Raw genomic sequence first — 70,581 nt, 5'->3', positions numbered from 1 at the left:
AGCAATCACAGTAGGCATGCTGAACAGCAGTAGATGCTCAAATCCCACCTTATCACCATTAGTGTGATAAGCTGACTATACTCAAAGTTGCATCTTTCATTTGGCGTAATGACTGCATGGGTGCTATCCCAAGTGCTCTTATCACATACTGTCTTCGTATGTGTGTGAAATAACTGAGTGTATATTATAGAGCTGAAATGATTCCTTGATTAATCGATAAGTTGATCGATAGAAAAATAGACAGCAAGTAGTTTGATTATTCATTAATCACTAATACTAGTGATAAAATGACAAATTATTTAAGATGCGATGGGTATTTTTATCACCACTGTTCTATATTTTATACACGTTAGGTGATGATTTAATGAATTGAAAAAAAATAAATAGCAGATCATTTGATAGTAATGGGATACATCCCTAAATGTCAACTTAGTAATGTTACCCTGGAAATCCAGACACATTGCTAGCAAATTTCAACTTGCTCTGCCGCTGCCTCTGGGCACAGACCGTTAAAGCTCATTAACTATGTCAGAAAATCCTGAATCACTAATCTGTTGTGGGAGGGCGTAACCGTGATGCACCATCAAAGTCAGCAAGATACGTGACCTTGTTCATTTCCCTGATGTCGTAGTCGGTCGTAGTGCTATCCACTTGCGTGCAGTGGTATTTTGAAATGCAAGCGTTGGTGCCGCCCCTTGAGTTGGGAAGTTCTATTGCTCGTTGCCAGACCCTACGTCTGGATAGATGTGGGTCTGGATTCCCAGGCTAAAGTAATGTAGCTTTGCCGTTAGTTTGTTTGAGTTTATGCAGCTGTTGTTCACAAAACAATCTCACCTCAAGGTCCATAAATTAGCAACCTGTGCTTTCCATGATATAACACAATCTTCTTCACCAAATAGGGTTGCCCTGTTTTATGGATACTTGTTAATTTTATGTCCATGTTGGATTCAAAGTTGAGTTTCAGTTCATTATTGCACTTTACGAAACAGTGTCCCCTCAAGAGCCATTTATAAGCTGATCTATAGGTGTTAATCACATCATGATCGATTCAGTGTTTGTTGGTTTTAATTCAGTAAAATTCTAAGATTTGTTTGCTTTGGTTCAACAAGATAAAAATCATATAAATTGGACCGATTAAGTTTTTTATGATGATAATGATATTCCCATCAGATGACAGGATATTCTGTAACCCCGTCATCGATGACAGAAGAGCTACTAAGCATGTGTCATAATGAACCCTCCAGACTCCAGACGGAGTTTAACCACACTAACCTCCCCATGTGTTTCCACCACAGTGGATTAAGCATTGATCACAGTGACATCATTATGATAACTGGAAGGTCATCTATAGCAACCTACAAACAGTTTCTCTCCCCACCTGCACTCGAATGACAGTACTTAAGATTCCGTTCGATCCTTAGTCACATAGGAGTTGGCTGCATTTCATCACAATCACACTGCGACCATGTGTGGGCAAGCCCAGTGATGAAGCGTTTCCACAAGACGATTAACAATGACCACTGCCAAGTTCACCGCTAACTCATAAGTTGCTTATACCTGGATAGAGGAATAAACGCAATAGAGGAAGGATTTACAGATAGATAAAGTGGTGGAATAAAGGCAAGCCTAAGGGAAAGGTGGCAGTACGTCAGCTGCTAGTGTTTGCCCTACCAACGTCATCTCATATTGTACAGCTTCCTTATCTAACACCCAAGAGCCAGGGGTTGGCACAGGGCACTCCCAGCTAATAAATGGCTTCACCTGTTGAGAATGTCGAAGGCGTTGCTCTGCGTCCATCAGTCTTGTTAAACAAACATTTGATACAGGAAATAAAAAAACCTTAGAAATTACGTTAACTGCACCCGTTTTTAAATTAGTCAGTACAATACCAAAAAGAGAAGTCTTTTTAACAGTTATTTCTTGCACTTTTTCAGCCTTCACTGTGACCTAAGGTCGACAGCACAGTTGGGGTATAAATGTTTAAACATCATTGTGCTTATTTTCATGGTTTCATGCTTTAATGTTAAAAAAAAACTCATCTCAACTCAGAATATACTGTACATGTATTCACTCTCTGCCTGAAATGCTCCGTTTTAGCGCCTGTCTCTTTAAGACCCCCTCCTTAGAAAGCCCACTTTGCTCTGATTGGTCAGCGTTTAAGGGTCTACGGCATCTCCGCTCTTGGCGTCTCTGAACCGTCATAGCAGGGGTGACTGTGACTGACAGAGGTGACTGTAAGGGCCTTACATCACAGCCTTACAGAAGTCCTGACGGCTCATTTAAAGTACCAGTTTTCTGAATACAGGCTGTGTGCATTTCTCTGTGGATTGAGCATTTTGATACTTTTAGTATTTATATAGCACCTCAAGCTGCTTTACAATAAAAAAAAGACATGGAAATTTCACTTTTAATAATAATGGAGCTCAGCTCAAGTTCATGGTATCTAGTTGTGAGATACAGTATCTGAATCACTTTACACGATTTGAGCATGGAGGAGTGGAGGAGAGGAAAAGTGTTCATAGTAATGAGTCTTAAGTCATGTTAGTGAATCATGAATAGTGTAGTTTTCGACAAGGATCTTTTTATCAGCCCTGTACAAACCTGCGTAGAAATCCATGTGAACATGGCCAGCCTTGTCAATGTGAGATTACGTTATCTTGGTACTTAAAATCCTCTAAAGAGAAGAGATAGAGATAGGAGATAAGATAACTGAGAAAAGGCCACGCTGCTGATGAACTTGAATAGCGGTCCATTTCAGCCCCAGTAGTAGCCAGGTACTTCTTTTAGTTTTTTTATTCACACTTCGGCTAGGGAAGAGTCCATTTTTGTACTTTTTTTAGACTTTAGCTCTTGCACCTTATATCCATGGAGACAAAGCCTACAATCATCAGTTCTCTGACTACTTTACAACATTGTACACGGCCTCACTCTCATTCATGATTCACCGTATACCAATGTGTCGTAACTTCTTGTATTCGCCCTCCTTCTAGGAGGCTTTCACACCCTGTTAACCCCAAAGGTGAAACTTGCAGGTGTACAACGGCCCCTTTGAACCCCCTCCTGGCCTTTCTCGGCCTCCCCCTTACACCATTCGCAGTCCGTTGTTGGGGCTGTACAAACAGCCCCTGAGCCCAGCGCCACCCCTCCCTGTCGAAGCACAAAGGCAGCATTTACCAGTACGTTCTGGTGACCTTCAGAGGGCAATGTTGTTGTAGCTGGACGCTGCCTGCTGGATCAGAAGTACAGCTCTGTATCAGCGGCACATAACATTTGTTTGCCCTGAGTGGAGGCGTGCAGGGAGGAATGTCAGGTGTGTGTTTAGGTAGAGCATGCTGACATGGGCTACTTTTAGACATTTTTTTTATCCTAAAAATCACAAACACCTGTGCTTTTCGTCACTTTCTTCTGAAGGTGTTGAAACTCTTGCAGGTTGTTCCACTTTTGCTCTCTTTCATCACGGTGGCACCATCACATGTCCAGATATGATACTGTTTTTACAGGTTTCACCAGAACACTGTCCTATAGTAAACCTTGAGTCTAGATTTCACCCCATTGTGACAGAGGTTTCACCATAAACTGCTTAGCCACGATTGTCCACTTCTGTTTACAGTATTGACCCTCTCCCATTGTCTCATGTCATATGCTGCTCTATCTATGCTGTAGCCTGTCTGTGAATGGAGACTGTTCTCTATCTGACTGCACAATACCAGAACATTTCATATAGATTACTTATTGACAGCTGTTCAAATATTGAAAGGAGATAAGTCATCTGTAAAATATGGGCTGTAAAGATGTTTGCCAGGCTTGATGAAACCCAAGTCAGGAAATTGGGGAAATATTCATTGTTATTGTTTATTGTTGATGGTTAAGTTATCATAAATGAGCTCCTGAATCTGAATTTTGTTGTACACTGCTTCTGGATGTTTCTGATTGCCAAATGCTCTCTGTAGGGCTTTGACTCCGAACTTTGATTTTCGAATATAATTCAAATATTTAAAGAATTAATGATATTTGAACTAATATTAGGCAACCCTTAATATTCAAACCTGTTATGGACATTAATTTTTGTAAATGTCTTTGCTTGTAAACATTGTTTTCAATTCAGATTCCGAGGCTTTTTCACGCCTGGTGAATTTGTGAATCTCGAGCTCATTAGCAAGGTTATTATTGGGCTCCTGTAGGTGACAATAGCGTCAGTCGGTACTCAGCATTGAAAAGCTGATGCTAATTATCTGGGCAACATTCTCTAACAGCACTCAAGTTGTGAATTTGTTGTAATGTAACAACAGGAGATGATTTACTCTGTGCTCAAAGTGACGCTCGGAGCTCCGAGTGGTTGTAACAGAATCACGTGAATAATTCCAGGATAACTCTGCTTTTTTTCATTGGTTGTTGTGTTAAATCTTACCCAGACACAATAGTGCTATTTTCTGATTGGCTATTGTGTAACCCCCTTTAAAGACTGAATGAGTGACTGTCATGCGCAATGCGTGAACCTTGAGAGGTCTGGACTTTTAATAAAAAAACAGTCGGACAGTGTGTTTTTCTTCTGAAAACATCATTGCCAATTGACACTAAATATATTTGAATATTAATATTGATATTAAACAACTGAATTTCAAATATGACTTTTGGGCAAGAGTCACAGCCCTAGCTCTCTGTCACCTACCTTCCTTAAAGGAATACTTTATTTAGAGAAACGTGCTTATTCACTTTCTCACATGGAGTTGGATGAGAAGATTGAAACCAATCTCATGTCTGTACGGTAAATATGAAGCTACCACCAGCAGCCAGTGAGCTTAGCTTAGCACAAAGACTGGCAACAGGGGTGAAAAAGCTAGAATGACTCTGTCTCAAGGTAACAAAACCACATTCCACCAACTCTAAAGCTCACAAATTAACACATCCTATCTTTTATTGTTCAATAAGTTAAAAAGATTTGGCAGCACTCTTCTTTTCTAACTCTCGGCAAAGAAAGCAAATAAAAGTATTTCCCAAAACCTCCTCTTTACCCTGGACTGAATGTATTTCACTTTCTTTGTAGTGATCTCTGAAATACTAAAGGTTGTTCCTGATGTCTTTCTAGGTGTGGTTCTAATGGAGATCTCAGAGGCCCACAGGAAGGTCTACAATGAACTGGATGAGAATGTGAGTAGTGCTAAAATATGACTGACGGTAGAGTATATTTTTCTTTTTGTCAACTAATCCCATAAAAGAACAAATGCAACTATGAATTGTTATCAATAAACTATTAAAAACACATGGATGAGCTTTTCCGTTGCAGCATTGTACCAGGTGACATGTTCCTTCAATGAGATGGTGTCGCAAACAGATGCACAATTGACTAATGTTTGAGTGGTATTTTGTTAAAAAAAAAAAAAAAAAAAACTACAGTGCCCAGCTGTTAGGAAAGTGTATTGAAAATAAGATAGATCAAATAAATGAAAATATCTATTTGTGAGTTGCTTATAAGATTTACGTCTTTACTAGGAATAAATGGTCTCTGGGCTTAAAGCCTTAGCACACCAAGTTCATGTTTTTGTCCGAAATTATTGCACTTTTAAAAATAAATATGACCTCAGATTGTGTCACTCACATTTACAAACCAACTTCAAAACCTTCGTACGTCATTAAACTTTTTGGAACATGTTCATATTTCTTTGTTTGATGACTCATACATGTAAAACGTCATCATCCAAATAGGCAACTGACGAGCTAAACTTCATCTCCCAAAGCACTTGACGACAAACACAGAGACGTGGAATTTAGAGATTATGTCAGGTGTTTGCAGAACAGCTTGGAATCGTAGATGGTACCGCTTTGTGCTACTGGGTTAGCTCGCTGAACGAGAGTCTGTCGCTGAGCAGGGGCTAGCGGAGCAGTGTTCATGAATGAGTCATTCCTCGCCGTTTTTGGGGGGCATAGAATATTAAAATGTATCAGACTCAATGCACAAGGTTTGTTGAAAAGATTGTGGGTTTCGGTCTTTTCAAGGGATTTGTTGAAAATACAAAAAAACGTAGATTATGGCCGACTGGGACACATTTTGTTCTCACAGCTCTACAGGTTGTTCCCTTCGTCTTTGTTCCATCCTGTCTGTTCCTGAATCAGAAGATTGAAAGCAACACAATGGATCTGAAGACTGAAAAGAGACTTTCGTGTGTTATAATTATGTCATTAAAACAATTTTGTACAATGACAAGTCACCTGCTGAACCTTCACTGATTGCCGACACTCGTCTTATCTTCACATAATCGACAGAGATCTGTTTGCTACACTGTCCTTTCACAACACATTACCTCTACGACCCTTTGAGCTCATTCTTCTCATTTTAGAGAGTTTAAAGTTGTAACAAAAGGTGAAAGAAAGTTTGACGAGAGCAGAAAAACCACAGAATCATTCCTGACCCTGCTGCCTCTGGGCGAAATGCTTCAGATACCTACGTGTGACAAGAAGTAAATTGAAGTGTCGCCAGTTTGACTACGGCAAAATAATTTTGGAAATAAACACAGTCTCTTAAAAAAAAGGAAATAACATACTGTGTGAATGAAGTACACTCTTTCATTTCTGCTCGTGACTACCCTGGACTGATTGTAATGTATCTACGAGAGGGGAAAGTTGTTAATCTTTAACCATAACAAGCTGATAAGACACCCCTGGTAGAATCTCACCCTCTCAGAAACCCATTATCATGCATTCCACCAGGTCCCTCCTGTTATAAAAACGTCGCCATTGAGCCAAGTGACTGAACAGTACATTACGTTTAGAACAGCATGTTTATGCGGCATGTTTTGTCTCTCTGCAGTTCAAGAAGTTCCACAGGGATATTATTATCGAGCTGGAGAAGAAGACAGAGATGGATGTTAAATACATGAATGTAAGTGTAATCATAAAATCCCTCTTGCCATCCCTTATAAGAGTTATATTACAAATATATTTCATGGGCTTAGATTTTCCAATTAGACTCCTGTCACATGTCTCATGCCTCTTTTGTCAAACATCTCCTGCAGGCCACCTTCAAGCGATATCAGTCTGAGCACAAGCTGAAGCAGGATTCCCTGGAGCGCTCTCAGACAGACCTGAAGAAGCTCAGGAGGAAAAGTCAAGGAAAGCACTCATCCAAGTATGAGATCAAAGAGAATGAGGTGAGACTGAGACCAAAGCGACCCCAACCTTTTTTCCCTTTAAAACATAGCATGTCTGATTTTTTGTGTGGCTTTCCAAGCACGCGGTTGTTGCACGCTTACGCTCGGATGCCCGTGAAATGAATATGACAAGTGTACAATTTATGTGGTGGGGTGGAAAGATGTGAAAGATAGTTGTCATGATAACACATACCAGTGCAAATGAGAAAGAAGGAGGAGGTTTGATATTCAAGGTTTTGCGTTCCAGTTGTACTTTAATATTAAGTAAGGCATCATTGATCAGATTAAATACACAAACACTAAAAAATAACTTTTTAGACAGGACAAGGGAGTAAAACCCTCAAAGGTGCCACCACGCCTGTAGCTCTTTGCAAATTCTCTGTTTTTACACGCTGCAGAATGAGTCCATTATACCTCGGCACACTGTGTTCAGATACAGACTGAAGATTGTGTTGTTATTGAAGGCGTACACACCCAAATTTGCATGTACGCCTGAATGCTCACATGTATGCAAGCACACACAGTTCCAGGATCCAGGTTGTATTAGATGCAGTAAGTGGAATTCATCTTTACCAAATAGAAACCAGAAATTGCACTTTGTCATAAAATGTCAGACGTTACAGATCAACTTGTATTTTCAGCATGACTAGATAATTATATTATGCATGTTTTGCATGCCAAAATACAGCTGGTAGCGCTGCAACACAAAGGAAAATCCAGTTTACCTAAATTCTCCATGCTAATTAGCAAATGCTAGCATGCTAATCGCCTTATTTTGGAAAAAAATACATAAAAAACACGATTTTGTGAGTCAAGAATGTCGCAGTTTGTTGAAAAACATTTGCAGTTTAAGGCTGTGAAGTTAGAAAGTGATTAGAAAAACTACTTACCCCAAAGTCGCATGTCTGTGTGCTTCGTAAAACTAGACTAGTGGCAGGTCCTGAGTGTTTTGATTCCGGGGAGAGGAGTTAATGTGAACCAAGCCCCCAACACAGCGACTTCCTGGTTGATCCAACGAGAAAGTGCTAAAAATTGAACTTCTCAGAGTGTCCACTAGGGGCAGGTTTCATACTAGAGCAGTTTCTCATTGCCCCCCATGTTAAACAGGCCGTTTTCACAGCATAATTAAACCTGTTTAAGGCCCTGTACGAAAAAAACCTTCTAGTCTGTACGTTTAGGTCATATCTCCATGACAACACTGTGGGGGGTGAATTGTTTTGTACCAATCAAATTTTTATTTTATTGGAGGTTAAAGTTTATAAATAATTAGGGCCGCGGCCTCTTGAGTGACAGCTAGCATCTGGCCATCACTTCTCCTCGGAGGTATACGTCAGCCAGATGGACACATACATGCCCTTATTGGGTAAGAGGAAATTCAAGATGAGAGAACGGACCTCGGCGGGTATGCTACGTCCATTTTTTATACAGTCTATGATGTGAACACAGGTTGTTACAGATTCTTTCGCCCCATAGTAGCTTAACGTTGAATTAAACGGACAAATCAGGAGACGATTACGTTTGTTTGAGACAAGCTTGTGTCTCAGCAACAAACTCTCACGAGATCTGGCAACACAGCTTAGCTAACCCCAACTGGAATGTCAGCAAAAGATAATATAAATACATTATGTAAATATATACAGAAAATAAATAATAAATAAATACAGAAATGCACAAGATAAATTTAAATGTCCATAAATACAAAACATACAGTACAATATTACTATCAAAATTTGGAAATATTCTCCAGGAAATAACAGCCTTTCATTTGAACCCATCGATAGGTAAAAGTGTACCTTTTTTCTATGTTCTATACTGTAAACAGAGAATAGCAGTGTGGTCCTATAAAACATTTGCATTTCAGGAAGGAAACAAGGTAAATCAAGGGTTCCTGCCAAGTGAACGAGTGTGTACACACACACATAACCTTGAAAATTTACTAGTCAGTATTGACATCATCTTGCTTGAGCAGGTTGTTCAAGTGCTATGCAGTGACCCAGAGTATACGGGATGAACGCTGTGTACGCTTCCAAATGAGTGTTGCACATTTTCGGCTGTTTACGTCCTGCTGTCCACTACGGACTAGCAGTCTTAACACCTCAGACAGCAATTTGCTTTGTAAATCAATGCAGTGAGACGCCATAAAGACAGCAAAGCCTGAGCGATGACTCCTGTCTGTCTCTTTTTTTAAATTTATCGACTGTTTTCATGTCCTCACCTCGATGATGGACGGTGTGTAAGCCCTGTTTGCCTCGAGAAAACAGTTCTGCTGCTGACATCAGAATCTGTCTCCTGTTTGTCCTTGCACTTGGATGGCACCTTTAAAAACATATTTCATCATATTTGAGGCCCCTCCTCTCTCAGAAGTGGATTTTCTCATTATCTGATGAAAGATAACACCGGTGGACTATAAAGGAGGTGTGGCTGACTGACCCAGCTTTCTCATAATCATGTGTAGCACGACCAGCGATGAGTCCCGTCTTTCTGCTCTCCCACCTCTCGCTGAGAGTCTGGGCGACTGTTTGCTGTGAAAATTGGAAATGAAGAGACTGGGTTCAGTGTCTGACAGGCTATCGTAGAGATAGAGAAATACACTAGACCGAAGTGGAGGGGTCTTCGACAGAGCCCTTAGAGACAGGCTGATTTACCGTCACCATGACAACCTGGGAAAATGGGAGAGATACCGTGAGGGTAGTGGGTGTAGAATAAAGGGATGGAGGAGTGGGTTGAGAAGTCATTTAAAAGAGTGTTATATGTCTCATGCGAGGTCCAATTGTGCATAAGCCCTCTGTTACAGGCAGGATACTTCTCTGCGGGGAATGTTTATTTTTCAGCACACTGATTTTATCGTGTGCGCTGTGATCGAGCCACAAGCAGCAGGAGATCCCAATAAACTTGTCGCTAAGAGCAAAAACGCTGATTAAAACACTCACGAGTGCCTCGATTCGTGAATCTGACCCTAGCACACATACATTAAGTTGCAGCCACCGAGTTAGCGTTTACTCAGGAGCCACTTTCCCACTCAGGTCTATAGCAGCACGTTCACAATCCTCATGGATATGCCCTTTCGATTCACACTGTGACACAGACTGCTGCACAGCTGGAGGTGCTGGCCACTGCAAGATGAGAAAACAAAATTTTAGTAAAAAAATGTAAAGTCTTAAACAAATGAAGAAGATGGCAATAAATGAACATCGAAAAATAGGCAAGATTTAAATTGAATGGAAATTAAGTGAAAACAAAAGAAATAAATACATTTCTTTATTTATATTATTATTTATTTTTGTCAAAAAATGTTTTCATTAATTTATATTATTTTCCTGTAATAAATATTTATTATATTTGTATCTATTCTTTCCTCTTTTTTTTAATCTGGATTATTTATTATTTTATTGGTATTGTATTTTTTTCACCGTTCTAACTTCTAATCAGCCTGATGAAGTGCTTGCTCTCACTTTAAATGTTTAGTTCCTTGTTTTTGTGGTCAGTTGTGGAAAATTGTCTCCATACAATATGATGAAATGCAATCTCTCACTCATTTTATTGCTCATTTGAATCCTGACTAGTTGTAAAACCTAGTTGTTGACCTCCTTGCTGTCCTATGCCCTTATCTGCAGTATGTGGAGACCATCTCGTCACGCCAGGTGGACATGCAGAAGTTCATCGTCGACGGCTGCAAAGAGGCCTTACTGGAAGAAAACAGGCGCTTCTGTTTCCTGGCGGACAAACACTGCATGTTTTCCTATCAAATTATCAGCTTCCATGAGAAAGTAAGCGTGGACGGAGAGGTGATCCTGCATAGTCAGACCCCTCCCTTATGGTCTGTTGAACACCTTTTTCCCTTCTCTGGTGTTTCCAGGCCAAAGAGATGCTGTCCATGAAGCTCCCCAGCTGGCAGGAAAAGTGCAGTGACATCACCAAGGTGCCGGACACGGTTACGACCATGATAGAGCAGCTGTCGAACACGCCGAAACAATCGCCGCTGGTTGAACACCGCAACATGGTGAGTGTGAGGTCGTGTATGTCACTGCATCATAATGTTGTCTGTGAGATGAGGCTACATTTCAGATTATATCATTAGCTTTATTAACTTGTCTTTGATCATGTGTTGCTTTTCATCTCTAAGTCTGATCCTACTGTGAGATGCTTCAGATAAAAGCTGTGGATAAAAGCATTGCAGATAGCACATAAGTAGAACAAATCATGTAGAAAGGACTGGCCCTGGAGTGTTTCATGTCTTGTTGCTAGCATTTTTATCTTGCAAAGGATATTTGTTTTATCAGATTGTGTGTGTGTGTAATGTGGCTGGTTATCATTAATCTGGCTGTCAGCTACGGGAAACCCTCAATGTGCTGCTGTTGTTCTTGTAACGTCCACTGTGGCTATTTATTACTGCGTAGGACGGAGACATTAAGTTTCAATTACAGTAATGACGGTTCATGGCCTTGATAAGGACTTTCCCCTGGTTGTTCGTTTCATTATTACTCTCTCATATTCACATCACATATTGCATGCGCTTGTCACAATCTCCTCAGAAGAACGTGGAGTCAGTGGGGCCTCCTCCAGCGCCGCCGCTGAAGGCACAGATCAGTCCGCTGGCAAACATGTTTAACCAAGAGCCCAGGTTTCCGCTCACCCCCCCTGCAGACCACAACTCAGGTAAGGGTAGCTGCTCTGAAACAAAGACTTCCACAAAATGACTCTGACATCTCCCAGTCCTGTCGTTAATCAGATGCATCACAAAGTCCTATTTCTTCAAAACGGAACAAAAAGCATGGATATCATTAATTATAGAACGCTTTTAAGGTGTAATTGGTTTCCTGCTTTAAAGTTTTTATCAAAGGGGGGGGGGGGGGGGGGGTATTGTGTGTGATATTGTGTTGCATATGATAATAGTTTTAAAGTAAACTTATTTGCTGTCTGGTGAAGAGTTAGATGAGAATATCAATGCAACTCTCATATCTATAAAAAGTAAATATGTAGCTACGAGCCTGTTAGCTTAGCACAAAGACTAGGAAGGGGAAGCAGCTGGTCTAGTTTTTGATTTTAAGTTTTGACTGATTCACCACGTCTCCTCCAGACCAGGGCAGTCTCGGAGAATTCAGTCTGTCCCGGTCGACGTCCCAATCATCCGGTCTCAATGTGGGCAGGAAGCCCCGAGTTAGGACCATATTTCCCCACACGGCGGGCAACAACCACACACTCCTCAGCTTCGACGAAGGCGACATCATCGCCCTGCTCATCCAAGAAGAGAAGGACGGGTGGCTGTACGGAGAGCTGGAGAAAACACAGCAGTATGTTTGTAATTAGTTTCTTATTCAGGGACGTGTTGACAGCTTCAGTTTCTGGAAACATGCATGATTTTTTTTGTATTTTTGTGATTGTTCTTTGCCTCAGGGTGAGTCATAGATTACCCATCCCATAAGTCTCATCATTCTATATTTGTATTGCCGACTAATCCCATGAAAACTACTCAACTCCTCACAAGCGTTGCCTGTGGCCAAAAGTCTGATGAAGGTTGTCCCTCTGTGCCAGAGATCACCGTTGTTGACCAATATGTTGCTTCATTACCATGAACACACCCACTGCAGTTTATTTTGAGTCAGTCCCACATGCACACTACTCCTTAATGCACCACATGCGTATTAATCTGCCAGTGAAAATAGTCCCGTTCCTGTTTGAGTAATGTTTAAGACAGTGCTCAGCTGTTTAAGGAAATTGTGTAGCCTTTTAAATAGAGTAAACGACATATTTGTGAGCTGTTTTTAAAAGTCTTGGGTACTAAATAGCATGAACAAGCCAGGGAAATCTGAAAGTACTGTCACACAGATCGTTGTGACGGTATTATCCTCTGAGCTGGATAGAACATGAATACAAACTTGGAATAGGAATTTTTATTGTGAAATCGTTCCCAATCTAAATACAACCGTTGGCACACCCACGAGAGGAAATGTACTTTCATTCCAACAAATATGCAGCAGTACATGTCTCACATAACTCATAAGTTAAGCAGTACTCGTTTCTCACTTTGTGTTTGTTAATATAATGTTGTGCTTATACACCATGCTTGGAAACACAGAATATGTCAGCTATGTTTGACATGACAGTCGAACAGCCCTCTCTCTCTCTCTCTCTCTCTCTCTCTCTCTCTCTCTCTCTCTCTCTCTCTCTCTCTCTCTCTCTCTCTCTCTCTCTCTCTCTCTCTCTCTCTCCTCTCTCTCTCTCTCTCTCTCGTCCCTCTCTCTCTCTTTCTCTCTCTTTCTCTTCTCTCTCTCTCTCTCTCTCTCAATTCAATTCAATGAATGTGTGTTTGTGTATGTATATATTAACACAATGAATAATAATATGACAATTACACTACAATACATTGATAAAATTGGTACATTCAAAATAATAATTAATTCAATTCAAGGAACATTTTCAAGAAATAATTCAGTCTCTCTGTCTCTCTGTCTCTCTGTCTCTCTGTCTCTCTCTCTCTCTCGCTCAGTCTTGCCCCGCCCAACCAGACAACACACACACATGCAAAACCCGGTGCACAAAACAAGAGGCATCTTTTGTATTTCTGTCCAAAATGAATTATTTATTTACTTATTTTTTTCTTTACACTGGCCCATGATGACGAGTGAATGAAATGAACATGTCAACTAAAAAAAAACTAAAATCAAATAAGACTCTATGTCACCTCCAGAAGGCACAAAGGGAAACATTTGTGTCTCGTTTATTCAAATCATCCGCTTGGAAAAATGTTAATGTGCAACATGTAATGTTTGCATGTGTAGCTACAGCAGAAAAAAAATGCATAAAGTAATCTCTGATTTGCCTGTGTAATTACAGTCATCTTCAACTCCACACTAGATCAATTAGGACTCATAATGCAGGCAAATTATTACGTGATGCTCACCAGAGCTTGTACCGACCATGTGTGTGTGTGTGTGTGTGTGTGTGTGTGTGTGCGTGTGTGTGTGTGTGTGTGTGTGTGTGTGTGCGTGTGTGTGTGTGTGTGTGTGTGTGTGTGTGTGTGTGTGTGTGTGTGTGTGTGTGTGTGTGTATGCGCGCGTGTGCGTGTGTGTGTGTGTGTGTGTGTGTGTGTGTGTGTGTGGTTAAGTGCCTTTTTGAATTGAAGTGGTTTTAGCAGTGGTTTGTCAAGATGAAGACATGTTGGGAGATAAATCACATTACATTCTGTTTCTTAGCAACAAATCCAGTGCACTGGTCTGATAAGCCAGAGACGTGACTTGGAGAGAACTTCTGAGTCTCAGTGAAAAAAATCAGACTGTCAGTACATCTAATTCAAGTGCGTTGTCTGTAGCAACGAACTATTTTAACTCAGAAAAACAGATGTCCTTGCAGTCTCTAGTAGACACGGCTAAAGTTACTGTCACTTTACCTGCTCTGGCTCTTTAATGATTCGTTTTTATGTAACTAAGAATTTTTCACGTCCTGCAACTGATCATATTTGAAAAGTGACCAATAACCTCTTGGTGGAATTGATTTATATTATCATGCGGCTAAAAATACTTGTGCACACCATCTGATATTCTTAAAGAGATTAATTATTTGAGTAACCTAAATGTAAAAATGACCTACCTGGGTGGATTCTACTGTTATTATTGTCCAGGACAAAGATGATCAATTTGTATTGGCCTAGATTTCACTGAAGAAGTCTGTTTAAATAGAATCAGAAACATTATGGCTTTTTTTGTTGGTTAATTTTCTTTTTGTACATATATCAAATGTTTGGTTTATATTGTCTTTAAGGAATAGTTTAAAATCTTAGAAAATACACTTATTCACTTTCTTACCAAGAATCGGCAAGATTGATACTTCTTCCACACCTGGAACTCTTTAAAAGTTGCCGTTATTATGTCATATGGACTTTAGGAAGATAACAACAACTAATGGGAAACCACATGATCAATGAAAGATAAAGATTTATTATGGCTGTTTATATAAAATTGTTTTATGATGTTTCTGATATTATGTTGTTTGTCTTCCTTATTAGGCGGGGCTGGTTTCCCTCATCTTACTGCAGACCTTACACTGAGCCAGTGATATCAAATAGGTAGGCATGCATTACAACATGCTGAGAGGTGAATGTTTTACGGCGGATGTTTTATAGCTGAACCATTCACGTCATATGTGTCAGCAGCAATCTTGGCACTCCGGTGCGTAGTCTGAGTGTGGCCAGTCTGCCAGAGCAGGATGAGGAGGAGCCTGTGCTGCTGCCGCCACCAGACTACAGCGACGACGCCCCCTCTAGCCCAGCGGTCTCCTCTATACCCTCGCCGCAGAACACGGTCAGTAACAGTTTGACTAAGCATGCACCAACCACATATCTTCTGTTGTATTTATTCAATCGTTCCTTTTTTTTTTTGGTATGTGGATGAGATTAACTTGACATTATTTATTCATTTGATTCATCATCTGTTACTCTTTGAAATGAGAATTCTAGTTATTTTTTAATAATGTGGTACTTAAGATGAAGTTAAAAAACTCTCCGGTGGCACAGTGGTTAGAGCAGTCGTCCCATGTAAAGAGGCTGAAGGTCCTCGAGGCAGCGGCCCTTTGGAGCATGTCTCCCTCTCTCTCACCCCATTTCCTATCTCAACAATGACTCAATATACTACAAGCCGGAAAAAACAGAAGCACCACCAAATGTAGCACCAAGCAACACAATTAGCCATTAGCTAGTAAACCTGTTGTGCATTACGTAGCTAGTTAGCCAGACTAAAGTTGGTAGAAACCGAAAAAGAGCTAAAAGGAGAGTGAATATTGGATTCACACTCAGCAGGTTGGCAGAATATTACTCCAAATAAATGCTAATGTGGCTTTGGCGATGATGGATATGTAAATAGACAAATTTGTTCGGGTTAGCTCTGGTTGCGTGGCTAACATTAGAGGACTGTGGTTGTGCTAGATGGGTTTTGTCTAGATTGTAACTCTAGATTTGCGGAATCTCTCGCGAGCCTTGCTGTCAAATAACCTTACCTTAACCGTTTGAGGTAAAAACCTAACCTCGACCATCTTGCGAGAGTTTTGCAAATTTTGGGTTACCATCTAGGCATGATCGTGCTACGGCTGACATGTTTGAATGTCTATGAAGTGGGCCACACAGTCGTATGCTCAAGAAAAGTTCTTGTGTTTTTCCTGGCCCAGAATCTTTATTGACCTAAACCTAATTCATCAGACCCGACTATAATCTGACTAATCGTGTCTTATCAACATCTCCTTGCTGCTTAGTCATCGCCTCCACGCCCATAAGAAAGAGAACAGCCACAAACACACCTCAATTCCTCTAACCAGTTTGACTAAATATACTCTTTTTATCTAGACGACTATTTCACAAAAGGATGTTTGAGCCCTAAACATGTTACATATCCCTCATTACTGTATGAAACAGACCAACGAGTTGTTGTATCAAATTTCTTTGAAGACATCTGAACAATGCTCCCAGCCAGGTTTTGCTAGGTTTTTTCAGGAATTTAGAGATTAGAGGAGAAGGAGAGGGTTACATAAAGGATAAGACGTACAGACACTATTTCATTTTGTGCCTACACTGTGTCAGCTGACTGAGAATGAACTAGTAGCTGCCCAGGCAGCAGGCAAGCCCGGGCACACTTCTTTCTCCCTCATCATCACCTTCCTCTGTGCTCTGTCTGCACTCGGTGTCCTTTGTATCTGCTGCCTCAGGGGTTTACCGTGAAATAAACCACAGTGAGCCATGTTCCTTTCAAACGACAGTAATCCCAGTGCTTTCATTTGTTTTCCTTTTCTCAACTCATCGTCATATTCTTATAATTCATCAATTAAAAAAAGAAAACGTACTAATGCCTGATTCAAACAGTTTTTTCCCTAACTTGACTTTTGTCTTTAAGTTTATTATTGTGACTGTGGGGCAAAGGTGGACCCTTTGACCACTGCTGTGATGGTGTTTGTTTGGTGTCAAGCCTCTCAGGCAGCGATCAAATCCTTTCTCCTTAACCTTAAAATGTTTTTGTATCCTGCTGGACACGGATGTTAAACAGGCTGTAGAGGAGACCCTCAATTGAAAAGTCTCCGTTTCAGTGAGTGGCTCAGGTGCTCACTTTTTGTTATGCTAGTTTGTCATGAAAACATCACTGATAAGAGAGCAGTGTTGGGCAGAATTTGGTAACCAGTAAGGCATGACATTAATGAGATTACTTTCACCAGTAGCAAGTGGTGTGACTTATTATAAATTAGCCACCCCCTTCTGATTTGAAATCCAACAATCCAATCACATCCCTGGATTTATTAGAGTTAAAGCTGAGTGTGCTTTTCATCTTGCCTGAAACTTTTATAGTTTAAAGCCTCAGGTGTGCTAATCAGTGATTCCCCTGAAATTCAGAGGTGCATATGCAAAGTCTGAATTTCAAGAAAGGACCTCAATGAGCAATTTTGTGGGGTGTTGTTACAGAAAAGTAATAAAATATAAGTAATGTAACGACTGACTCTTGTCAGGGAGTAGTAAAGTCAAAATATTACTTTTAAAAAGAGTAACAATAAATGAATATTAAACTACTTTTTTGAGAAACGAGCCCAACACAGTCCACCACAGTTTTTACTCTTGAATTACATTTACATATTTCTGGCAGTTTCGAGGAAATTAACAAGGATTCTGTGAACTGTTTTGACACAAGAAATCGACAAAAATCTCAAGTTGAAATGTTGTTACTCTTATAATTCCTAAATTAGGTCATTTAAGAGTTTGTTTAGGGCAGTACACAAGCTTGAAAAAAATCTTCTTCAGGGAACATACTGTAAGTCTCCACAGTCTGCATGTTCTGTGACATCTAGATGTTGTCTGCTCTCTAATGGAAGAGCAGGGTAATGCATCCTTTTCCGTAATAAGTCATGAATGCAACGACGGCCATTACTATAAGTTTGATAACAGAGGTAAACGATAAAGATCCGTAAAATAGAACGAGTTAAAGTTACTTCATTAAGTCAGCCTCTTTACCCAGCCTGGCTACATTCTCTAAACTACTACTGGCAATAAATCCTCTGACATATTTATTAACTGTTTTAGCTCCTCTATAACTTAAAGGATCTCGTACGCAAATGTGTGCTGTAGCAGCCCCCAAGGCACATAGCGCAGTTATTTATGTTCCTCAACTTTATCGTCTGCATGCTCACTTGGTTCTATGGAGGCGATAAGTTTATCTCCGTCCTCAGGTGAGAGAAACAGCAGTGTGTCTCTCCCCGGTGTTTCTAGATCGTCCAGATTCCAGAGTTGGTGAGGCCTGAGGTTAAAAGTATGTGTCAAAGCTCCACTGCACTGATTGGGGGGGCAACCGTTGATGAGAAATCTTAACAAACCAGTCTGACAACAGTGACTTTCTTCACAGCTGGAGGGAGGGTGTGGATTTGTGGTGACTGTGGTGCTGTGTTAAATGTTGTGTGTTACTTCTCTTTGTCTTCTGGATCTTGAAGGGTCTTTTCTTTTGTTTTTTGACAACAGGTTTCTTTAGTCAATGGGATTGCAAAGGCTCCCTTTCTTGGGTGAGTGACCTAACACAACTAACAACTCACAGATTTTCACAGATGTGTTAGTAATCCAACTTTGGTTGATGACCAGATAATGATGAATTTAAAGACGTTTCATATCAACATTATTCCCGTTTTCGACCTGCAGAGGGGGGAATCCATTTGCAACGGTCAGGCTGAGACCAACGGTTACGAATGACAGATCAGCGCCAAACGTGTAAAGCAGAGGAGGAGGATTTTCACCGCTGTCATGCCTTCAGGGGACTCATGCGACATGGGACCCCTGCAACACACTGAATATCACCCCCAACCTGACATCTCACCAGCCTGCATGCTAGTCTCTCTCAGTACCAGTCTGCTATATTAAAGGGATCCATGTTTCTTGGCACAAGTGTGTTTGACTGTGCCAGTGTGTTTCACATTAGCCACAACAGGGAAACATAAGCGACACATGGAGAAGCGGGAATTCTGAAAAGTTGCAAAGAAAATATTGCATAATGAAAATTCACCCCAAAATGAGAATTTAGATTATCTAATCAGCAATTTGCTGAAATTTGTAAATTAAATTGATACATTGTTCCCGGTGGCTACTTCACAATAAAAGCCACCCTTAGTTTCTGCAGTTGAACGCGTTTAATGTGAGGCGGTGGCAGTTTGCAGTTGCTGTAACTTAATACAGCTCTGATAGACAGTAAACAGCGAGGCTGATTGATATCTATGAGATAACACTGCACTGTATTACATGCATGCATTGTTTCCTGTGGACCCCTCGTGCATAGGCAGGTAATCGAGATCCAGCACCGAAATGGCGGACTCTGCCACTACTGATAAAATCTACTATGACATATAGAGAGATTATTACTGGATGTAAATACATTAAATGCAGAAACAATGCAGATCATAAATAGTAGTAAAATGTGATGTGATTTCATGAAAATGATAAGTATTATAACTTTAAATTTCAGAAAAGAATTAAAACTTGCAAACACTTTCGTCTTAGCCTTCTCCCAAAGAAAGGAACTTGGAAATGGAAGTGTAAAAACCAGTTTGTGCACCCCACCAATTGAGTTTCTACTGACACGACATGACTAACAAGGAGATAAAACCTGAATCTTCATTTTGGGGTGAACTGTCCCTTTAAGATGGCAAAGAGATGCTTAGGCAGTGTCATAAGGTCTTTTCAGGCTTGTTTGTGCTGCAGTCAGTGCAGTGTTTTAATACAGAATGAAGAGATCCAAATGTAAATGATAGTGACCAGATGCTGAGGGAGAAGATCAGCACCCAGGCTGTCTACCTGACTTGCCAAAAATAAATATATTATTTCTGTTTTATTATCACTATTATTGTCTTTCTTTTCTCAAGAGGCATTACCATAGACATCCAAAGGTTGTGAGAATGAAGGGAGAGTGACGTGTTGGGAAAAGGGTTTGTCATTTGAGTGAAGGCAAAACAGTATGTCCCAGTTTAAAATAAGAAGGCTATTTATATACATTTAAGTTTGTATGAGATATTTAAATAAGAACATGTGTACAGAAGTCCATTCTGTGAAGGTGTCCGTTTTGAATCTGATCACCATGCTCATGATCCAAAGCTGATTTTGATTTGACTGCTGGTATGTATTTAAAATGGGCAAAAAGACCTTTTCACTCCTCATGGTTTTCACTGTTGTTACAACGCACAGTTTATACAAAAATAAAAAAATGTACATTACTGGTAAACATTTGCATTGTATGTATAAAGTGGGTCATTGTTTAAAATCTAAGTATTAACTGTTTTGTGAGGGAAATTACTTCTTTTTGCCATGTATTTGCTTTCCAGAATGTAAATGTATGACGAGGAACGGACTGATGAAACAGTTTAGTGATCCTCAGAGACCCGCTCAGGTGTGTAAGTGAAAACCTCATAGTTATTGCCACATGCTTTCTTCAGAGTACCTTGCCACTGTGTTGACCAATGTAGTCTTTTTTTTCTCAATAAAACAAGGTAAAGCAAATGTGTGTTTTCTGTGGTTTTAGAAGCATAGTTGAATAGTCTTTTATCAAACTAATACACATAATACACACATTTAATAAACAGTGTAAAGAATATTAGAGAAACAGGAAAAAAAAATACAAGGAAAAAGAGGTTTATTTTATGCGTGTGTGCTGTGACATCAAACATTACAGATTCGAAGAGAACTTGAACACTTGTGGTAAAAAAATATGAAATAAAAGAGACTGATATGGAATATAAAAGCGATAGTACTGTAAGGAAGCAGTGTCTACATCAGGGTTCATGTCCCGCAAGAAAATTTGGCCTGGTGGCTTTGATGAGATCATAAATAACAGCTAGTAAACTTAAACAGGGCTGTCTGACTGCAAGGAAAAGCAGTGAAAACATTCTAAATAAAGAGTACACTTAAACTGATATAGGTTTTTTAAATTGGCTAAATGTGTTCATCTGCAGCAGTTACAGCAGAACTTTGCTTATTTTCCTTGCCTACCCTCCTGCCTGCCCCAAACGGATGGCATCCACTCTTATCTGACTATGGATGTGAAGGCCTACCAACCCTTTGTACATCAATGATACAACCCCACTTCAAAATGTCCAAATTATCCCTTTGGGTAAAAGCAATACCACAATGTAAAAAACACACTGAAACAAGTAAAAGTCATGCATTTGTTTTGCATGCAAAATATACCTAAAGCTAGTGGCGGATTAAGGAGGTCAGGGGCCCCTAGGCTACTGTTTGTTTGGCCCCCCACATTAGTAATTGTGCTTTATCAGGAAAAAAAACAGCTAGATCAGAGGAAAAGTCTGCAAACTTGAAAAATCCTGTTAATTTAGGAATTTTCTTTTGTAAATTTTGGTCCCACTGTTCTTTCAGTCGTGGTGCTTTTCTTTTTCATGCTCCAGTATCACATTTCCTTTCTGACATTTTGCTGCTGTACTGTTTAGTAACAGTGAGTGACGTATCATTGACAACAAAACTGACCTTATGAACCCGGCCACATGACGGCAGCTGATTGAGTAAATGTATCCGATATCTAGCCAATCAGTTTTTTTTATTTTTCTAAGGGCCCCAATAGGAGGCCATTTTTTTCCCCAGTGTAGTAGATAAGAATTTTTTTTAAATAGTCTGGCCAATCCAGAGCCCTTGCACACCTGGGTTGCAGCCTAGGCCAGCCTGTGCATTAATCCCCCTCTGCTTAAAGCATCCTCAGGAGCTAAACTAAATTATTAAGTGACCTCACAAATCCCAGCAAAGCTTTGCACAGCTCCAACCTAGCTGGCCTAATCAGCCACATAATTGAAAACACCTGTGTGGGTGTGCAGGTATTCAATGCATCATATTTTATAAGGTGATCAAAATGTATATTAAAATATATGAATACGTATATAATTTTCTATTAAATAAAAAAGTTGCAAGAAATTATAATTTATATATGATACGAACATATGAGAAAAGTTATTAAGCCAAAACTTTGGTTTTTGAATTTGGAATTTTTAAATAGTAATAATAAAGAGGTAAAACAATGATAATAATAATAATAATAAATATAACTAACAATAAATTATGGAGGGTGGGATTGAATGGGTGTATTTTCGTAAATGTCAAAAAAGAAAATCAAATCAAAATCAAAATCAAGTATTTGTTATGGATGTATCTCTTTGCTTTCTAGATGTGTAATAGTATTGTTTTTGCATGACCCTTCCTTTTTTCTTTTTCACATGTATGAAATAAATTTAAATCAAATGGAAATACTCAAGTAAAGAACAAGTACCTATAAAATGTATGTAACAGTACTTGAGTGACTCTTCCTTCGCGCCCCTGAACCTGAATCGATGCAGTTTATGAGTCAGCAGCGCCCCCTGTCGGATGTCACTACTACAAACAGCATCAGCCGGAAACAGCCAATAGGAGTAGAGCTACAGCGACACTTCCTGTTCAACGTAGGAGAGAAATGATGTGAAAAGCAGAGGGTACCGGACACATTATGATTTCAGACAGCTGTTGACACGGTTCCTCTCGCTAAAGGACCTGCGGTGACACCTCTCCTGCGCAGTTTGACGGTTTATGAGAGGAAGCTCGAGGTTGGTGTGTTTAAACTCCTGTCCATTTGCTATTTCTAGAAGGCTTAAGCCTGTAAGCCTGCACCAAAAGCGAGCTGAGTGTTGTCGTTAAAGCCTAAAGCTGTTTTTGTTTAAGTGTCCAGTGAACGTTTACAGCTTTTCTCCAGTCATACACACCTGCAGGGGTGAGGCTCATTTGCAGCCTGTGTCACCGTCACAGTAACAAACACAAACAGATACATGTCGCTGTCTGCTCTAATACCTGTCCGAGGATACGCCTTTAGCAGCTCCATCCCTGCCACTTACGCAATGTTGTGAAACGGAGAGACCACTTAACCATGCCTTTATAGCAACCTTGTTTTTTTGTTTGTTTTTTTACTGTAATAACTGTGTAGCTTTCATATCATTTCACATTACGGTAGCAAACCGGCTTAAATGTTGTGTTGATGACTTGTCCAGGTTTTCCAGGATGAAGAATATGGGTCAGTAACCGGCTTTGGTGTCAGTCCTCAGAAGTAGAGCAAAATTGATGTCAAAAAACACACTGAGACATGGTTCAGTGCCTCCTCAACACAATGACAGATTTTTAGTCTTATTCTCTTCCATAATAACATTTATTTATCTGCTAAATCTTTTTTGTGCTTTCTGTCAGCATCTTTCCTCCTTAACCTTTGACCCAATATTTTTTTATTAATTTATTAACCCTTTATTTATACAGGTAAAATCTCATTGAGACCCAGGGTCTCATTTGCAAGAGAAACCTGTTCAGGTCGGCAGCAGCAAAACACTAAGTTACAGACTAACTGAACACACAGGAGACACAACACAGAACACAAACAGTAAAACAGTAAAATATTACAGTACAAAGTGCAAAGGGCAAAGAACAGGATAAGTTCAAATTAAATTATGTACAAGTGCGGACACAGACTGTCTCAACAGCCTTCCTACAAGCAGTTTGAAGTCCCCTAAAGAAGTAAAGCTGGACAGCTTCAGCCTCTGCTGGAGCTGGTTCCAGGTCGCAGGCGCAGCGTAGGAAAAAGCCTTCTTGCCAAGCTCAGTACGGACTGACGGGACGGCAAACGAGATGTAGTCCAGGGACCGGAGGCTGCGATGGGACTGTTTCCGTACCAGATGCATTGACAAATAAGATGGGAGCAGCCGGATAATGGATTTATAGACAAATGGATACCAGTGAGTGGTTCTGCGCATGGAGAGTGAAGACCAGTTTGTGAGAGAGTACAATGTACAGTGATGTGTGAGGGGTTTACAGCCAGTTATGAATCTCAAGGCCCCGTGATATGCGGCATTCAGTAGTTGCAGGGAGTGAGCAGAGGCATTTATATATACAACATCCCCATAATCCAGGAGTGGCAAGAAAGTGGCCGCAACAATACGTTTCCTGGCTTTAAAAGAGAAACAGGCTCTATTTCTGAAGAAAAACCCCAGCTTTAACCTCAATTTCTTCAGTAACTGGTCAACATGACATTTAAAAGAAAGGGTATCATCCACTGTGATGCCTAGATATTTGTAAGTTTGGGTCCATCATAACAAGCATTAGAAAAAAACCTGTGACCTTCATGGCAAAAATACCATTTAGAAATGTGTATACCTTGAAAAGTCACACAGCAGATAGTGTATTAGATGCAACATGCTGGCAATGGCGGATACAGATTTATACATTTATTGTAGTAGTAACTTCATTTTGAAAGCTACATTACCTACATTCTCCCACTCTGTTCCACAGGTTCCCAGTGCAGCCATGCCCGTCTCCCTGCTGTGGGCGGTGGATGTCTATGGGCGTGTCTTCAGCCTGTCTACGGCAGGGCAGCTGTGGGAGCAGTGCCGCGATGCCCAGATGGAGTTCAAGCGGGTGACGGCGGCCCGGCAGTGCTGCTGGGGCATCGCCTGTGACAACAACATCTACCTTAATGTCCACGCTTCTGACCTGCCGATCCGCTACCAGGAGGAGACCTACGAGAATCAAGTGGGTCTCTTCCACCAATCAGGGTGTCATCATTCTCACAGAGGAAAAAAATAGAATCCTTACTGCGTACACAAAGTATCCTACGTGATGTCGAAAATGTAGAGATCCCCTTGAACTTGTGTTATGTGTGGTTTAGTGAATGAGAACATCCTCAGTCAGCAGTGTCCCACTTCCTCTGTTGCTAACAGCTGTGTGCCTTTCGCAAACACATTAGCAGCATGTTGAACTAGTTTTTTTAAACAAAATTTCACGTGCAATGAAAGTATATTTGCAGGAAGAATAACCATCAGATATTCATGCTTCCTTCCATGCGAATGATTGCAAATGTTTTGGACCATCAGGTTGTTGTCACCCAGCTGTCAGGTTACAGTATGTGCATGAAGTCAATACTGTGCAGTGGCTGTGATGTCTTGAAATGTGTGCATGCTCGCACACACATGCACGACAGAATAACACTCTAAACGTTAGGACCGGCCGCTGACTATTTGTCTTTCAGAGGCTGTAGTAAGCTCTATTCATTCAGGGGAGACTTAATAATTCCAGTTTTAGATGTGAAAGTAAGAATTTATTAAAAATGCATGACAAATATGATTGAATGAGAATCTTTGGCGATAAAACCCCATCGAGACTTCATGTTAAAGGGGTTGTGAAGCCAAGGGTAGAGCAGGAAACCCCCGATGGAGTCTAGACACTGGTGGTGGTGAAGAGGAGATGACTGAGAAGGATGCAGTGGAGAAGAAGTCCTGATGATGGAGATTCCGCTGAAGACTTGGGAGGTGAATTGGGTGGAGGTGGGTGTGTGCCATCGCCTGACACCTGGAATGACAAATGACAGCACAGAGGGACCTCTTTTAAACTTTTGACAGCTACAGCCTGATTGGCTGAGGACATCAAGGAGATCCCTGATAGGTTAGAGGACGGTGACCCGCCTCCAATTAGCTGATGGTTCATCTAGATGAAGAGCGACAGAGGGAGAGAGAGATGTGAGATAGGATGACGAGGGACAGTCTCCCTGTCATTCAGATATTTTGAAGTCAGAGGTCATGGGACCCTTTTGAAAATGGCCATGCCAGTTTTTTTCCTCACCAAAGTTCAGCCTAACTTTGATAAGATTGGATAAGCAAGCATGCTTGGTGGCCCATCAGATTTCACCCCTGTAGAAACGCTCCTGTTTTCAAACACAGTGAAATCAGGAGGGATGGCATGAGGAATGGATTAGGGGGAAACATTTACTCTTACTTTGTTTGTTTTGACCCTGTGTGGTCTAACATGCCATCTCTTTCCGTCAGCGATGGAATCCCGTCGATGGTTTCTCGGAGCGTTTGTTGCCAAGCGACCGCTGGCAGTGGAGTGATGTCACGGGTCTGCAACACCAACCTATGGACAGCTTCTTGCTTCCCTCCAGCAGCTGGGAATGGGAGGGCGACTGGTACGCGGATGAGAACTTTGAGGGAGAGCCCACAGAGAAAGAGGCGAGTCTCCAATTTGTATCTTTGCTCTCATCAGTTTTCTGTCATTTTAATTCCCACATTCTTTTAATAGTTGAGGTTTTTGTATTTGCAGGGGTGGACCTACTCCATTGACTTTCCCGCCACCTACACTAAAGACAAAAAATGGAACTCCTGTGTCCGTCGCAGACGATGGCTCCGATACAGGAGGTACAAAGCCATGGACACCTGGGCTAAGGTAGGTTTTGGCATCTGTGCGTGCATGCGTGTGAGCGTGTGTGTGTTCAGTTTGTTCACTTGTGTGCGTGTGTGTGTGTCAGATCCCCTCACAGCAGACAACTCTACCAGATCCTTTCAGCGACATCAGCTGTGGAGGTTGGGAGATCAATGAGGAGCCCAGAGGCCGGCTGTCACTGTGGGCTGTGTCTCTGCAGGGCAAGGTACAGCTCATACACTCATACAAACATATTCTACTGTCTTCCCATGCATGCACACATTTTCTGGTGTAGTGACTGTAAAATGGCCGTAACCATTGTCTCAGCCATTCAAATGTTCTATTGATTTTCCGTTCAAGAAGGTGTCCGACTTGTTTGGGTTATATGAAAATAGAAATTTTGAAATGCAAGATAAGTTTTGAATAGTTCATTTAGCGCGTTATATAATACTAGTTTAAGTCTGCTTTGCTTTTTGCTGCCTGTAGGGGTCTGTGTGCGGTGTCAGGACACCGCCCAGGTAATATAAGGGTGTGTTCGTCAGGCAGAAAACCAAATGTCAAGTAAAAGAGGCGGTGGTTGAAAAAAGTATTTTGACCGCTTTATTACGATCACTCATAGCTTATAATGTTTTATTTGTTTACCTGTGTCGTTTCTTTAATTTAGAAGACAGTTTTGTTTATTTTTGAAGTGTGAAATACACACATTCATTTTTCGTTCAATTTCAAGTTTTACGAAATCTTTTGTAAGCGAGTTGAGCTGACCCTGCCAGCTGAAACTACGGCTCAAACAAAGAACAGCCGAGACAACCATCAATCAGTTTTGTTTTGCTCAGTAATCCAACATAGTTGATAGAGGCACATTAACTGCATATCTTGCAGCTTGTACTACTGAACCTTTACTGTCATGCAGCTCGCTAAAAGTCATGCTTCTTAAAACAGAATGTTTATTAACAGTATCTAATGTAATTTGTTTGTCTAATCTAATGTAAGATTTTGCGTTCTATACACACTTACACACGCATACTACGGATATGTTTGTACCTTATTTATGACCATAGCAAGATCACACGCTCATAGTTGAGTTGCTTGATGCAGATGTATTTATTTGCTCATTCTCCTGCTGTCACTGTGGATTATCTAACCCCTCCCTTTCTCCCCAGGTGTGGTTCAGAGAGGGAATCTATCATCACAATCCTGAGGGCTCTTTGTGGGTGGAGGTACCACTACCTGGGGAGGTGGTCCAGATCAGCTGCGGCCCGGGGGATCTGATCTGGGCGGTGCTGTGGGAGGGGCAGCTCATTGTCAGGGAGGGCGTCAGCAGAGACTGCCCCAAAGGTACACCGACTCACCGGTGCGACGAGGACGTGATTTGTGTGTGATTTTTATTGTCTGTATTGAGAATATTTGTTTGCATGTCAGGTACCTCCTGGGCGGTGGTGGACTCTCCCAGTCCTGATGTGGGAGCAACACATGTCGCTGTAGGAATCAATGTTGTTTGGGCTTTGACCAAAGACAACAAAGTAAGAAAATGATTTTATGAATATTACTAAAGACACATTGTTTGTTTATTTTTGGTTGGACCGTAGAGGCAAGCACTATAAACACAAAATTCTGTCCCTGAGTCTTTGAGTGAATATGATCTATAAAATACTGTTTTGTAGCGTCCAACATTTTTTGTCGTGCCTTATTCCTAAGGTAAAGGGGACACACTCGTGGCAGTATATCAGAGTGTGACATTGTCAGGGAAAGGGAACCTTTGCCTATGTAGGAGCAGTTCAGTGGAACAAGTCCTGGAATTTTTTTATCCTCAATTGTATTTGATCTCTAAATGTGTGTAAGGCGTTTTTGATACAATTTAATCAAGTCAAGATAAAGTTACACCATTGACCAAAGTGAGTGATGACATGAGTTTTGGTGTTTCCCCCATTGGTCTTCCAAAAACAGTCCCAATACGACCTCAGGGGGCGTTTACTGCCGTTCTGTCCATTTGCAAAACAGAATATCTGCTGATATTGTCAAAAGTGTGAATTGGTTTATTTTTACATAACCTCCTGACATTAGAGCATGCTACACAGGTGGCCTTCTTGCGTACACGCATTGTTTACAAATGTGAATCATTGAATGAATGTCTGAATGTTTTTTACCATCCTATTCTCTATCGTTGCAAACAAGCTAAAACTAAAGCTGGCTGTAGTAGTATAACTGTTTCACTCAGTTTTTGTCATGTATCTTACAACGTGATCGGGAAAGTGTCCCTCTATAGTTATTTACAATACTCATCTGTGCAATTCCAATATTGGTGTTAAGCACAGTATTTAAACAGATGTGTGTTACGCTCAAGAGCCTCTTTTCTCCCCCACCCTCCTGCTTTGCCAGGTGTGGTTCAGACGCGGCGTGAACTCCCACAACCCCTGTGGCTCCGGCTGGATCAACATGGTGGGAGAAATGATCATGATCAACGTAGGACTCAACGACCAGGTGAATTGCAGCCACACAATATCATATTCTGTGTAACACTGTTAGGAAGCAACATGTCAAGTACCTTCCTCTCTGCTGGTTACTTTAGCGTTGCCACATTGCTTCTAGGATCGAGTTGTGGGATGTCAACCTGTTGTTGTTGTTGTGTAGGTTTTGGCTATCAGCTGTGAGGATCGGGCAGTGTACTTCAGACAAGGTGTGACCTCTAGCGAACTGAGTGGGAAAACCTGGCGGGCCATCACCGCCCCCCGAGACGGAGAACGGTCCCACTCCAGTGCCAGCGCGGGCAGCCTGCAGAGGTGGAGAGTGGACGCACACACACACACACGGATATAGATGGATTTTCAACATTTTAGGGAGTGCTTCGACATAAGTAGAGCCACGCACAGATCACAATCATACAAGAGTCACAGTTTAAACACGCCAAACATTTATCATTACATGATTAGAATTATTTGCTGTTATAAGAATTAAGTGTTAAACCGATATACTGTACACATACACGTTCTATGATAACCATAAGACACAGGAAGCAGTTGTAGTAGGTTACAGACATGTCTCAAGTTCAGGCCGTCATCACTACATATATATGCACTAATATTAAATGTTTGCAGAGGGAAAAAAACGTAAATTCATTCAGTCCCTCTTTGTCTCCCTCCATTTCACAGTGCTGGATGTTACTTCTGTGGCGAGGTGCGTGCTCAGTCAGTGGCAAGCGATGTGGAATCGGACACAGAGAAAGGATCTACAGATGGAGCCAGCCGCCTCATTGCCTCCCCGGAGTACTTCGTCGACGCCCCCACAAACCTCTCCGAACAACCCATCGAGACGCCCAGACCCCGCATCCCCAAAGTCACCAGCGACAGCTTCATCTCCGAACTCGTCTCTGACCGAGAACCAGGAAAGACCTCAAGAGAGTGTGGTCCCGCCCCTCCAACCGTCCTGGAAGAGGGACCCATCCTCGGAGAAGAGGAAGTCAAAGCCCTCTGTGCCGGTGTGGCAATTTCCCCCAGCCAGTCCAGAGGTCCTCTTGACCCCCAGTGGAGCAACGTGGATCTGGAGGAGGGGCAGGTCCAGCAGGCCCAGACTGCAGCAGCTGTGGACTCAGCTGACACCTGCAGCTTGTCGTCAGTGGCTACGTACACTCTGGCCATGGACGACCCGTATGGAGCAGATGAGCACCCTATGTGGGCGTGGGTCAGCGGAGGCGGCTGCTCCGTAGACAGTCACTCCCAACTCAACTGGTTCAACTGCTCTATGAACGCGTCATGTGAGTTAAACCGTGAGTGAAAGTGAAACAGAAAATGAACCTCATTCTCAAGTTCACCTATCTCTAAATCTGTGGTGCAGTTGAGGTTAAAAAGAATCAGTCACTGTAGTTTAAAAACAGTTGGGTTTTTTCTTCACAGTTCATGTTTTTTTCTTTCTCTCCTTCCCAGCTTTGGTCCAGTCAGTCCGGTCCATGAGTCTGTCCGTCACCCCAGCCCAGACAGCAGCCTGGCGGAGACAAATATTTGAGCAACTCAGCGAGAGGACCAAAAGAGAGATGGATGATTTCAGACATTACGAACAGGCCATAGAGCAGGTACTATGAAGTTGTGACCTGCTTTTACCTACCTTTGTTCTGTCTTTCCTCTCTCTTTTATCTATGATTAATTAATCCACTCCTCTGCCTGACCGCTTAAACCCAATGCAGTCTGTTTGGGTGAAGAAGGGAACCATGCAGTGGTGGAGAGATTGGAAGCCACACAAGTGGATAGATGTTCATTTTGCCCTGGAGCAGTTCTCAGGACCAGAGGGCAACAAGGACGGCATCCTCTTCATCTATTACAACTTTTATGAGGAGAAGAAGGTGAGAAAAAAGGTGTATATTGTGTCTATACAAAATGTGACAGTTTCATAAGCCTTCTTGAGGAAATAGTTGTTTTGATATTGTTAAGGTCAGATTGTCACAAAGCCTGTATATGTGTTCACACAATGGAGACCTCTGGCAATAGAACAAGGCACTGAAATAAATCAGTCCTGCTGTTCCTCTCACTACTGTTTTTCTCTTCATCCGTCTTCCTCCATTTCTTTTTTGTTTTTCTTTCTATTTACTTTTTTTCTCTTCTTCCCTCTTTGCTGTCTCTGTCTCCAGTACCTGCACGCTTTCATCAACGAGATCACCATCCTGGTTCCTGTGCTAAACGACGCCAAACACTCTTTCGCCGTCTACACACCTGAGCGGACCAAACAGAGGTGGCCGATCAGATTGGCAGCAGCCACAGAGCTAGAGATGCAGGACTGGGTACGTACTGATACTGCACAGCACCTCTACTCCCAGAAAACCAGGATGGCTCATACTAACCAGATGATCTAAATGACTGTATGATGTGCACACATTTCTTTGTATCAAGATATTATTAATTATTCCTACACTTTTCTTTTTGTAACTTTCTTTCTGTCTTTTTCTCTCCCTCCCTTTTCCACCCGATCTGTCTACCTCCACCTCCATTCCCGGCCGCAAGCTGGCGTTGTTGAGTGTCTCGTGCTGCGACTCCAGGGGGATCCAGGGTCCTCCCTCCAAACAGGCCATCTGGTCCGTCACCTGTAAAGGAGATATCTTTGTCAGTGAGCCTATTCCTAGTCTGGAGGCCATGCCTTACCCCTCAGCCTGCGACCAGATGTAAGAATAAGAATCACTCCTAAGCAAGGGGAAGTTTTCTCTCTTCCAGTATTTGCCACATTGTCTTTTTTTTAACTTAATCAAACAGCCTTTGTGAAGCATTCTATCCTTTTGTGCAGGTTCTGGCGGCAGGTTGGAGGGCACCTGCGCGTGGTGGAGTGCAACAGTGTTGGCATAGTGTGGGGGATTGGCTACGACCACACTGCCTGGGTCCACACCGGGGGCTATGGAGGAGGCTTCTTTCAGGGACTGGCCAGCAGCACAGATAACATTTACACCCAGGTGGACGTCAAGAGTGTCTACATCTATGAGAACCAAAGGTGGAACCCTGTCACGGGCTACACCAACAGGTACAGTGCTCGCACCAGGCACGCCGCAAATTTTTGCAATCATTACTCTGGTAGAACGATTGCATTGTTCCCAGGCTAATATGTCTGACTGTGACAATAGACACCGGGGGCTCTAAAGCAATAGGATTGTCACGTTTAAGAACTGTGATGAATTTGTACCTATATATTTCGTTTACACTTAATAAAACACAAAATAAAATGTCACAAATACTGTAATATTTACTTCTACCCTCTAAAACTACATGTCACTGCAATGTGATGAGATTCCAAGTTTCAAGAGCAATATCCCATTTCTTTTTTTATGCCTCCGTGCCGCGAAGCATCCACGTTTCTGGCAAAACAATACACTTAATACCTTTCTAGTAATTCCTTCACAGTCGTCATAGTCTACATGTATTACAATACATCTTTCAATGTTGTTTTGCATGTCTGTCCGGATTCATGTAATGTGATTCCAGACAGACAGACATGGATGTAAACTGCAACTCGTGTGCTTGGTAGAGGCATACAACCGTGAGGTGATCATCCTAGTTTTCACTAATTATCTAAACATTTAGCATAACACTGTGATGTGACAAACAAATACAAACATTACTACTCAAGCTGAAGTACATGTTGTTTTTGTAAAGTTGAGACAAAATGTGTTTGGTTTATTTTAGAGGGCTCCCTACAGACCGCTACATGTGGAGTGATGCATCGGGACTACATGAGTGCACGAAAACAAATATGAAACCCCCATCCCCTCAGTGGACATGGGTAAGTACAGCTGCACACACACATAAACACACACACACACACACACACACACACACACACACACAAACAAAAGGAAATGCTCTGTGGTTGGTCTGAAACCAATCCTGTGGTGCGCAGATTAACCACAATCCTCTGTTCTGATCAAACTATAAATATTTGGTCTTGAATTATCGTCGACCAGGTGTGAAAACAGAAATAAAGATGTGTTCAGTGTTTCACTTCCCATATTTGCTGTTCTCAGGTGTCTGACTGGGCCGTTGACTACAGCGTGTCTGGGGGGACAGACAAAGAAGGCTGGCAATATGCAGCTGATTTTCCAGCGTAGGTTTCATTTGCTGTTCCTCAGACCCACCTGCAGTGTCGGGTTGTTTTTCAAGTTATACCGCCTTCATAGTGACTCATCAGGACTTTTAATCAATTTATTTTATCCTGAAATTCTCCCTACTTTTCCCCCAATCTCTCCATGCAGGTCATATCATGGCTATAAAACGCTGAAGGACTTTGTGCGTCGCAGGCGATGGGCCAGGTACTATAAATAGCAACACTGTCATATTCGTCCCACCAGTGTATTTGCTCAACGGATACAGAGTGGTCTGAGAGTGGCCAGTGCACTTGACATTTGCGTGCGTGCGTGCGTGCTTGCGTGCATGCGTGCGTGTGTGTGTGCGCGTGCGCGGACCGAACAGAGGAGTGAGAGCAAAAATGTGTTAATCTTTGGTCAGTGTGGGCAAAAATACATTTAAGGAATTGAATGAATTCAATGTTGATCACAAAAAGTTTTTTTTTCTATATTGAATGTGTGACTGATGTGAAGTATGTAGAGGTGTTGGACACAGTAAAAAGAGCATCTTTACAATCATTTTACTCTCTTTTTAAGCCTTACAAATTAGATACTGCAGGCAAAGAGAAATAAACTCAACGCCTGACTGTTAGAAAAACACATGGCATTTAATTTGCCATTAAAATGAACACTAACACGTATTAAATGTTTAACTGCCAAACCCACTTTGCTAGAAATTGAGCATGTAATTTAAAGCAGCATCTTTAGAGATTTTTATAAAGGGTTCATTTTTATCCAGGCTCCTGATTATCACTGAAAAGTCTCTTTCCTGTTCATTGTAAACCTCCACCTGTCACGCACCTACATCACTGGTAGTCTGACCACATTCACAGGAAATATCTACCTGTTCAACAGCGATTAAAGTGTGTAAGGATCGTAGATCACAGTGTAGAGCTAAAATAACACCAGTAACAATACAGGAATTTATCTATTGCCCCATTGCATGCTGGGATGTTTGTCGTGAGCTTGATCGTGTCACATGATCAGCACTCATCCATTCATATTAACACTGATCACAATTTCAACCTTCAAAATAAGAGCGTACTGTTATTCAAAATAACTTCATCCATGATGAGCAAGTCAATCCTCTAAATGCTTTCAATGAACCAAAGAAACTGGATGAGAAAAAACAGATTACACATTTGAAGAACAGCGTTCTTTTACCACATCTCCTACTCCAGCGGCACCTTTAGCTGCAGATGTTGTGACCAGAGGCACCTGTGTGGTCACTGTGTTGTTTCCTCCTGCACAGGAAGTGCAAACTGACCACCACAGGGCCTTGGCAAGAAGTTCCGCCTATATCTCTGAGTGACGTGACCATCCTGCCGTGTACAGCTCAGAGCAGCGTGGATGTGGTTCCTTTGTGGGCCATCAGCAACAAGGGAGACGTGCTCTGTCGGCTGGGAGTCACCACACTGACACCTGCTGTGAGTCACATTTATCGTAATAGAGAGAACCCATGTACAGGTCTAACACCATTTGGTGAGTCGGCCATAAACACAGCCATTTTTCTGTTCTCTTTGCAACTATACAGAACAGCAGTACATTGTCCCTCCTCTGCTTTTGGGGCTTTTTTTTTTTTTACACAGTTTGATATAATAGTGCAGAATGAAAGTGTTTATGTCCAATTCCTGTTGATAAGTAAAGTTTTTCTGGTCGTTCTCTCAGGGATCCTCGTGGCTCCACGTGGGAACTGACCAGCCTTTCAAGTCCATCACCATCGGAGCCGCCAGCCAGGTTTGGGCCATAGCCAAGGACGGTTCGGCCTTTTACAGGGGATCCGTCTCTCCACAGAACCCCGCAGGTCAGTGTGAGAAACCGTGATATTCCGCGTGGAAGAACAAAGAAAGTCACCCATGCCACTGTCAGATTTAGATTGTTTAATCTAAAACATAAAGATTTAGCAGAGTTAAGGAAAAATGCTTCTGATGCTGCAAACAAAGATGATTTTCCCTGAAACAGTATCATGTGTTGTGTCTCCCTCTGTAGGAGACAGTTGGTACCACATCCCCTCCCCGGCCAAACAGAAGTTGAAGCAGGTGTCTGTTGGGAGGACGTCAGTCTACACCGTAGATGAAAATGGTAAAGCAATTGCATTTGTATTTAGAGCTTACCTTTCTGCAAACATTAATTTTAACAAATAGATACCTGATATTTATGTCTCTTGGATTTCTTGTCAAGGTAACCTGTGGTACCGGCAGGGTCTGACCCCCAGCTACCCTCAGGGCTCCTCTTGGGAACACATCTCTAATAATGTACGCAAGGTCTCTGTCGGGCCTCTGGACCAGGTCAGCACCAGGACAACATTGTTTCACTGTTTGCCTCTTTTTGTTGCTGTCTACATTAACGTAAATGATGCATGTGTGATAGCCATTGAAATTCTGTGTTGTATGAAGCATCACAGAAAGACTGGGCCGATGAACACGAGCATGCTGTGGGTGATTTATAGATGTTACCTCACAAAATGTTTTGGGCATTGAAGTTAAGTGCCTGGCACCGCCTGACTCTCGGCTAATCCAAAAATGGGCAAATAGGGTGGAGCGTGGATGGAGGTGAGGCGGGCAAAATAAAGCCTACAATCTGTGCCAGCTACCTGTTACTGCAGCCATTATCTTTAGGCCTTGATATCATTTAGACAGGTTAGATGTATCAAAACATCACCTCTGTACAGTTTTCATGAATGGTGAAATTAGCTATAGAGCATAAAAATGTTTGTTGTACCGGGCTTTAGACATTTCTGCTATAAAGTTGTACAGTTTAACACAGGAGTCTACGGGGTTTGACGCGCTTTTGGAGTAACTGCAGTTTTTGGCATTTTCGCAGCTTCAACGCAGCTTTTATGTGTGATTCAGAATATATTTCTCGTACCACTTTGAGGTTATAAATGACCCTTGCGTTTTATTTGTTTGATGGGTGATTTTTGTTGTCGTTGGGTAGGTGTGGATCATAGCGGACAAGGTGCAGGGCAGTCAGGGTCTGAGCTGTGGAACAGTGTGCCATCGACTCGGAGTCCAACCTTTGGAGCCGAAAGGACAGTCGTGGGACTACGGCATTGGGGTAAGGCACTAAAGGAACTGGACTGTATGAGTGCTGTCAGAGTATTAAAAGTATTCAATCTAATTGGCTAAAACATGAGGCTGTTCAATCCTTTTTATTGCTTAAAGCCGGACAGTAAATATGTTTACTCGCAACAAACAAAGTGCCTGGAGCTGATTTCTCTTCCTTCCTGTCTTTTAGGGTGGATGGGACCACATCACAGTGAGAGGGAACTCCATGGAGCCACCCCGTGTCCATCTTCCCTCTCTGACAGCCCCAGCGCCTCAGAACCCCCTCCCTGTCAGGAACACGGAGGTCAATGGCGATGCTGTGGGATGCAAGACACACACATAAAAACACACACACACACACACACACACTGTACATAGCCATTCTGAACCATATTACCTTTGTAGTAATATGTAGTTTTTGTTTAAGGCACTTCTACTTAGAACACTGGAGTTGCAGCAATGATAATTTAGTTTAGCACAAAGTTTTGACTTTTGGAGTTCAGAACAACTTTAAATGCTGAGCTGAATCTGTCTTCTTTTCTCTGAAGACAATTTTTTGGTCTTTTAACTTGAATGTTGTTAACTTTAACTAAGCTGTACGGGCATTTCTCTCTAATTTTTGGTGTTTGTCTTTGGTCACTGACATCAAACTTGATGGTCTTAATGCATTTTTACTTATTTATTCATCAGACTGTGATGTTTCTTTTTGTTTCTGTGGTTTATGTGTATGGAGTACCACGTGTAAGGTTGAGATGCACATGGAAGGGCCATGAGTTGTTTTTTTTTTAAAGGGAACATTGTGTATTTAAATGTCAAGGTGCTTAGCTTCTTAACTGTCAGCTCCAGGGTTGATATTGTGTACAAAATAGAAAATATGTTTAATATTAGACTACAGGAAACAGGTTAACAAATGTCCAATCAGAGTAAAGCGGGATTACTCTGAAAACAGAAGGAAATTGATGACAGAATAGAGCAGTCAGGACAATGTTTGACCCAGACTCCACAGGCTGCTAATCTGACACATCTGTTTTATTTTCTACCACAGACTACACGGATGCAGCATCTGTGTATCCCCCATTCATTTCTGATGTTATAGGTCCTTGAAAGGTTGCTTTAAAGCCTCAATTTGTGTGTATTGCATGTAACAATCTAGGGTACTGTGGTGAAACCTGTGGAGCTGAGCCTGAACGGGCGACAAGCAACTTCAGTGTGATAAGCTGAGACATCTTTAGATCTAGGCAAGCACCCCAAACCTACTACAAGACAACTTGGTACAACTGAGACTGTATCGTCGTGTGTGTGTGTGTGTGTGTGTGTGCGGGGGGGTTGAAGGTTTTCCTATTGACATTAATGTAGCAGCTGTAACAAGACCTGCACTGGCTTTATTTACCTACGGGAGTTGCTGCTCACCTTGCACAAACAGGTGATTGAGGTTTTATAAAAATTTTAAGTTTGTTTTTTTCAAAACATTGTTACCATTATTATTATGTCGTCACAGAGTACGTGCAATGGTTAGCGTTAATAAGGCAAAAGTGTGGATTACTTACTTAAAAGTCTTGTGGTTGAAATGCTAAAACTTAACCTTCCTCTTTCTCAGGAGAACATTTGCCTTTGCATGCTGTCTATTTCCTGCTGGTAGTAGAATGACTGTGCATTGAGAAGAAAACATAAAAAAACCCTATATTTTTGTTATGAATCTGTAAAATATATGTATTATATAGTATAGTGGTGGCTGCAGTGTGGTAATATATTAAGGTGGAGTAGTGTTTGTACATTTGGCAAAGAGCGATCCATTCAAAATACAGTTTTACAGTAATAGTCAAAACATGACTGATGAATCAGGCATTAATTTATGTTAACAGCTGCATAAATCCCTGTCTGTATTACCTGTGAATAACATCATACTGTGTTACCCTAGCATGCAACACATCAGTGTTGTCGACATTGTGGAGTACATTTCTCAAGTGTTGTGCATGGTCAAAGTAACAGTCCTTGTCAATAAATAAATGTGTTTATTGACAATAGCTTCTCCTGATCTTTCCTACTACAATGACCTGCCTGAGACACAAAAAGTAAAATAACACACACTGTAAATATCATCTTTGCCTTCCAGCTATGGGTGCACACAACCTGTAAGAACACAAGTTTTCCAAAAATTGGTTTTATAGGTTGTCATCATGAGCAAACACACTTTTCTCGCCTCAACATTTCAATGTTTGGGGCCTGCTTGCTTGCCTTTCTTCTCTTCCTGGATGTGACAGTTATGACTAGAGGCTACGCTCAACAGGTTTCTCAACCAAAAAAACACACACAAGAAGATCACAAGATAACACAAAAGAGAACTGCCTCGGCTTAAACCATAGAGAAATAAAGAGACAGAATGGCGAAAGCTTAGCCCTTCCTACGATAACGAATGAGTCCTCTCACTCTTCATAACCGCCGTCCGTCTGCTTTTCACTGTCCAGTCCACAGACTTTGTCCTCAAATCATTCCATATTTTGCATGAAGTTCTAGACAGCTCGCCTCTTGCTTATGGCCAAGCATGGGTTTATTGTCAGAGGTCTATGACCCACAGAGAACCACTTCTGAGCAGATCCCGAAGCAGTCTGCCTGAAGGAACTGGGTATCGCTTGAGATTTGGCCCTACCCCACGCCGCTCTCTCCCTGCCTCCTGGTCTCCAGACCACCTTGCAGGCACTGCTAGCTGTGCTGGCTGAAGCTGTGCATGTGGGTGAGGTACTGGGTGAGATCATCCTCCCCCTCGTCCTTCAGGTGCTGTTGGTAGCACTGGAGCAGCTTGGCAGTGCTGGCCTCTGATGGGACCCCACCAGCAGGCAGGCAGGCACCTGACATGTCCACGACGATGGTGGTTAAGGCCTTGATGTAGTTCTTCGCCAGGGTCAGTGTCTCGATCTTGGACAGCTTCTTGTCAGTCTTGACGTGGGGGATGGCCTCGCGCAACGCTTGGAAGGCGTTGTTGAGTTTGTGCATGCGCTGGCGTTCCCTCTCGTTGCTCTCCAGACGCCGGACGCTGCGCTCCTTGGTGCTGGAGCCACGCTGCCTGCGACGCCGGCCTCCAGCTCGTTGGCGCTTGCCGTCCCCACCCCTCAGCGACCCCCTCCAGGAGCCGCCAATCCGTTCAGAGGCCTCCGAGTCTTCCTGCTCGCTGGAACCTGGTTCTGTGTCCGGTTCTAGTTCCGGCTCAGGGTCAGACCAGGTCATCCTGGATGGTTTCACAGCCTTCCCTTTGGACTTCATCCTCCTTCACCTTTCTCTCTCTGACAGTGTGGCTCTCACAGCTTCAACAGGCCTGGAAAAAAAGATCCAGGGGTGTTAGAGAAAGGAGGCAAAAGTGGGGGGTTTGAAATATACAAAAGTGGCATTTTAACATGTATTTTCATAGTCAGCAGGTAATTCCCAACTACTGAATAAACCTCTCTCCAATTCAAACAGCCCTGCATCCTGTTGTATCTAATCAGCCTCTTGCAGTGTGAAAACTCCATGATGTTGGTGTGTTAATCTATGCCTCTCTTATCCCCGTGGCCCTGCGATAATGCCCATTTCAAGGTTACACTCACAAAAATACAGAGACCAGCCAGCACTCAGCCAATTCACCTCCACTGCTCTTTCATTTGATTTTCACCAGTAGGCTACATGGCTGGCTTGAAATTTGCCAATGTCTTGAAGAATGAACTTCCTTAAGTCAGTCAGTGTGTTGACATTTGCTGCTGTAGCTTTAGTTAAGGGAATTCACCAGCAATGGAAATTTCTTTAACCCATATTATCACATATGCTAATGTGTTGTAACTGCTGAAACGTTTGAGATAAAGCTGTTTTACATAGATTTGAATACAATAAAAAGGAAAAAAACTCCCAAAAAACACCCCTCTTTATTTTCCTAAGCCAAGTTTAATCACCCTTACATTAGTGTTGTATCTACTATGAGCTCAACAGGCAAAAGGCATCCTCTGTAGTGGATAATCCACACAGCAGCCACTAAAGTGAATAAAACTGTTCAACTACAAATAAAAAAAGTACCTACCTTGGAAGTTAAACTACTTTCCTCCTCCTGAGTGTTTACAGGAAAAATCTCCCACCATGCAGCCGGTCATTTAGAGCACCATCATGTGAAGTAAAGAGCGGAGAAAGCGGCAGAAACACACACGCGCGCAGATAACTGTCACATGCGAGCTACCTGTAACTGACTGATGTACACGTAGCGCTGCTCAGCCAATCAGAGGGCGAGCCCACTGTGCTCTGTCACCACAGGCTGCAGCTGCACAATGTCACAACACTACAGCAGTGATGGGCTCCTAATGGTTGCTGGAGTGTCCACAAATGGGCTACAGACAATAGAAAAGAAAGAAGAAAAAAAAAAATATATATATATATATATATATTAAAAGAGCATATATTTGATAAGCCCTTGGTGGAACAAGTAGGCTATTTACTTCTAAGATAAGTAAAAAATAATAATACTTACTATAAAAAAACAAGTAAAAGTCCTGTATTAAACAAATAAAAAAAAGTAGCCTTCAAAAGACTCCATTTTTTTAAAAAGAAAGAAAAAAGCTCATCATTATTGATGCATTAGTAGGATGCTTTATTGTTGTAGCTGGTTGAAGTGGAGCTAATTTTAACCACTTGATGCACTATTGGGTAGTTTAATCTGTAACAGTGCATCATATTTTATAAAATGATAAAATTGTGTTTAAAAAATAAATAAATGTAGTTATTTGAAAAGTACAATATTTTCACTCAAGTGGAGTAGGAATATGAAACATTGAACAACTTTGAAATACTCAAATAAAAAACAAGTGCCTCACAGTTGTGCTTAACCTACTTTTATGCAGATAATCTGCTTGTTTTGGGTTTTTTTTTAAGGCAATGAGTGCAATGAGTCAGTGTTTTTCTTCATGATTGTTTTTCATATCGTCCCATTAGCACCATGGTGTTACATCATAGTGTTACAGTCTCCATTAAAAGCAACATCATTGACATTACTTGGCCTATTGTAAGGAGTAAATAGAGATTGCTAACAGAGTCTGAAAAAAGTGCATTTTGGTTCCTCCGCTCCTTTAACTCCAAGCAGTTAACATAATTTCCATTGTGGCTTATCACCTTCCACTGCTTCATTTGAATACAGTCCTCCAGGCTACACCTGAATGTACAGAAGCAGGGTCAGGTCCCTTTAAAACTTCGTCACATTGTTTACTGGTTTTTTACCAGGCAAACAGTTGTTGTTTTTTTAAACTTCCTGCTTTGTTTTCCCTGTAATGACAGCATAATATAGATCACTGGATGCAACAAATACTGTAAACCAAATAAAGACGCCAAACAGAACACAAGTAACACAATTACCTGTTTTGAATAATCACCCACACGCACCTCGCCCACTTGTGATCTGAAGTAATTCCACCGTGTCTGTTTGACCTGGAGGCCCAAACATGACTGTTGGCAGTTGGGATTATTGGACATAGAGACAGGGGGTGTCGTGGCAGTGAGATATACTGACTGACCATTCATAGTTAAATCCTGTTTCACAGTGTGGTTTTGTTGAGTGGTAGCCTGATTTCCATATCTTTGTTCTTAATCTGTCAAAAGCAACAATAAACCTGACAATTAGCAAAAGATTACACAGGATTCTTGAAAGTAAAGTTCTCTAAACTCAAAGAAAGATCACTTGTTTTAAAATTTAACTGACTTTAAAAAACATTTAAGAAAAGTAGCGATTAAAGGCTTTTATTTCTGCTCTGTATCTACCGTTTACCTTTGTATTTATTGATTTTGTTTTCTATTGTCATGCATTTACTAACTGTAGGTTCTTCTTAAATGTTTCAGAACTAAACAGGCTACTCTAAACAATCGTGTTAAAATGCTATGCTAATCACCCTAATGCTAGTGTTCTTCCTACGCATGTCTACATCATCTTAACCATTTCTAAATTTCAGAAGTTCAAAGCTAAACTAAAAGACATTCTTTAAAAGCCGACTTAAATTAATTTAGAACTGTTTTACATCAAAACTCTGACGTTTAGGAGCCAAAGCTAGCAGCTAGCCGTTTGCAAACGCTTCTTAACAAGAAAATGTAGCAACAGTACTAGCAGCCGTTAGTAAAGTGTTAAATGAATTAATTACGGAAACATCTTTATGATTTTTTTTTGCGATCAGATTCTGCCAAAATAGAATATTACTAAATAATTGAGATACTTTACTTCAAGAGTGTTTCACAAAAAAGCAAAAAAAAGCAGCCAGAAGTTCAGCGCGATGAACTCTGGGCGGTAGAGCAAAATCTGTGCGCTTTCAACTGCTTCATAACGGCCATGATAAAAACTGTCTTCTCATTGTAATGACTGGAAGCAGCGACGTGAAAGACCCTTAAGTGACACGTTAAAGGAAAATAAGAATGCTGTAATAGCACGTTTGTTAACTTTTTTTGAAATAAAAAGAAACATCGGAAAATCCTTGAACAATAACAAAACTTTATGGTAGCCTACAGTTAAATATAGGACATTACCCAGGAGCCGTTTATGAAAGACGTCAAAGAACAACAGTATAATTCGGCAACATTAACAATGATGTGAGAATATCACAAACATGAAACAACAACAAAAATGTACAGGTGTGACTCTCCCAGCTCTTAGAGCCAGACAGTTTTAGATCTTGGTGTCCTTGAACAGCTTGTGTTTGTGTGTGTGTGTGTGTGTGTGTGTGTGTGTGTGTGTGTGTGTGTGTGTGTGTGTGTGTGTGTGTGTGTGTGTGTGTGTGTGTGTGTGTGTGTGTGTGTGTGTGTGTGTGTGTGTGTGTGTGTGTGTGTGTGTGTGTGTGTGTGTGTGTGTGTTTGTGTGCACGGGCCCTTGTGAACACTAAGACTGGTCCTGCTGGGTTCACTGTTTCTTCCTCAGGTACACTGTATCTAATCAACCAAACCTCGCTGATGCTGGCTCTGTGGAAACATTATCTGTTACTTTTAGTTTGTTCAGTTTCTGGCTCCATTGGCCCAAAGGCTTACACTGTTTATTCAGTCACAGCCGCTGATAAATTCTGAGCTGAATACACTTCAGTAATGAGGCAAGCAAACAGGGTCTCCATAAGCATGCTCTGTTTTAGCAAAACAAACTATATAAACAACATAATACTCCTTGTATTTCCAGATTAACCTGGAACGTGACGATGAAATGGGATTTCAGGCACAAATTATTGGAATTGACAGCATTGATGTTTTTATTGCACAGCTCAGATCCAAGGACACACTCTGGCATGAGAAGCAGCTTCCAAAGAGGTTTGCAGCTGGAAAGGTACCAGCACTATTACACAACTCATCATAGCCATGACCGTGTCATACCAGCAACTGTGCAAGCTGAATGCACTGTCACACAGGCCTGCGTGGCTGTGATGTCATGAACGGTAGGTAGGTGCTTTGAATCCATTTGGAGCAAAGGGAGAGAAAACAAGCCATTAAAAACCCTGACTCATCATAAAAGAGGGAGGGAGGTGGGGAGATGAGTTAGAGGTGAAGAGGACAAGATCTGGACGATTAGTCAGTTTTTCCATTAGGACGAGGCCGGCCGTCTGAAAGAAAAACAAGTGTGGATGTCACATTAGGCCATGGTGACAGTGAGCTGGCCTTTGGCTGACGGCAGACAGATCAGTTGTGATAGAAAGGCTTTATTTGACCACTACTGTTTCATAAAAATCACCCACAACTCAATATGTGTGTGTAAATAACCCTTTATCTCACAGCTCAAGGTCTGACTCAGTGACATAGGTGAGGAACAGGCAGTTTTGGGACAGAAAGAAGCGCCGGGACAGAGAGGTGCTGCTCTGTGTCGGCAGGGAAAGGGTGCACTGCTGAGAGTGTGTGACGCCCTGAAAATGGCAGTTCTTCTCCAAAGCTGAGAAGTCGTCTTCCCACTCCAAGCCTGTAGACAAACACACAGTTAGTGACAACGAAGTGCCAATAGCCTGCAGTATCTGGGTTTAGCAGGATTTACAGAATATTAAAGCCTGTTAACCCTCGAAGTGTCCCGCCCTAAACTTGTAACACTGTCAGAGACCGTTTAAAGTAGTTGAGGACATGATCTAAAGAAATCTCTTCCACTTCGTAGGCCACGTTTTAGTATCAAAATATTCCCTTATTTATCAATAAATCACAAGATCATTGTTTTTGTAAAATATATTAATGTAAGATAAGAAAAGATGAGATAAAATGATTCTTTATTAGTCCCACATTGGGGAAATTTATGGGTTTATGGCAGCAAAAGAGAAAATAACAAAAGTATCAGTAACAGATACAAAATATGATAATAGCCTATAATATATCATTTGATCGTATTTAATGTTTTAGAATGATTTGTGGTTGGATCTATAACAAAGGCATCATCTTTTATGAGTTCATCATAGGTTTCCTGTTAAAAATCTTAATTTTAAGTAAGTGGTGTAAAATGGAAATACTCATGAAAGTACCTCAAACTTTGACTTAAGTACATTACTTGAGTAAATGTGTTTTCCACCAGTGAAACAGGGTCAGCAGTAAAGTTAAGTATTCACAGTTATTTGGATAAAACATGCTAAATCACATCATCAAAATACCATTGTCTTCTAACGTGACATCTGGCAGAGACGTGCAGGCCTCAGAGTGCAGCTCCACGGTGGGACTCTCCTAAGAATAGTTACAGTTTATAGTCAGTGGAAATGAAACAGGAAACAAAGGAAGTGTCACAGCCTTGGTTTGGATTAATAGAGTGGTCAGTGAGTATTTAACCTTTATATACCTGGTGTAAAACAAAACCCCAAACCCACCCATCTACAGTGAAACAGACAACAGGAGAACAGTACCTGATCAAACAGGTAGACCATGACATCATCATCAAAGGAGACACTCTTCCTCTTTTTTACATCCGGGTCCCTCCTAGACGATACCCCTGGACAGGATTTCAGAAGACTCTTAAGGTTGGTAAAATCGTCTCTGATAACCAGTTCATGTTGATTCCTGTTAGAGTTGTTAGTGTTGGGACTATGGGCAGTGGCGTTTTTAAGTTCACTTAACACGTTGTTATCACCGATATGCCAACCGCTATCCCCTTTAAATGTCCTACACTCCTCAGTGTAGCAAATGTCACCAAAACGTTGTAGTGGTATGTCCTCATCACAGAAAACGATAAACCTACTAAGCTGATCCATCATAACACTGTCCCCATGGGTCACAATGTTCGAATTATTTCTGATCAAACCGAAAATGTCCTGCATATTTAAAATAAGTCTTGTCCAGGGGGCTTCCTTTGGGCGCTCTGGCGCAAAAGAAGCTAAGGAAGTAAACGTTGAATGATGTGTGCGTTCCTCCGGGAGACAACGATGTTGAGGGGAGGTAGAAAATCGTGGTGGCCACGGTACCAAGCTTGGTCTGCAGTCACTGTGGCTCCATAACTGAGGGGCTGCACTTCCTCTTCGATCTAAGATCCAGGTGACCGCCTGCAGCTCTTCATCAGCCTGGCTCATCTGACCCGAGGGTATCAACAGCTGGAGCTCTTCATTCCTGTACGAATGAAGCACACAGTGACTTATTCACACAATTATTGATATTCAAACTACATTTTCGGAGCTTACCGAATAATTCCAATATATTAAAACTCATAAAAACTGTTTTTTTATGTTCATGGTCCCGCCTCTTCCACCGAATACATATAGAACAGACAGGAAATGGGGTGAGAGAGAGAGGGGGAGACGTGCAGCAAAGGGCCGCAGGTGAGAGTCAAACCCGCAGCAGCTGCCTTGAGGACCTTCAGCCTCTTTACATGGGGCGAATGCTCTAGCCACTGTTCCCCTGGCCACCGACATTTTGAAGGCTGAATTCCATTTAACTCACTTGGATAGAAAAGAGGCATCGTTGTCAGTGACATCTGTGCTTTTCCTACTTTTACAACAAGTTTAAATGTCTGCTATGAAAAGGCCTGTGATACTATTCTGCTTACCAAGTTACCATTACAATTAATAATACAATTAACCAATTACAACAACCAAGTTGTATTAAACCAGAGTCTTTAAAGAAGAAGAAGAAGAAGAAGAAGAAGAAGAAGAAGAAGAAGAAGAAGAAGAAGAAGAAGAGTTCCTTTATTAATCCTGCAAGGGGAAATTCACTCTGTTATTATTCAGGTTACACACACACAGGCCCGAATACACACACATGCGCTAACAGGACCTATATACATGCAATTAATGGAGAGATGTTAGAGCGAGGGGGCTGCCAAATGGATCGGCGCCCCGAGCAGTTGGGGGTTCGGTACCTTGCTCAACAGCACCTCGGCCACCCTACGGTTCCCAGCCGAGTCACCTGACTGAGCTACTGCCGCCCCAGAGAAAAAAATCTTCTGGTCCGTAGTTAGACACGTTATCCATTGTGCCACTAGCCCTACCTACCTAAAGACATGACTTTAGTATTATGTGTGGTCGTAGTGAATGCCTATGGATAATTGCAGCTACCATCAGCTATACTGAGCTTTGTAGTGAGTTTCAACTCATTACAGTACACTAATATGCATACCACAAAATCAGTATATTGTTAAATAGAACACCTTTCAGGACACGAAGAGTTGATGGGTACTGCTTTGTTTGTCTCTTAGCCAGCACTTAACCTTTGTAGTAAACAGTTTTATATCTGAAATTAATTTGATTTTAGTTGGCAATGTGTTCCAGAGTTGACAGCCCTTAATAGAGAAAGCAGACTGCCCAAATGTAGATCTACGGTATGGTATGTTACAGTTACAAGTCACCATGCTCCTGGTTACTCTGTTACTGTCATGTCTTTGGATGTACCTGGAAGGAGGCTCTGGGGCTAGACTATGTAGACATTTAAAAATGAATTTAAGCAAACAAAGAGAGGCTCTCAAAGTATTTTTATTACTTTCAGGCCCTGGTTATACAGAGATGAGGTGTGTCTGGTTGTGGATGGCGTTACCATAACAATAACAACAGATTATTGCAAGCTTGTTTGTTGACATTAGAGGATTCCATTCAGCTATCACCGTTGGCAGTAGGATAGCTAAAGAGAGGCGAAGGGCTCGGAACCAAGCGAAACGTCACATAGAAGTCAGTCCACAGGTTGTTATAGACAACTGAGAAAGTCGGTGAAGGTCTCAATTTTTAAGTTGAGTAACAACCTGTTCACCAGTTGGCAATAAAAAACAATTGTGTCATGACACCTCAAAAGGGTTTATTGTGTCATACCAAGGTACAGGTATGTTGGTGGCACATATATCTTTTTACGGATTATACACTTACACTAACAGTAAATTACATGTTTAATGTGCCTGGCCAAAGGGTATTTAGTTGTGGATGGTGTACACTGGCTGGCACTTGACCTACGCTCATATGTAAGCTTGTCCAAAGATAGTCTCCTCTTACACACAAATATATTTCCAGTCTGCTTTGTCTTTTTTTATCCACTGGTTATTTTAAGAGGCCATTGAGAGTCTGTTAACAACAGGATGTACTAAAACTGATTTGTCAGCCTTCGTCCGTTGGATCAAACAGTGCACACACAAACACATACATTATTTGGTCACTCACTCTTGAGCCTGAATAAATATCAGGGCCCATCCACCCGGGGAGTCAAAGACGCAATAGGAAACTTTCGCCGCTCTGCAGTAACCAAGCAACCGCTGGATGAGTGACTCAGGAAAGGAAGAGAGGAGCTGACTCACAGCAGCTGTGACGTAAAGGATGTAAAAGGACACACACACTCACACTATGGTCTCGCATGCAAAAACAGATACACGCACACACGTATGCAGTAAGCTGTGAAGCCTGTAATCGGCCCTGTTTCAGGTAGATTAACACCTCTCTGAGTAACAGGTGGAGGGAAATTATAATTACCTCCAAACAACCAATACATAAACAGACACCCGTAAATGCATAAGAGAGAAACACAGAAATAATATCCCAAGTCTCCATTGATTACAGTGATAAAAAAAAATCGAATTAATACCTTTTCTTGATCCCTTTGTCACTGCATCCCCTTTTAGAAAGCCAATTCAAACCATCCAATGAAATCACCAATGTAGCTCCCTCCCTGAAGAATTTCCGCTCTGTGTAAATAAAAGAGAGGAACACGGCTGTCAAATGATATGCATTGCTTCGAAATCTTGCTGCATCATGACGCTGCAAAATATTGCAACACATTAAATCGCCCTGCGTCCAACCATGCATGACACCAGTACATTCTTTTTTTCCTACCTTGCATTCTGCAAGCCGCACTCATTCCCCCAGCTTTTACTGCACGGCGGACGCCTCACTGAGGGCACCGAAAGAGATAAGTTAAACATATGGATGGAAAGGGAGAGAGAGGAGATGGAGGGATGCACAGAAAAAGAGGGCGGGGGGGGGGGGGGGGTGAAGAGGAAGAGAAAGAATGTGAGGACAGAGAAAGGACAAAGAGCTCACATTTACAGTACACTCCCTGAAGGCTACTGGCGTTTCTGCAGCAGCAGAGTAGATGGGGATCAATAACTTCTCTGGTCTAATGTAACACAACTGCCTGAATGATAGAGAGCAACAGCAGTGTGGATGTCACAGTGACATAGACAAGAGTTACTGTGTATATTTGTTAATAACTCTATATACACTATGCTGCATGCAAAAAGCTGTGTCGCCGTTGGGAAGACCACAATTACGGCTCGACAGTACAGAAAAAGAATACCAGGCAGGATTGTCAAGTGTCACAGATGAGTTGTTTTTTCCAGCAACCTGGCAAACACTGTCCCCATCATGAAGCAACAACAACCCACTGATTACAAAATGGCGCCTTATATAGGGTGTCTAACTAATGAGGGAGAGCCCATTCACCATGTGGACATGCTCTTCTTTTGACAAACACTTCTTTTATATCATTATCCACATAATCTTACTTCTATATGCATACACATGTATTTAAAAACACAACCTCATCCCCAGTTCCACAACATTACAAAAATAAAATACCCCATCTTCCAACACCCCCACTAACCACCACATGGATTCCCTTGGAACTATAAATATGGTGCCTGTTTCCTGGGGAGGACTTTTGCCCGAACATCCTGGAGAGAAGAGACTGATGAGTACATTCCACACACACACTCAACCATTCCCAATATACTAACACATAATATTTCACAACATATATTAGTCACATCATGTCATCTTAGCTTTCATTTACCACACAAACGCACATTAAATATCTTGTCCCTCTTTTCCAGGTGGAACCTTACCAGCACAAATACAATTTAAAAGGACAATAAATACATCAACAATTAATAAATATGAAAACAATATTTAAGTGTGCAAATGTACAATGTGCAAACTGTCCAAATCCAATAAAGTGCAACTGCTTTTCAAAATGCCTGTGCAATTATTAAGGTGCACGTATCCCGGTTTATGTGGACAATATTACCCCATCTCAAGCTCCAGGGAGTCCTCTTCTTTACAGTCATTAAAGCTATAAAAGGAGCATTTGTTATTTTAAACGTATGATTTGGTTTCAGGTTGAAACGATTCCTCTGTTTGAACATTCTTTGCCCTTAACAAGGTTATATTTGTTATATTTAATGCAATACATTTATAAAGTCCTTACTGAGTACCTTATTAACACTTGATGAGTATGTCTTATTGTGAAATGGTTCCTTAACATTTCAACTCCTGTACATACTTATAATAACACCATAAACTGTCCCATTTCTGATTTGTCATTCTCTGGAAGCATGGGCGGAGTATGAGACAATGGGCCCCTGGGAAAGAGCACCACTCGTGTCAGGTTGACACAGCAATTAATTGAATACTTTGGATATGAAAGGTTGTTCAAATTCATTCTACCTGCTGTATACAGAGCTGTGTGCTACAATGTATGATTTTGTCCCAGTCATTTCCTCCTACCTTTGCATACCATGAATACCATTTAGTTTGAATACATCTTTAATTTAGGGCTGCCGTGAGTGCACTCTAAATGAAGACCATCATCATCTAAACCAAATAAGTTCAGTTCTTTAACACGTAAATGATCAGATTTAAAAGATGTCATTGGGTTTCGAAGTGTGTTTTTGATGCGTGGTCTCACCAGTGACCAGCAACAGTGAACATTATCTCCCTCTGGAGGCTGAAAGCAGAAGAGCAGACAGCTTTAACCTCTGAAGCAGAGCAGAGAACTGCAGCAGAGCTCTCAGCTTGTTTTCAGGGGGGGAAACAGGAAATAAGACTTTATAAATTCAACTAAGGGAAATAAATTGAATAATTGAAATAAATGAAGTGCTATTGATGCAGGAATATTACTGCTGCTACATCATTACTACTGTTACTAACTACTACTACTATCCCTACTGCTACTGTACACGCCGTAAATCATCGTTATCATCATGTAACTTCCAAGCACCCACATTTATTAGGAAGTTCCCGCTGGTATAGTCCTCCCCCCGGCAACAAAATCACTGATGCTGGAGTTCTGCTTACCACACCCAGACAGCATCAGGATGTTGTTCCCAGGAGGCAACAGTGTCACCATTCAGTCCACCTCTGGTTCCCAAGATAGGGGAAAATGAAAGAGAAATGAAGGGGAACTCAAGCAAAGGAGAAGGGGAATAGAGACGTAGAGATGGACAGATGGTGTTTCCATTCAGAATGAGTGATTGCATTTCATTTCTTCTGCTATACCCCCTCAGGGCATCGTGTCACCCAGCGACCTGCACCCATGGACCCATATCAGGTCAGCCGGTGCGCTCTGTACTGCTTAGAGTACAGTGTTTCAATATAGTCAACTCTTTTTTCACTGGACTTAGCAGTACATGTGAGGATGTGAAAGCCTTCTCGCCGGCTCAAAATGTGAGCTTGTTCTGGCGCATTCTATTTTCACATTGGAGGAATGATTGATGTGTGCTGCCTGAGTTGCTCATAATCTGATATCTCGACAACTTCTGCATCCAAATGTCAGTTGAATAAGTGATACCTCTTTGGTTTCAGGCCTTCTGACTGTCTGGGTGGAAAATGAGGAAGCCTAAGAGTTGCGTGTTATTATCTGCTGTGGTTCATTTTGAGAAAAGCGTTTTCCCCACTGATCTTCTCTGCTCCTTCATCCAGAGGTGTGCTGAAAGCCATCGAGCGTGCTAATATGATTTAACACCAGCCAGTGATCCAGCTGGCCAACTCTTTCGTCGTGCCTAAAGAGAAGTGTCTCAATCCCACAATTCCCTGGAGAACACTTGGATAGCCGGCCCTTTAGGCATCAACAGGTGAACTAGAATAAAGAATGTGTCTGTTTTGCCACCGAGGGTGAGAACATGCCCGAGCACCGAGGCGACACCTCAGCTTGATTTTCTATTTTAATTGGTTTGGTCCTGCTGAATCTTACTGCTCCGATTGAGTTGTGACATGCACAGTACACGCCGAGAAAACTGTGGAACTATCCTTTTACACAGCAGGCGCAGAATCATCATATCCAGCCGACGAGTGACACCAAACAATCCGTGAGAGGAGGGGTAATTGGAGATCATTGGGCTTATTCTGAGCGTGCACAAATACACCACTGCTCGAGTCCCGAAGAGGAACACATGGAGCTGAAGTCACTGCAAAGCACTGTGGGTAATATGGGAAAGTGAAACATCCAGTCAGAGAGCTTGAAGTGCTGTTTGCAGCCTTTATTTGGACAGGGCAGGATCTCATGGCTGTGAAGGAGAGGGGGCCCGAGATGGAGTGAAACGTGACACTAAAAACAACAACATACTGAGCGGTAAACATGTCACTGTTGTGTACATATTTGTTCAAGGTGCGGGGCTTCAACCGTAATAAAACTGTAATGCCCTCATTAGCAAGCATGTAAAGTAAACTTTTGCACAGCCTTTGCAAACAAGGTTGTTGTAGTTGTTGTTGTTGTGCAGCCCTGTATCTGGATGTGAACTGAGTGACTAATTTGTTGCAGAGCACCGGCTGTGCTGCACAGCGGTAAGCCATAAACCATAAACTCCCAGGGGAGATTTTTCTTTTAGATTGGAGATTACAGGGTCTTAAGAGTGTTTGCTGACAGAGAGTCCTTAATATGATGACATAAACGTGTAATCCATCTCAGATCGCTGGCGGAGTATTTATGAGCCTCTGTTGACAGCAGTACACCTGCTCTTCCTCAGTCCAAGACCTGGGAGCTCTGCCCGTCTGAACTAGCACAACTGCTGCCAAGGGCGCTGCCATATTGGGAGAAGTGTGTGTGTGAGTTTAAAGAGAGGGGGAAAATGTGTTTGTATGAAAAGGTGTAGAGAGAGGGGAGAGAGCTGAGTGTGGAGGGAGGGTTTGGGTGGGAGGGGGGCAAGTCTATCTTTATTCATTTCCTGCTGATATAAGAGCACAGATTACTGACAGTCATTTATTACTCCATCATTCAACATATAGCATCCATGTCATGACAGAGGGAGAAATGCATATCTTGTTTACACAAAGTGTGTGTCTGACTTGGCAGAATGAGACCCTGCTGAAAGACAAAAAAATCAAAGTGCTGACGTACAAAGGTCTGTTGTATCAGAATAGAAATCTGTTGGGTGTAAAATGTGTTCAGTGAGGGCGTCAGAGGGGATGTCACTGCCGTCATTGCACTGCTGCCATCATTAATAAACCACTCCATCATTAAATAAGGACTTGCACATGCGCGATGATGAATGTGCACACTTTAAAGCTCTAATTTGCATTTGTTTGTTTCAGCTGTGACATACATTATTTATTCACTTAAGACAAGTTCTGCAAAATGCAAAGGACAAAGAAAAAACACAAACACTCTTAGATCGGATGTTCAGACTCTTTAAACAGCAGCTTAACTGGCATGTTTATATAGTAAGCTGTTTCTATACAAACTATGTACACTGTTACGTTTTCAGTTGTGGTCAAAGTCCTCCTCCAGACATGTTGTAAAAATATCTCTGCTATTATTAATATTTAGTTTAAATCTGTTATCCCCCAAAAAGAAAATAAATACAATTATTTTAAAAACTCTGAGAGCAAATCTACTCTACTCCCTCATTAAGAAATTCAGGATCTGGCTTTAGCCCCGCCCATCACCGCTATAGAATGCCCCAGCCCCAAGTTGACGGGATTGGTTCTTTAGGCATGTGAAGTATGAAACCCCGACTGGCTGAATCCAAAATTTAGAGACTGACATTAGTACGCTGCAGTTTCAAGGCAGAAGTTCTCAGCTGTGGCATTGACTGCTCATTTCGCTCATGATACGTCTTCTAGCACATTAAAAAACATATGGACATGTGAACAAGGTTAAAAACTTGATTTTCATCGGAATTGAAACAAAAAAACTTACACCAAGAGGTACACCTGCACTGATTTGAAAGTGTTGCTCCACCTTACTAATTTATAGATAATAAATTATTATTTTTCTGCATGTATAGATCATTACAAACACACAAATGAACTCACCAACATCACAACTAAGAGCAGAAACGTTTCCAGTTAGTCCTTTTCTACAGCATGTGTCATTGTAGTGTCCGACCACTAGACGACAGTAGAGTGAAGCAGTTGGCTTCAGTGGAGGTAATATGGTTGAGGATGTCACACACAAGCAGAAACTGTGAAACTTGTTGTGAACCTTAAAATAAGGCAATAGCAATATTAATTAAAGTTGAAGTTATTTCCTTTTCCTTTGCATTTTTTTGTTTTGACATCTGCACCTGCACTAGTTGTGTTACTGAACAAGCACCAAAGAGGAAGAAAGACAACAGCTTTCAACAATAAATCCCTGTACAACATACAAAGGACCCCTGGGCACGTATATGTAAGAGGCCCCCCACAATTATAGACAACCAAATTAAAGTCTACTTTTAGAAATTCTGCACCTCTTTGTAGTCATTTAAACATTAACATCATCATTTTGAAGTCCTTTTTTCCTGCCTGTGTAGTGATTTGGGGTCAATTTTCAGTCATTTATCATCTCATCATAGTCATTTTGTATCTCTTTGGTCATTTCTCATCATTTATAGTAATTTTGTTTGTGTTTCAGCAACAGGGCCCCTGACACTATGGGCCCCTGGGCCTGTGCCCGGTAGGCCAATTCATTAATCCACGCCTGTGCCCATCTGTCACCTCATGTGGGCCCATTTCTGCTTCTGTGCTTTAAAAGGTTGAGCAATGACTGCGACTGTGTGTGTGTGTATGTATGTAAACACTTACCTCATCCCCTCCTGTAATCAAACCACAGCTAAGGGAGCGGCTAAGCACGGTGAAATGATATTTCAGCCATAACATAAAGTTAACACACAGTTGACACACACAAGTGAGGCGCAATTGACTTGAAATGTCTGGACTGCTGACGGGCAAAACCCACGATGGGAAAAGTGTTGAAAAGCAGGGCCCTGACCTCTGACCTGACATGCACACGCGAGCCGACACAGCTGTGGGACTTCTCAACTGGTTTAAAGTGTTTATAGGGGAGTGTTCGTTGACAGAGCTCTCATTTACACATGCATACAACCCAGAACAGATAAGAACAGATCCGTTTCAGAAGCTAATCTTAAATGTGATGAGGTTTACAGAGGCCTGTGGCATTGGAAATATATACATAAATATCTTTATTTGGGAATTAGGCACTGCCTACGGGTATATCACACTACCTCACATTATGGGAACAGGAAACTGTACACTATGCTTTCATGTGAAGACTTCTACATGTAGACATGTTTTAGTTTGTACTTCTTTTGTAGATAATGTATGGGGAAAAGGTTGTTCAGAAGGAATATATTTTAGATATGGTCTTTGCTTCTCTGTCCCATATATCCATCTGTCCGATGCACCTATAAATCCAGACTAAGCCTCTCTCCATGACACTATCTTTTCTGCAGCCCCACCCACCCACTGACGCCCGAGGGAGTCCCTAACCCCCCTCCCAAGCCCATCAACCCCCTTACACTGCCTTGTCCCCGCACTGATCCTATCACTTGCCACTTGCATCCTAAGCTGGCTGGTATTCTTCAGGCCCTGATCCAGTTGCACAGCAGCAAACACATTTAAGTAAAATATGTAATGAGTCAGGATTGCCCCTTAGTTACAGCTCAAACAGAAAAGAAATAGAGCAGCCAGGACACAGGAGAGAGAAACGGCTGCACCGCGTATGGAGGATGGAAGCTGCCAAAGTAAAAATTAAATAAATCACTTGATAAATACATTAATATGCCAATAAATGCACCAAAAATAATGGTGTAATTAAAAATAAATGTAGGCATTAATTAATTGATTGGGGAAATAAATAGGGGAGACATGCAAAAGATAGTACATGAATAAATAAATAAATAAGCAAATCAAAAATTAAATACGCATTTATGTCACATTTAATTGATTAATTAATACCTCCATTAAATGTATTATTATTATCTAATACAATTCTTCATACATTTAATGATTTAGCAGAGAAGAAATTGTCCGGAACATATTGTAAAATACAAAATTGTTGTTTCACTTGGTTTTAGCTGTACATTTATGTTTAGATAGCATACAGATCGGATCTCAAACTCAGGTTGCATTTGGACCTCTTTTACGTCAAGACTGGGAACGTTTCAGATCGTAGGGGATTTGGCGAGGGACTGGTTTGTATGTTGAACTCATATTGAAAAGGTGACGTCTGGATGCCACGTTCTTATTGGTCATTTTATGGGGAGAACTGTCAATTAAATGAGTTGTGCTTTTACTTGCGGTTTAGCACAGAACATTATAATGCTTTTACAGTCATTTTTACATATTACGTCAAGGTCTCCAGGGGGGTAAGACCTCTTTGGATTCACACTGATTACCACATTTTTATTTCATGAAATAATGATTTAAGATTGAAATGATTGATGAATGATGATTTTTCCACTGGAGCAAAGAGAAATGGGAACATATAAGGTCAAAGGTAAAAGGCAACAACATGCACACAGTATATACTGTACATGCATGGGCCCAGACTATGTACAGATCAGATGCAAACTCTCACACAACCAGTCATGAGTGATTCATGTCAAAACAGAATAGAGAGGAGATTAACACACACACGGAGACACGTGCACTGACACATCGAATGAGGCAGACAACCACACAGAATGAAAGAATTTGTGCCAGAAACAGGGGTAGTGAGATGAAAGTGTTAGTGAGCGTAAGGGAGTGGTGGTGGAGGGTGGAGATTCAAATGTGTGGAGGGAGGGGGAGGGGCGTCTTGGTTGAATTTGAGACTGGCATGCCCCGCCACAGCTGGTCCGATGGAAATAGAAGAGGCAGTAACTGAGACCAGGAGAAAGGAGGAGCAACCGCTTTGCTCAGGGATGCATGGGTGGATGAAGAGGTCTTTCTGTCTGTCTCTCTGTCTGAGAAGTGAAACCCTTCAGACGTTGCAAAGGGACTAAGAGATTTAGTTTAGTATGCAGCTGGACATTAGCTCTAACCTGATGACTTTTTAATCCATGTGAATTAAACTGGCTTTCAGGATAAAATAGCATCTACTGAAGGCATTATCACAGTCTGAAATCTGACACATGTTGTTCTAAACATCTTTTAGATTTATTTTTTCCACACAGAGAAGGTTAAAGGTCACCGTTAACACCATGGAAAAGGAGAGTTTTCTCATGAATGAAGTTTAAAATGGATTCAATGATGTTACGAGCTTTTCCATGATGCAAAGATGTGAAGATAGGCTATATGAAGGTTATGAACAAGATGAACAGCAACAGCCACAACCACATCATCGAATAACCAAAACATTCACTGAGAAAAAGCAATCTGTGCAAAATATTTCGGAAAAACTCCCCATCCTCAAGTTCCCCCTGTTTCTCATCTAATGAAGATATTCACATTATTTCATAAAAGTTACACTTGACAGCTTACGATTTCACTTCTTGGACTTTGCAAACACTTATTTTAGCTTGTGAAAGTGTCGTGTGTAGATGGTAACACTAGTTTACGGAGAAGTTAGTTTGTATAGTATCCCAACTTTACCGATCTTAATCATTCAAGGTCTATGTCTAATCTTAGCCATCTCACAAGACTTCTTTTTAATCTAAATAAACAAATCAATGTTTCTTTAGGGTGGAAATCCTGGAAAAATGGGGTGCACTTATATAGCACATATTAACCTGAGATGGACAAATTCCTTCACAATGTCGCTTGTTTACTCACACTTTACCAAGTCTTGATGGAGTTCAGTGGTTAGTTATTAATAATGATGACCGATGCTAAAGGAGAAAAACTGCCTGTAAACGTAATCTCACATAAGAAATCCCCACAAAAGCCAGTGTGTGTAAGCATATATATGACACATCCTGTCACACTAAATGTACCAGCTCTCTAAAATCATAATATCATTGTGTATTCATTTTTTTATCATAGATACCAATTCAGAGCGATGTGGTCAAATGCAACCCATCGGTTCGTGTGATACTTACCTCGGCTGGTTTCCACACCTTGTTCTGATTGTCCCATTACTTACTGTTTCCAAACACAAAAGTACAATATTTCAGGTCCGACGCAAAAGACTTGAACTGTAATCTTCTCCCAGACTCCTTACAGCTGCCTGTGCCTGTCAAGAAACCAACCCAACAAACTCCAACCCAAATCACTACACTATGTGCACAGGACCATCACCCCCCATCCCTATCCATCTCTCTCTGTGTCTGTCTTTTTTTTACCTCTCTGTCCCATCCCCCTCTTCCTCCTCTCATCCAGCACTCCATCACGCAGGAAGCCTGTTCTTCCTGAAAACAAGGGTCGGAGCGTGGAAAGGGACCAGGGCTGAGGGGGGCAGGTACGTGAGGGGGAGCAGAGGATGTTTTTGTCGTTCCACTGCCCCTCTGGTTGCCGCAGGTCTCACTGTAGTCCATCCTGAGGAAACCGGGCTCACGTCACTGTTGCCATGAGCCTTGAGCATCCACGTGCTGGCCCGTTAAGGCCGGTATGACGCAGTAGCTCCGTCTACACACATGGGAGCTATAAAGACAAATGTGGTTTAAAACTGTGGAGAATGCTGCTTTTCAAATCATAAAGGCATCAGCAGGAAAAGTTGACACAAAGTCCCATTAAGTGCATTTCAGTTACACAAAAGGGGTCAAATGTGGTGTAGAGAGATACTGTGAGGAGGGTTGGTGTTTTGCCAGAACAAAAGTCTATAACTCTGTGCTCCATTGTACAGTATGTAATAGCTGCAATCTGCCAAAGCACCTGCAAGTGTGGGAATTCCTCGGCAGGTGGTTTTCCAGAGACCCCCATCGACTGATTTATTATGAATAAAAAAATCTAACGAATGAAATCAAAAATCAAAAAATACCACTTGTGGAAAAAAGATGGCTCAGCCTTGCACGACAGCACTACTCAACACGTATCATTCAATTCAATGAAAAGCTGAAAAGATGAGGTTTGTATGCATTAATTTCTTGTTTTATAAACATGTGTAGTTAATTGTTTTGCGACCTTGAACTGCAGCCTCCCACTCAAGGGCTATAATAACTGTCACCAGCAAAATTTAGGGTTTTACCACACCGGCAAGAAATGTTCACTTATTTCATGAACCTTTTCCTAATGTGAAAGTCTTGGTTAACCCGCTACACAATAGCTTTTCTCATTTCTCTCCAAATGTAATACATTACCCCAGCAGAGGTACGGCCTTGGCAATGACATGTTGGTCTGGTATATATATATATATATATATATATATATATATATATATATATATATATATATATATATATATTTATAGTAAAGTTGTGACATCACAACTGTACAGAAGTCCTGACGGCTCGTCTAAAGACACAGTTTCTGATTACCGGGCTGTGTGCATTTCTCTGTGGATTGAGCGTTTTGACACTTTCACAGTATTTTTTATAGATCCTCGACCTGCTTTATAATCCAAAAAGATATGGAAATATAACTTTTGACGATATGGGTCTTTTAATAACTGGCCCTAATTAACCCACAGTGTAAGTCTGACTGTCATCTTGGGGGTTTTTTTAAAATCATGTTTAGCATCTTTCCAATTGAACACCACTCATTTGAGCACAGAGCTCTTCATTTGCTAAATGTAGCATGTGGGAACAAGGCGACTGTGAGTGGAGACAGCGCCATGGAGCGCAGCCTGAAAGTGACAGAGGCCATAATAACAGGATGTTTACAGCCTGTGGAAAGGCTGCCAGGGACGACCACGAGCAGGCAGCAACTGTGGCTGGCAACAGGAGCAGAGAGGAAATGCGGGCCAGCCAGATTTCCTTCCAGATGCACCAAACATAACCTCACTGACTGTGAGTTTTGTTTACAGGCAGTATAGTGCCTGACTGGCCTCAGGTCTGTTCAGGTTGATTTAAATCCAGTGTGACCCCTGACCACGGGAGAAATTAGATTCTCCTTCTTTCAGCCTCCCTTTCCTCACACACACACACACACACACACACACACACACGCACAAACGCACACACACACACAGACACACACACACACACACACACGCACACGCACACACACACACACGCGCACACACGCACACTTGCACACACACACAGTCACACGCGCACACACACACACACACACACACACACACACACACACACACACACACACACACACACACACACACACTGAAGTGATCAGCTGCAGGTGACAGCAAACAGAAGGACACTGGTGGTTTCTGACACCAGGAGTCTATTGACCAGTAGTTTCTTTCTGCCCGTCAGTGGTCACATATTGCACCAGGCAGCAACATCCACAACAACAGTCTCCACCACCATGGCTATCACTGACTTTCTCGCAGTCTCGGACATCACTTCAGCTATTAATGCTTGTAAAGGTGAGGAGATGATTGTGGGATTAAAATGAAAGCATCTGGTGTCTTGCTTCTTGTCACAAGACGTACGGGCCTTTGTCTCTGTGTTACTCTGTAAACCTCAAAGTACAGGTCATTTTAACTGACTGGATCTAATCCAGTTTTTGTCTGTGATTTTTTTTTTACTTCCAGCAAAGGATTCCTTTAACCCAAAGATGTTTTTCAAAACAGTGGGTTTATCGAAGAAAAATCCAACAGAGATCGAGAAGGTCTTTAAGATTTTGGACCAGGACAAAAGCGGCTTCATAGAACAGGATGAGTTACAGTTGAGTTTTTATGCACAGAAAATAGCCTATATTCTGTTCCACATTTAATGTGTTAATCCATTCCGTTCCCTTTTGGTTGTTTGGTATCATTTCCTCAATATGGTGCTTCATACCTGCTCTTCATCAGACTGTTCCTGCAGAACTTCTCCAAAGGAGCGAGGACCCTGACTGCAGCCGAGACCAGAGGTTTCCTGCTGGAGGGAGACTCAGATGGAGACGGGAAGATCGGCTGGGAAGGTAAGCCGGTCTGAGGGATACTTCACGGTAGCATGAATGTTTGACAAATGAGGAGTTCTGCATTTCTTACAAACTGAGAGTTGATTGAAATCAGGGTGCGTTTTTCATGAAACTTGAATCACACTTTTCTCTTTGGCTCTTTGTTGAGTGTAAAGCACACATCAAGCTTTTTACTAAGTCCAGTAAAGTGTAGGAGTGACCTTTAAGAGCATTCTGAAGTGATCATTTCATTTTTCATGTTTATGCTAAGCAGAAACCAGATACAAGGATTTACCTTACTCAGTGAGGTCACTGTTTAATATATGTTATTCTGAAAACATGTGTAAAGAAAGTAGCAATTAGATTGGGGATGATAATATAAACACAATTAAAAGGAAAGAGGAAATTATGGGAAATTAGCAGGAATAGAAACAAACCCTACATCAGAGAAAACAGATAATAATGGAAATTTAAATTACAAGATGCATTGAAAGTGACTGCAAACAGAAATTATTGTGTTTCCCTCAGAATGCAAAGAAAAAGGAGAAACGATTGTTGAATATCCTATAAAATGCAGAACAGAATTGCAAATAACCCATTCTGAATTCTACATGTTGCTTATTCACCATAAGCCATATAATCATTCAAAAATATGTCTCAGAAGGCGTGTATGTGTGTGTTGTGTAATGCAAGAAATGGGATGAATATTTAAAAAATGTTTTATTTGTATCTTTCACTGAAGTCCAGCAGTATAATAAATACAGGCCCTGGTGTGAACTATTGAAAAAATGACAGAAAGGACCAAAATCATTCAGCAAAATTGTAAAAACTCAATTTAGATTAAACTCGTTTTACATGTCCTACTCTTTTGTCGCTGTGCTGTTGCTAGGCAGCTGACGTGCAGTTACAACAGTCACCTCATACAAAGCGTCACTTCAGTCTGTCAGGTCATGTTTGTAGCATTGGTCTGTGTCTTGCTCCTAAGTGGTGGGGGGCTTTTGCAGGTGTGTGTGCCCAGAGGCCCATTGTCTCACAATCCGCTTTAAGTTTAATGAAACACAAGAGTTGATCATTTTATCTGGTGGATGTGAACTTGCAGAATAAAAAATGTCTTAAATCCTCTCTATCTGTCTCTTTTTTACCCCCAGAGTTTTCTGCACTGGTCAAGTCTTCATAAAACGTGTCTATGATTTGTTCCATGGTGATAATCTCAGGGTGGACCTCTTTTTATCATGTTTACTATACAGTAAATGAATCTAATGTGTTTCAAGTTGTAGTTTGAGGGGAAAATGATGTCATTAAAGTTAATCACAAACGCCTCCTTGCTATGTGTGTTTTTTTTCCTGCTTACACCTTGTATTATGATGTTATATTGAGCACTAGGGGAGGCCTAGCCTGCACAGGGGGCCGGGAGGCTTCGGTTTCTCCAATTAACTGCATGAGCAACTTTCCACTGTGCAGATGAAGTGTTTGTCATTCCGATAACTTCAATTGGACACCAGCTGGGATGGGGAAATTTGGTGTGAATTATATGACACAGGAAAGTCCTTATAGATAAACTATGCCAATTGAAAGATCACTTTAAAATTAACCACCATGAAACCAAATACACTTAGACATGGCTCATGCTGAGTATAACTCAACGTGAGTCTTTAACTGACCTCTGTGAAAATTATGTTGTTTTTTACAGCAGTTTTATTTATGAAAGTCGGACAAAAGACTTGAAAGAAACTACACAAAATGTTTATTTGGCAGTGATTTTGGCGGCCCCTTGTGGACCAAAGCCATAGAGTTTCTATGATTACCACCGCCTCATTTCAAAAAGATCTTGATGGCTGGCACGGACATTTGTTTGGTCAAGATGCATAGCCATGAGGTAATGTACTTTCATGTACTATATAATGAATATATAATTATATAATAATAATAATAATTATATATATATATATATGACCACAATATGGGTTTTTATTAATTCATGTGTAAAACCACATCTTGCAATATATTATATAAATAAAATAGACAATTCTCTGCATCTGTTGTCGTGTTTCCTTTAACTGTCCGTTTTTTGTTTTTTGTTCTAACAAAATTCTCTAAAGAAAAACACAGTATATAGCTATGTTGGATGTTTAATTTAAAAAAAGATATAAATGATAGTTACAGTAAACAATACTTCCAAGTATTTGTTCTTTTTTAAGATATAGAGATGCTGTCAACCTTACTCTCTTAAAGTTGTGCACATACATTTGAGTATCTGGAGTACCTACCAACCTGCTACCAACCCACAAACATGAAATAAGGTGAAAATAAGACAACCCAGTCAGTTTTCTGTGTGCTGCTATGATCAGGAAACAACCCACTTAGATATGGCCACCCGTCCTGTCACATGCAGGCTTATTAGAAAATACCATCCTGATGACCATGACAAATGACAAATGACCACAATATGGGTCTTTTAAATGGCATCAAGACAGGAATAACTGGATCAATACCAATACTTCTTTGGCCCTGTTGGCTGATCCTCTGCTGCCCAGAAATGTTTATTGGTGTGAATTCCACATCTGGAGATGTGCAGCTGGATCAAAGGCTCTGGCAGACAGAGAAGTAGCTCTATGATGGAGTACCGGGGCGTCTGGCAAAGCTTTAGCCCTGCTGGTCCGGGGACTGCTCGCAGTGACCTAGCAGAGAAAGTCTGGACAGGATAGAGTTTCTGGTGCCAGCACATTTACAGGACTTCTGTCAATGAGGCACATTTATTTGCAACTTTCTCTCAGATGGCAGAGTATGTAGGTCGCTTCTATTTCTGCTGCAGCATGAGGGAACAAACTCCTGCTCTCAGGTGGAGTTCATGGACACGTAGTTCATTTAAAATCATAAATTAGTTCACATAGTTGGGCAAAATAAATACTTAGTGAGTTATTTGGTTGCCAATTTCTTAAAAGATAAGTGTGTTTACTAGTCATAGGTGCTTACTGAGGTCTGGGAAATAACTGTTTAGCTCTCCAATTGTTCCATGTGTCCAAATGTTGTTTTTTTTACAATGTACATTTTCAAAAATGTAGTTGAGAATATGATCAGGGGATCTTCCTTCGTTGTCTCAAATTGCAAACGTTCAGCCTTGCTTGATGGGTTTCATCTCCTGCTGGGAGATATCTGTATTTTAAATCTGATATTGAAGGAGGGCAGGAATAGTTACAGTATCTGTGGCCGAGTCGTTTGAGGTGAGAGACCTCACATGACCACGGCAAATGTTAAAGGCCTTTAGTGAGCTTTTAAGGAGATTTGAAGTGAAAAAAATATATACTGTCGTAACGCTTTCTAGCTGCTGAGACACACACACCTGAAGCCGCTGAAATGAAGGTGACAGATGGAGAACTGAAGCTGCAGAATCTCTTTCATACCCATAAACCCCATGAAAACTGAATGTTTTTAATACATGTTTTACAATGACCACTCTACAGTACAATACAGACAGTAAAAATCTACATCACAGGATCATTGCAACACTGCCACCCGATGTATAACAGGCACATAACAGCCTGCACCTGTCATTAGAGCAAATATGGGCATGGACAGACCCCCTGGACTAGTTCCGCATTTAATTTCATTGTCTAGTGCAGTGTGAGAACTGTCATTATGCAACTGCGTGGAGGTTTGAAGTGTGAAGATGATGATGACACCAATGATATCAGTTTTTTTGTGTTTCTTAAAGTAGCATCACAAACAGTGCCGTCGCCATAAGGAGAAATGGTCTGAATGGGTGTTAGAGCTCCAAAAATAAAACCTGGCTGAAGTTGCTTAGCTGCATGTTAGTAGATTAGGATTTTATGTGCTATTAAATTATAGCATGTCAGTGAATCTCACTGGCTATCAATCAAACGCCTCCCCTCATTGCATTTTTTACTCTTTTCCTCTTTACACCATCTGACAAACACTGACTTAACATTAATAAAGATATATTTTGTATAAAGTTTAGCTATTAGGACTAGATGGCTCATCTGTGCACGGCCACTTTCTGCAGCTTTCAAACGGGCTCTTGTGAACAAATGCTCTGTTATATTGAGCCAAACGTAAAAAAGAGAGAAATGTTAGTTATTGGATAAATTCCTGTGTAAAAAACAAAACATATAAAAACAAAAATCTTAAAATGTATATTTAATCTTTAATGTAAAATGATTTTTTTGACTCTGCCATCACATCACCATCGCCTGCCATAATCAATCACAACAACCAGACTTTTCTGACACTGGAATGCCATTGCAGACATTTTACACATGCCAATTGCACACCAGCTCGTTTTCACCAAAACTGTACAGTTCAGAGGCCCGGACGGGTCATTAATCACCATAGCTTGTACTTTGCTACAAATTCCGAAACAATTACATTTTATATTTATTTATTTTTAAAATGAGTTTCTGCCTGTAGGCTGTAAACTGACGTTTAAAGGGGCATACACGCAGTTTGTCATATATATTTATATATCACAACCATCATAATAAAGATAACATTTAAAAGTCACATTGGAAAGTTTAATAACAACCTTTACTTTACGCATGAGAAAAGTCAGTGGCACAGTCTCTGAAATGATGTACCAATAGTGTCATAATTAAACAGACCTGATAACTTACATTATATCTGATCTGATCTTTCTGATCATTTGTAATACACAACATAAAAGTTTACCCCATCCTTCACTCCGTGGTGCTCTGCACAGTTTAACAGATCAAAACGAAATGGCTCCAGAGTAGGTTTCACCCAAATCAGCAGCGTATATTATTAGCCCTATGCAATATCAAGCACTTTTGCATAGGCCTACACTGGGCCTACCATTTAAGCATCTTCATTTATGTGCATATAAATAGAACAGCTCTGTCTACTGGACACATTTTTCAACCGACTGCTTTGCCTGCTTTGCCTGCTTTGCACACAGTGTCTATTACATAGCCTATGCATCATATTTCGGTCCAGTGAAGGTATATAAGCTTGCAAGAGCGACTGAGGGGTTCACTGCAGTGAACAGTTTCATCTGAACGAACCCACTCTAGTCCTAGAGATAACCCTAAGGTGAGTTTCATGAGGAGCTGCAGACCTTAAGGCAAATCTACTGCCTGACTCAAAGAGTGTTTCAGGGCTTCATCTTCATGCACTGGGATATAAATTCTGAACATCAGAAGCTCAGAGTTTGGCTTTGGACTAACTGAGGAACCAGATGGGGAAAAAATCTATTTACCACCCAACCACAGCTGCAAAGGATATTTGATTTTGCCTTGGAGGGCTTGGTTTTGGGAAAATTGGACTACCTTTTCTGATCATTTGTGCCTTGTCTTTTGGGGCTGCCAGAGAGGAATACTCACTGAGAGGAACTGTAAAAACATATTGCATGGCATAATGAGGAGTACATGTAGCTCTTTAACTTTGAATGCTGTATTGTAAAGTGCAGTGAGGGAACATGATTAGATTCAAAGTAAAACCACTTAATCCTGTCTGATTTGCTACAGTTGAACTGATGAACTGATGACCTGTCCTCTGCTCTCTTCCCTCAGTCTAAAAAATGGCACTGGCAAGCGTTCTGAAGGAGGCTGACATCACTGCAGCCCTTGCAGCCTGTCAAGGTAAACCCCGCCATAATAATGACACAGTTTTGTGGTTTAGGAGAGCCTTGGTGCCATAGGCTACATGCACAAAATCATGCACTTATCAAATCTGTGTTTCAAGAAAATGATTTGCATGCATTTGTAGCTAAATGACCTTTTGTATAATTCAGTTGCTAATGCAGGATCATTAAAACCCAGCCGGATCAAATCAGGATTAAATCAATCTGCAAACATGCAGAATGTGAAAGCATGTATTCTGATTTGTATCAGTATAGCTACTGTGAGGCTTACATAGCTACAATGTCTGACATGGCCTCTTCTCTGTCTCCGCACAGCTGCTGACTCTTTCAAGCACAGCGACTTCTTCGCTAAGGTCGGCCTGGCTTCCAAGAGTTCCGATGACATCAAGGCAGCCTTCAAAGTCATTGACCAGGACAAGAGTGGCTTCATTGAGGAGGATGAGCTGAAGTAAGCAGCATCTCTCAGATTTCACCCTGATCTTCTCTGAGCCCTTGTCTCATGTTGTCGGGTGACACAGGGTGGAGGAGATGACAGAACATAGCCAATTGTAAATTTTAAGCAATTAATTTAATAATCCTACATGGTCCTTTCTGAAAGATGACTACAAAACTCTCACGACCAATAATTTCACAACATTGCAGATTAAATATTTCCAGGCCTGCTTCTGTTCTAAAGGTATATTAACTGTAATACTCCTCCTCTCCAGGCTGTTCCTGCAGAACTTCTCTGCCTCTGCCAGAGCTCTGACTGACGCTGAGACCAAGGCCTTCCTCAAGGTCGGCGACACCGATGGTGATGGCATGATCGGAGAGGACGGTGAGAACACAAGAGGAACTTTATCTGGAATTAGAACCAGATTTGGTGGCTGCAAATATATGGAAAACCACCCAAAGTGCTTGAAATAACACTCTCTTTTCTTTGTCTCTCTGCAGAGTTTGCCAAAATGGTCAAGGGATAAATGAAAAAACTGACCAACATCTTACTTCACTACTCTAAAGGAACAACTTGAGCAAAGACATACTCCTGCTCTCCCCTCCTCCTCTTCCCTCTCACTCTCTCTCTCTCTTCAACTCTCCACATCACTTTTATACAATTGACCTTCCACCCCCTTGACCGTAAACAAACTGTTTGATGCCTCTCTTTCTCTCTCTCTGGCCATGCTCACCCCTTTGCTGTCCACGATGAATGTACCTGACTAAGTGTATAGCGTGGTTGACTTGTGTCTTTCTCTAGCTCACTTCTGTCATTGTTTTACTATGTGAGTTTTGCTTACTGTGAGATCAGCGATGATGCACTTTTATGGGAAACGGACAGACGATGAGAAAACAATAAAGGTTCTTTTTCAATAACAGAAGTCTGACCCTGGTCTTTGATATGGTTGTGAATCAGTAAATCAAAGTTACAAAAATGGTTTTGAAAGTTAAGGTAACACATTGAAAGTCCTTCCTTCAGGATGAATCTGGGAGCAGGAAACACATTTTACAAAGTAAATCTGACCAATTTTATCCACAAAATGTCCACAATAAAGCAAGTGATTTAAAACAGTTTAAAGGAAATCTTCATTGCATTTTTCATGAAAAGGCCACTGAGGCCACAGCAGCTACTGTGACTACAAGTGACAGTAATGCAAAACATTTAAATAAAATGCTCATCTCATGTAACAGCTTCTGAGAAGTGAAGAAGTGGAGATGAGTCAGAAAGTCAGCGAACTTACTCGTTAATGTGCACAAGCTCATTTCTCAGAGTTAAATAGAACCTCATATTTCATTAGAATTGGTGAGCTTAACTTTCTGATTACTGAGAATACTCTGCATCCGGCGGGGTCATCCCTATTTTCCACTGTTTTCCCAAAAAGGATCCTATGTTCCCCAGTCGCATAAGCCTCTGCCTAGGGTTAGGGGGTAGGGTTAGGGTTTACATAGGCCCCGATTGTGGAAAAAATTATGATGTTCCCCGGTCTGGTCAGATTTTTTTTGGTTGAAACGCTCTGAAGATTTCATCACACACAATCACACACACAAACACACACAATCACACACACACACCCACACACACACACACACACACAATTTACGCCCCTGGCCCAATTTCTCATTGCAACTGGTGTGACAAATGCTGATGTAATACTAACTAACAACACGATATTCAAATATTTTAATCTTGACACACACTTGCACACACTCCACACTTTGCACCACTCTGCACTGATAGGAAGCAGCCACAAGGTGGGGCCTCTGACCCGTCAATAAAAGCTTGATGGTTTTACATTACAAACTTGAAAGCTTGGAAATACAGCAGACCACATTTGTTTTCAGTAAAGTAAGTATTTACTATTTTACTACGACAAGTGGCTTTGAGTCTATAAATGTTGTAACTAACTAAGTGTAAAGTCAGAGCTTCATTGCATCCGACACTTTCAGGAATAGTGAGATTTATTCCCCTGGTTCTCGTTACAGAAAAGCATCCCTCCCCTCTCTGGTAATGCCATTAGTGCTGACTGGATTCACAAGAGACGGTGCTGTGTCAGATTGTTTGAAAGGCTTTTCTTTGCAGACAACATACTCATCAGTTTAGAGTGGCCAGTTGTCACGGTGACCAGGTGCAAACCTTAAAAACCCTAAAAAACTTCAGTCTCTACCCAACCCCTCAGATGATTTCTATCGTGACACACTAAGCTGACCCAGCATTGAACCGTTGATACACACAAGTGAATGAACAATGAATTGAGTTCAAATCCTATGCATGAGAATTTGTTTCACTGCTCAGCAAGGCCTTCCTTTATCTGTGGCTCAATTCCTTAATAAAAAACATGAAAAAAAAACATCGTATGAAATAATGCTACCAAAAAATATAGTAATTTTCCTTTTCATTGTTTTCCTTGGACTGTAACACATACACATTATGTTATCATTGAAGCATATGATTTTATTTATGTTTATTCATTCATTATTTTATTAACTTGTAAATTGTTCTTCTTAACTTAAAAGTTAACAGTGAGGCTTAGCGTCCTTATCTTTTAAAGCTTGCTACATAATGTATGATGAGGATAACTCATAAGATGATTAATGACCTGCTGGTCATCTTCATTTTGAGTATGATTCACTGAAACCAAAGAGAGAAAACAGGTCTGATTAAATGTGTGATGTCTGTAAGCTTTCATACATGCACCTGCAGAGAGAGAGAAAGAGAGAGGGGGTGGGGGGGAGGGAGGGAGGATGGAGAAGGAGGGGAGGGAAGAGCCAAAAGTTGATTGGACAAAAGACACAGTTTTATGAGAGCAGTGTACAGCAGATAAACAGTGAAGGTTGATTGGGCAGGTGAGGAACACGAGAAGGAGGCGGCTGGCTGCAGGAACATTTGATCTGCAGATCAAGCATCCTTTGGTGCATTCGCCCGGCGTATATAAGACTGAGACAGCTGTCAGCGGCCACCACAAAGCCTTATCTATCTGCTGCTACTGCTGCTGCTGCTGCTTTGGACCAGGACTGAGAGAGAACAGAGCCAACAGCGGTGAGTCCCACAGCTGCACGCAGCAGGTGTTGGCAAGGTGTGCTACCTGCCTGCCCTGTGAAGCTTGGCAGGAAGCAAAGCTATAGCAGTTAAACCGTAGCCTATATATATCTATATATATATATTTAATTTTGCCGGGTTTTATACACATGTCAGACATGCTTAGCCTTCTCTGAAAGTCTTCATTAGCTGATGAACAAAAGTATTTTGCAATCATACCCTTAAAATAGGGACTTAAATGAGCTGTTAAGGAGCTGTTGTGCCATTTATGACTACATTTGTGACTAACATATTTTCTTAATCTGTTAGGTCAGTTATAGATAATGTTTTAGCTCACTAAACATTTATTCCAATGGTAAACAAAACACAAAATAATATTTGTACTCCCCAGGCTTAAAGGGACTGTACTAAAAGTATTAGAGCGTTGGAAGGGAGTCGCGGGGTTATACATATATATATGTATGTATTCTACTTTATAGAAAATTATTCAGGGGGAAAAAACACATGTATATTCGTATATATATATGTATCACACTTTTATACTGGTAAGGCTTTTGTATTTTTTTCTTGGGATAAACCCAGTTTTTGTACAGTCCCTAAGTGCCAATTATCTTGCACAGCACCACCAATCCAATTAAGAAGTTCAAGAGCAGCAAACAGCCTCTGTAATTAAGAAGCTGCACCAGGGGTAATTCCAACCAGGAAGCTCAATCAATCAGACACAGATCATAACAAAGTTATTAAAGAATTCATTAAATGGAAAACATGAGTACACTCAGGCTGAAAGCAGTAGCTTATAGCTTTTTTGAATTTTCCAAAGGCGATTGGTCAAACAGTCATGACTGGAGTTTTGATGGGATCATGATATTAACCTAGATATATCTGCAAATAAAAAACTAATCCAGCATGCCACAAAATATGGACTGGAAGCAAATCACAAAGCCTGAGTGAAGTGGGTGAAGAAAAATATAACAATATTGTCAAAAAAGAGAGAGAAAGTGTGCGTGACTGAGATTCTTTTTTTTTATCCTACAGGAGCAACATGTCGCTCACTTCCATTCTTGTAGCGGAGGAAATTGAAAGTGCTGTCAAGGATTGTCAAGGTAACATCTACACACACACACACACACACACACACACACACACACACACAC

The 70,581-nt window shown here is 41.3% G+C and overlaps 7 protein-coding genes across 11 annotated transcripts in view; 5 read left to right on the top strand and 2 right to left on the bottom strand.

Moving 5' to 3' along the window:
* Positions 1-20,598, top strand: part of baiap2l1a (BAR/IMD domain containing adaptor protein 2 like 1a) — a 28,764-nt gene extending 8,166 nt beyond the window's left edge. Inside the window, exons 4-14 of one of the 4 annotated variants that reach the window (XM_083932413.1) lie at positions 5,087-5,148; positions 6,806-6,877; positions 7,011-7,145; positions 10,760-10,912; positions 11,002-11,145; positions 11,681-11,801; positions 12,223-12,436; positions 15,148-15,207; positions 15,292-15,442; positions 18,625-18,665; positions 18,799-20,598. In XM_083932413.1, the coding sequence (XP_083788539.1) occupies positions 5,087-5,148; positions 6,806-6,877; positions 7,011-7,145; positions 10,760-10,912; positions 11,002-11,145; positions 11,681-11,801; positions 12,223-12,436; positions 15,148-15,207; positions 15,292-15,442; positions 18,625-18,665; positions 18,799-18,871 (1,226 nt within the window). In that variant the 3' untranslated portion in view covers positions 18,872-20,598. Of the gene's footprint in view, positions 1-5,086; positions 5,149-6,805; positions 6,878-7,010; positions 7,146-10,759; positions 10,913-11,001; positions 11,146-11,677; positions 11,802-12,222; positions 12,437-15,147; positions 15,208-15,291; positions 15,443-18,624; positions 18,666-18,798 lie in introns of all 4 variants that reach the window. The other 3 variants (XM_083932412.1, XM_083932411.1, XM_083932414.1) reach the window with 3 other exon arrangements.
* A 2,001-nt stretch (positions 20,599-22,599) lies between these two features.
* On the top strand, positions 22,600-38,627 carry tecpr1a (tectonin beta-propeller repeat containing 1a). 2 transcript variants are annotated; one of them, XM_083932454.1, is made up of 24 exons: positions 22,600-22,724; positions 24,448-24,687; positions 25,977-26,159; positions 26,251-26,373; positions 26,456-26,575; positions 27,510-27,684; positions 27,769-27,869; positions 28,726-28,827; positions 28,978-29,126; positions 29,496-30,109; positions 30,267-30,412; positions 30,524-30,679; positions 30,965-31,114; positions 31,335-31,492; positions 31,612-31,842; positions 32,502-32,598; positions 32,840-32,919; positions 33,068-33,124; positions 34,191-34,365; positions 34,607-34,742; positions 34,928-35,020; positions 35,120-35,226; positions 35,876-35,995; positions 36,176-38,627. In XM_083932454.1, exons 2-24 carry the CDS (start codon positions 24,463-24,465, stop codon positions 36,326-36,328), a joined length of 3,651 nt encoding a protein of 1,216 aa, XP_083788580.1. In that variant the 5' UTR covers positions 22,600-22,724; positions 24,448-24,462; the 3' UTR covers positions 36,329-38,627. The 2 variants fall into 2 exon arrangements, with proteins under 2 accessions (XP_083788580.1, XP_083788581.1); XM_083932455.1 differs by having other exon boundaries at positions 29,496-30,097; positions 36,176-38,625.
* A 15-nt stretch (positions 38,628-38,642) lies between these two features.
* bhlha15 (basic helix-loop-helix family, member a15) lies at positions 38,643-40,146 on the bottom strand. Its single transcript, XM_083932456.1, has 2 exons — positions 40,028-40,146; positions 38,643-39,295 (listed from the first exon to the last, which is right to left on the bottom strand). The coding sequence occupies exon 2, from the start codon at positions 39,241-39,243 to the stop codon at positions 38,686-38,688; it is 558 nt and encodes a 185-aa protein (XP_083788582.1). The 5' UTR covers positions 39,244-39,295; positions 40,028-40,146; the 3' UTR covers positions 38,643-38,685.
* Positions 40,147-43,519: 3,373 nt separating this feature from the next.
* On the bottom strand, positions 43,520-48,351 carry LOC310960548 (uncharacterized protein). The gene is made up of 5 exons (XM_083932269.1): positions 48,216-48,351; positions 47,968-48,067; positions 44,823-45,519; positions 44,577-44,646; positions 43,520-43,906 (listed from the first exon to the last, which is right to left on the bottom strand). The coding sequence occupies exons 1-5, from the start codon at positions 48,238-48,240 to the stop codon at positions 43,722-43,724; spliced, it is 1,077 nt and encodes a 358-aa protein (XP_083788395.1). The 5' UTR covers positions 48,241-48,351; the 3' UTR covers positions 43,520-43,721.
* An 11,372-nt stretch (positions 48,352-59,723) lies between these two features.
* On the top strand, positions 59,724-61,515 carry LOC310960680 (parvalbumin, thymic-like; the record flags this gene model as incomplete). Its single annotated transcript, XM_083932441.1, has 4 exons — positions 59,724-59,784; positions 59,953-60,085; positions 60,214-60,323; positions 61,451-61,515. 4 exons carry the CDS (start codon positions 59,724-59,726, stop codon positions 61,477-61,479), a joined length of 333 nt encoding a protein of 110 aa, XP_083788567.1. The 3' UTR covers positions 61,480-61,515.
* Positions 61,516-65,275: 3,760 nt separating this feature from the next.
* LOC310960494 (parvalbumin beta-like) lies at positions 65,276-67,271 on the top strand. Its single transcript, XM_083932203.1, has 5 exons — positions 65,276-65,366; positions 65,846-65,914; positions 66,232-66,364; positions 66,624-66,733; positions 66,850-67,271. Exons 2-5 carry the CDS (start codon positions 65,854-65,856, stop codon positions 66,873-66,875), a joined length of 330 nt encoding a protein of 109 aa, XP_083788329.1. The 5' UTR covers positions 65,276-65,366; positions 65,846-65,853; the 3' UTR covers positions 66,876-67,271.
* Positions 67,272-69,391: 2,120 nt separating this feature from the next.
* pvalb9 (parvalbumin 9) overlaps positions 69,392-70,581 on the top strand; it is a gene marked incomplete at its 3' end in the record, with an annotated part of 3,701 nt that continues 2,511 nt past the window's right edge. Inside the window, exons 1-2 of the mRNA XM_083932350.1 lie at positions 69,392-69,427; positions 70,463-70,530. Of these exons, the coding sequence (XP_083788476.1) occupies positions 70,470-70,530 (61 nt within the window). The 5' untranslated portion in view covers positions 69,392-69,427; positions 70,463-70,469. The remainder of the gene's footprint in view (positions 69,428-70,462; positions 70,531-70,581) is intronic.

This window comes from Echiichthys vipera, assembly GCF_963691815.1.
Source record: "Echiichthys vipera genome assembly, chromosome: 18".
In the NCBI taxonomy this organism is placed as follows: Eukaryota; Metazoa; Chordata; class Actinopteri; order Perciformes; family Trachinidae; genus Echiichthys; species Echiichthys vipera.
Note: the sequence above shows the minus strand (reverse complement) of the source record. Positions and strands in the feature narration are given on the sequence as shown.

Bases quoted from the DNA above. Each gene is read 5' to 3' on its own strand.
- tecpr1a (XM_083932454.1), top strand. From the start codon at position 24,463: ATGCCCGTCTCCCTGCTGTGGGCGGTGGATGTCTATGGGCGTGTCTTC. The intron at 24,688-25,976 runs GTGGGTCTCTTC...TCTTTCCGTCAG, and splicing joins AGGAGACCTACGAGAATCAA to CGATGGAATCCCGTCGATGG. The intron at 35,996-36,175 runs GTAAGGCACTAA...CCTGTCTTTTAG, and splicing joins CGTGGGACTACGGCATTGGG to GGTGGATGGGACCACATCAC.
- bhlha15 (XM_083932456.1), bottom strand. From the start codon at position 39,243: ATGAAGTCCAAAGGGAAGGCTGTGAAACCATCCAGGATGACCTGGTCT.
- LOC310960548 (XM_083932269.1), bottom strand. From the start codon at position 48,240: ATGAGTGCGGCTTGCAGAATGCAAG. The intron at 48,068-48,215 runs GTAGGAAAAAAA...TTATTTACACAG, and splicing joins TGCGGCTTGCAGAATGCAAG to AGCGGAAATTCTTCAGGGAG. The intron at 44,647-44,822 runs GTACTGTTCTCC...AACTATTCTTAG, and splicing joins TGGTCTACCTGTTTGATCAG to GAGAGTCCCACCGTGGAGCT.
- LOC310960494 (XM_083932203.1), top strand. From the start codon at position 65,854: ATGGCACTGGCAAGCGTTCTGAAGGAGGCTGACATCACTGCAGCCCTT. The intron at 66,365-66,623 runs GTAAGCAGCATC...CCTCCTCTCCAG, and splicing joins ATTGAGGAGGATGAGCTGAA to GCTGTTCCTGCAGAACTTCT. The intron at 66,734-66,849 runs GTGAGAACACAA...GTCTCTCTGCAG, and splicing joins TGGCATGATCGGAGAGGACG to AGTTTGCCAAAATGGTCAAG.